The 72,089-nt window shown below is 38.6% G+C and overlaps 2 protein-coding genes across 18 annotated transcripts; one reads left to right on the forward strand and one right to left on the reverse strand.

Annotated features, from left to right (window-relative positions):
- Nucleotides 1–6,636: 6,636 nt before the first annotated feature.
- On the reverse strand, nt 6,637–54,929 carry NAB1 (NGFI-A binding protein 1). 17 transcript variants are annotated; one of them, XM_050751892.1, is made up of 11 exons: nt 53,612–54,929; nt 52,577–52,651; nt 51,788–52,406; nt 38,003–38,840; nt 28,555–28,688; nt 25,868–25,919; nt 25,540–25,638; nt 15,188–15,277; nt 13,370–13,532; nt 11,660–11,776; nt 6,637–9,166 (listed from the first exon to the last, which is right to left on the reverse strand). In XM_050751892.1, the coding sequence occupies exons 4-11, from the start codon at nt 38,819–38,821 to the stop codon at nt 9,078–9,080; spliced, it is 1,563 nt and encodes a 520-aa protein (XP_050607849.1). In that variant the 5' UTR covers nt 38,822–38,840; nt 51,788–52,406; nt 52,577–52,651; nt 53,612–54,929; the 3' UTR covers nt 6,637–9,077. The 17 variants fall into 17 exon arrangements, with proteins under 17 accessions (XP_050607849.1, XP_050607844.1, XP_050607848.1 ...); XM_050751887.1 differs by lacking the exon at nt 52,577–52,651; XM_050751891.1 differs by having other exon boundaries at nt 51,788–52,651.
- On the forward strand, nt 49,875–57,817 carry LOC126932767 (uncharacterized). The gene is made up of 2 exons (XM_050751926.1): nt 49,875–50,442; nt 57,173–57,817. Exons 1-2 carry the CDS (start codon nt 50,056–50,058, stop codon nt 57,218–57,220), a joined length of 435 nt encoding a protein of 144 aa, XP_050607883.1. The 5' UTR covers nt 49,875–50,055; the 3' UTR covers nt 57,221–57,817.
- The last annotated feature ends 14,272 nt before the right edge of the window (nt 57,818–72,089 follow it).

Consider the following 72,089-nt stretch of genomic DNA (forward strand, 5'->3'; position numbering starts at 1 on the left):
ACAGTGGCTCATGCCTGTAATCCCAGCACTTTGGGAGGCTGAGGCAGGTGGATCACCTGAGGTCAGGAGTTTGACCAGCCTGGCCAACATGGTGAAGCCTTGTCTCTACTGAAAATACAAAAATTAGCCAGGCATGGTGGCATGTACCTGTAATTCCAGCTACTTAAGAGGCTGAGGCAGGAGAATTGGTTGAATTCAGGAGACAGAGGTTGCAGTGAGCCAAGAGCACACCACTGCACTCCAGCCTGGGCCAGAGTGAGACTCTGTCTCAAAAAAAAAAAAAAAAAAAAAAAAAAGGTTATCATGTATCTATAACTAACTTTGCTCTTGGTGGAGCTCTCTAGGAAAATGACTTTGAATTCTCAAAATTCCTCTACTCCAGCTTGAATCTTGTATACTCTCTTTGGTCAGTTATTTGTTGCTGCCTGCAGGACAGCCCTACTCACATATACCAACGACCCCAAAACTGAACTGACACAAGTATTATTGAGCACCAAACTCCCTTTCTTTCCTAAATTCTTTTTTGGAAAGTGATGCTACTATTCTTTTAACTAGGGTCACAACCATTAATTCTTTTTCTCCAATTGGTCGATATGTTCCTTTCTCATGAGCTAGACAATCTGTCATCAAGTCCTGCCTCTTCATCATCAACAATTTCTGTCTTCCTTTATTAGACATGAGTGTCCCTCAAGGGCAGTTCCTGACACTGTGCCTGGGCATTTTTAAGCAGGTGGCTTAACAAATGCTTGCTGAATGAATGAACGATTGAATAATTGCATATCCTTCACCCTTTTCCCCCTTGGTCTTTATTGTCACTGCTCAAGTTTGACCACCTGAAGAGTGAACAACCGCAACAGCTTCCTAGTCACTACCTCCACATAACATAGCCAGAATTAAGCCCTTTGGGGGCATCTTGGAACAGCTAATAAACCTTAAAATATTAGCTGAGCATGGTAGCGCACACCTATAGTCCCAGCTATTCAGGAGGCTGAGGTGAGAGGATTGCTTGGGCCCAGGAGGCAGAGGTTACCGTGAGCCAACATTGCACCACTACATTCGAGCCTGGGCAAGAGAACAATACCCTGTCTCAAAAAACAAAAACAAACAAAACAACTTCCAATTGCTTCCCAGATTGAATGAGAACTTTGTATGAGTTTCAAAGTATTTCCTTTAGTAGGCACTCTTTTCTAGATGTTTTATATCTAATTAAACTTTTATTTGAATGTTCTGCTTTAGTGCATTACATTTTCCAGTGGTATTGGAATGTGTCTTTTCTGCTTCCCAACCTGGGCATTTCAGACATGCTAATCCCAAAGCCATGCAATGCCCTTTCAGTTCTCCGCCTCAGTAGCTGCCTTCAGAATGGCTTGATGTTTACTTCCTTTGGGAAGCCTCTGCTGCAGTCTAGCCACCACTAACAGCCAGCTGATCAGTACTCACATAAGGCCTAGTTTTTTCTACATGTGTGTATTCAAGCTTTATCTATATTTTTAAAAGTGTTTACCATGTAAAATGTCTACACATAGTACAGGCCACTCAGTTCAAAGGATATTTGACAGGATCGGGTGCTCAGGGACAAGTGACCGGCCCAAGTTCCTACTACTAGTTGTGAAGTAACTATTATCTCTTGAGACGTCTGTTTTCTCATCTGCGAAATGGGGGTGATAAGTAGCTCCTGGAGTTGCAGAGGATTACATGTAAAGCAGTTGGCCCAGTGCTAGAAATGGTGGATTTGTTATATAGCACTACCTACTAGATTAAGAATATAAGCCTGAGTTTTAAATCTTTTGCTTTGCAAGGCAGAACTAGATCCTGTCTTTTAAATAAGGAATCACAGAAAAAGTGACTTCACTTATAAGCCAGCTGTCACATACCTGTGACATGAAATGGAAAAGTCTTGAGAAATGGAATCCTCTCTTCTCACTTTTAAATATTAAAATATATTAAAGTTGTTCTTCTTTGAATAAATTACATAACCTCTAATTAATTTCCCCTTTAATGTTAATTTTTAAAGTGGAAATTGCCTTTTATTATCCTAAGAATTGGAATTAAGTACCTGGCTGTATCTGCGATGTCCCTATCTCAGTATACAAATTTTTCTGTTGCCTTCTCATCAGTAAAAATCAGAAAGATGTGGTCCAACTTGAAAGTTAGCCAATATGGTTGAACTAGCTTACAATCCCACCAACAGTGTAAAAGTGTTCCTATTTCTCCACATCCTCTCCAGCACCTGTTGTTTCCTGACTTTTTAATGATCGCCATTCTAAACAGTATGGCGATTCCTCAAGGATCTAGAACTAGAAGTACCATATGATCCAGCCATCCCATTACTGGGTATATACCCAAAGGATTAGAAATCATGCTGCTATAAAGACACATGCACACATATGTTTATTGCGGCACTATTCACAATAGCAAAGACTTGGAATCAACCCAAATGTCCATCAGTGACAGACTGGATTAAGAAAATGTGGCACATATACACCATGGAATACTATGCAGCCATAAAAAAGGATGAGTTTGTGTCCTTTGTAGGGACATGGATGCAGCTGGAAACCATCATTCTCAGCAAACTATCTCAAGAACAGAAAACCAAACACCACATGTTCTCACTCATAGGTGGGAACTGAACAGTGAGATCACTTGGACTCGGGAAGGGGAACATCACACACTGGGGCCTATCACAGGGAGGGGGGAAAGGGGAGGGGGGAGGGATGGCATTGGGAGTTATACCTGATGTAAATGACGAGTTGATGGGTGCTGACGAGTTGATGGGTGCAGCACACCAACATGGCACAAGTATACATATGTAACAAACCTGCACGTTATGCACATGTACCCTAGAACTTAAAGTATAATAATAATAAAAAAAAAAGAAAAAATAAATGAAGAGATGGTTTGAAAAAAAAAAAAAGAAAGTTAGCCAATATATGCAAAAGAAACTCACAAAAGAAAAGTAAATATATGAGCATTTTCTGATGATGGAAACATTGGTTGAATTCAGAAAGAAAATGAATGACCTAGTCCATTTTAACTGCTGATGAAAAACATGCTTACATTATGTTGTCAGGGATCTGGGGATGGAAAATACATATTTTTTGGAGGGGGGAAATAATGAAAATGATGAGACTCTGAAGAGCCTACAGTGTAAGAACATGCTACCAAAAAAACCACTTTGTCTTTTGGGAAGGATAATAGCAGGGTATGGTCGGTGCTAGACCACAGATGTTTGGTTTAACAGTTCAGTTGAAGACGATAGGTAGTCTCAGAAAATTATAAAACGTCTCTGCTGAAACAGTTACCAGTAAGATTCCACCTACGTGTGCACTACTTAACTAGCTTCCTACATACTGCAGCCTAAGTGACCTGCCAATATAGGGTGTCTGTGACAGTTACAAGAGAATGGCCATGCTTGCTTGGGATTATGTGTGGGTGTTGAACATGGCACTTTAAAAAACAAATTTATGAGGTGCAAACTTTTAATGCAAAGATGACTCACAAGGTTTCAGAATGTGTACATATGAAGCACATTCTAATTTATACCATCACTAGTGCTCACCCACAGCAAAACTAGGCTAGGTTGATTATCAAATTGTTTAGACTCACTGGAAATTCACAAAATTTGTCACTCTTAATAAGTGAGAAAAATTATTGGGTTCATATGTGGCACTACCATCTTGAACCAATGTGATGTACTTAATCTAAATCTACATTTTGCAACATTATGTTTTGATGGCAACATTCAACTATCACTACTTCTCAGAGACTGTGAAGAAGCCGATTCTTTTAATAAGTTAGAATGGAAAACTTAAATAGAATTGTATAATAAAGCAAACATTTCAATAGAAACTTCTAAAACTTACAACTGTATTTAGGTGGGTTTCTCAGTTTACATAAATGTAGAATAATGCTCTGTGCAGAGGAAGTTTTTTAAACATTTTACTGAAAGTTATTCTTTATTAAGATATTTAATAACTAAATTGACTAGAGTGCACTAAATACAAAGTCAACAAAAATTAGGAGAGGTAATTTCCCACTTTAGTGTCTTGATTGTGGTAATCAGTATACAATGTACTTGTATAAAAAACCATCACACTGTATACTTTAATATCTTTTTGTCAAATATTTTAAAATTAAAAGAATAAAATGGAAAAATAATGGTAACTAAGGATTTCATATGGATGTTAAAATAAGAACTGATTACTATTTTATGTGAGTCTGATGTTCCTTGAGGGTTTTATCCCAATTGCAAAAAAAAAAAAAAAAACCCAAAAAACTCATTAAACATTCCTTTAAGATGAAGTGCTAGAAGTTAGACCTTTAACATTATTGAAGCAATACTTTGAAAGTAAATCACTTAGCAGTCAGAATAACAATTTGGAAATTGTGACCAAATAGTCAAACACAGCTGGGAGACCTAGAATTCAACAGGACATCTTTTTAACACTTAAGAATTGTGTGACCTAACAGATGGGAAGACTATAGAAGAATAAGGCTTAATTAACCAACTTTGTAAACAGAACCAGTTCACAGTTCCCTTAAAAGTGATTAAGATTTGCTAAACTTAGTAAAGATTTGTAAGCTAAACTTAACCCTAAGCACAATACATTTTTGCATTCTAACTCTAATAAGTTGATTATGAACTTAAAAAATAAATTTCTGATTAGGTTTTTCTGCACAAAAAATAAAAAACACCTTCGAGGTGACCACAAAAAAAAGTCATAGGTCAGCAGAAACAGATGCCAAAAGATGTTTGTGTTTTTTTTTGTTTTTGAGACGGAGACTTGCACTGTCGCCCAGGCTGGAGTGCAGTGGCACGATCTCAGCTCACTCCAAGTTCCGCCTCCCAGGTTTACGCCATTCTCCTGCCTCACCCTCCTGAGTAGTTGGGAGTACAGGCGCCCGCCGCCATGCCTGGCTAATTTTTTTGTATTTTCTTTTTTTTAGTAGAGACGGGGTTTCACCGTTAGCCAGGATGATCTCGATCTCCTGACCTCATGATCCACCCACCTTGGCCTCCCAAAGATGTTTTAAAGGTTTAACTGTTGCATACTCAGTAAGAAAAATCCTAGCTCCAGCATTTTGCTTTTGATCACTTCTACGTGAAATAAAAATTGTCTTACTGGATCACTATGGACATAGTTAACAGTAAGGTTTTTGATATTAAATTGTATTTACAATAAAAATGTCAGGACATTGGATCATTCTTTTATTAACTTTGGAGGTCTGCTTACAAATTTCATTTATGAGGACATCCACAGATAACAAGCTTGCATTCCCTGAAACACCACCCATGCACAGCTGGACCATATGGTGGTGGCTTTTAGTAAAAGAACAACTACCGTATTTGGTCATTCAAGCTGTTACAAATATACAAGGTTTGTTCAATTCTAACTTCAGCTACTTACCAATTGAATTCACTTCCTAAAAGAGGCAGACCTTCTGGCTTCATCAGGTTGGTTAATACCTTGGTTTTCTTTTGAAGACTCGATGTAGTATATTAAGTGAAGTCACAAGCAAAATGGGCATTGTGTTAGTAATACTTAACCATTTGAGACCCAAGTGGGCAGACCTTAGGAAATTCCCTGCATACTTATTTAGCTTTTAAGTCTTAAATAGTGTCAACTATAGTTGTAAAGGTACACAAGGTGCTAGTAGTATCATAATTACCAAAGCCTAAAGCTTTCACCCAAGTGGTTTCACTAATTAAGGACAGATGAAAAGCACCTTTCCCCACTACCTTTTGACAGATTCAATAGATCGTCAAAGGAAGTATTACCCAGGCAAGCAGATCTGCCATGCAGTTTCAAAATAAAAGTGCAGTAATTCAACCAAGGAAAGAAAAAAAAAAAAAGGCAGCCTCAAAGAGAAATGTGCTGCCACTATGGCTTTTTATCAAATTCCACCTCTAAATGTTTTCAGTCCTGGCCGATCTCTTCTGAATCTCACTCACTAAAAGTGCTTTCTCTCACCTGTAAAGTGCCTGCTACCATAATGTCTGCCTAATACAGAATGCACTTAAACGTCAGCTCCTCATCCCAATATGTAAGGCACTGAAATTTTTATTTTTATGTGAGTGGTATTAGTTCCCATCCAACTAGGTTTTGGGCAAGGATCATGTATTTCATCTGGGGCCTTTACCTCTTCCCTGGCACCTAGCACAGTGCTTGGCACATTGATGATCTTCATTAATCTACAGAACTCATCAATACTTGTTGAAAGGCTCTTTCTGGTTCTTTACTACAGGTTAGCTCTATTTCATATAATTAGCCCATAATATTGAACCCAAATCACATTAATATTTTACAAATATGTATTATAGATGTTAAATCCTAATGTTCCTCCTTTTATTCATAGTTAGAAATGGCGGAGTTTTAAAAATGTCTTCATAAACTTCTCATAAATGAGAACAATATAAATTGACCTCTCTCTGCCAGACCAGAGTCTACTGAGAACCTGTTTACCAAATGACTTCTTAGAAATGACGGTAGCTGACAATACTTAGTTCCAACTTAAGACATAAGTTCTTGTCCCCTAATACTGAAACCCAGCTTAAATAAGCAGATAAGCGAGGCAGAGTGGGTTAATATTAGTCACTGGAAAACTGCTATGTAGAAAATGCTATAAACATAAATGTGTGAGGCACAGAAAATCTTTATTGCCACAGGAAGCAAGTGCACTCGTCCCACCTCACCAACAGCTTGAAGAGTCACAAAAACGTGGACATCGCACAATAAAGTGTAAGAGACTCAGGGAGAAATGGTCCCTTGGACTATATTGGCTGTAATACTGAGGTAACCAATTGACCTTGTTCAGTGAAAATACCTCTAACAAAATGAAAAAATCAACTAGTTATAACTTCCAATTCACATATACAATTCAAATAAAAATATATATTATTTGCTTTAATGTATAGCAAGTTTAATACATTAGTGTTTACAAAATAAAAACTGTATTCTACTGAAATTTTTCTTGTGCTTCCACCTTATCACTAAGCTTAAAAGACCAGAAACATAAGATAGTTAAGGAAACTTATTATGAATTTAAAGATGCAATGTGTGGGTCCACAACGAATGGATAAATATTGGAGGTTGGAAGATTACTGCATCTTTTAAAATTGTGGCTTATGAAAATCTACAAACTTGACTGTAAGACACAATTTAAAAAAAACAAAAAGTTTCAAAATAGATTAGAATACAGGAAACGTTTCATGAAACTACTGAGATACTAACCAGTGCTATGGCTAATATTAAAAACTGAACAGTCTATTGAAATCGTACTCATACTATTTCTACACACAGTGAACAATACAACCACAATAATCAACCTCAAGCTAGCAACAAAGTTGCAAGGTCCATAAGAAGCTTCTTCAGTGAGCAAAACACTATGACACAATTAAAACATTTAGGAAGGGGAAAAAAGCCTTTTAACAGTATAAAAGTTGTTTACTGGTGTTTCCTACTGTAAAGTACTTCTACAAATTAAAATGAAGAAGCAATTTATATATGTGACAGTGATCTGAGACTACAGTGCAGACATTTCATCTAACATTTGGCTGACAAATTTTAGTGTAACAGATTATGACTTAATATTTTTTACAGTTATGATCTAGAGCAGAACTAAAAACAAAAAAACACATACTCTCTTACTCTCAGTCTTAGAGTCAATACACTCTTCTCAGCAATATCTGGGTTTAGATGCATCTGTAGGAAGTAGGTAAAGCTGTCAGTTATCTTCTCTTAAACCAACAGAAAAAACGTATATTGGCAGATGTATGTTTTTTTACCATTATGAATTCCAATGTGAAATTCTCGTAAGTATGCAAGTATATTATTAACATGTAAGCATACTCCCATATATATGCATATGGTCCATTAGTTAAATTGGGGGAACTAAAAACATACTGTCAAGTTAAAATACATTTTAAGAAAAAACTGCATTCATAAATCTCAAAGGTGTAGAAAAATGAAATTGTAAAATAAATAATGAATATAGCTGTCAACTAAACTTCCATGGAAATATGCCTACAGATGTGGATGCAGTGATTGTCCACACTTGTGATGGCTGGGTGGGAAGATATTCCCTAGTGAAAGCATCTAGTCTCTCTGACTTCTCTACATAGAGAAGACTTTCTGGATATAAAATAGTACTTAATCTGTTACAGCCTTTGTTAACAGTCACCATCTTTCTAACATGTAGGGTTAACTTACTATGTCTTAATCTATTTAACACATTCTGAAATATCAATGTTTAAGTCAAAGGTTTTATACATGGGTCCACTTATTTCAAGTTCTCTGTCCAAGTAATAGCTTCCTATCTTTGAAACATCTCAAGTAGTTATTAATACAATCTAGGCCAACTAGTTTAAAAGATATTTTCTACTCTATTGCTCATCTTTTTAACTTTCCTCCACTCAAGTATTTATTGTGTAAACGTGCATTGATAACCAGATGTTATATGAGTGAATGCTAAACATTTCCTGTTAAACAAAATCAGTTTTATCAAATACTAAATCCACAATATTTTCCTTGGCTTAAACTGAGTATTTGCTTTCTATTTTTCCATAATCATTGCAATCTTGCCAATAACTACATCACTTAAGCTTTCTTTTTCACAACTGCAGGCAAAGATTTTAAACTCTGACATATATTTACGTTGAACACACAAAGTAGACAACAAAATTTCAAGTAAAATAAACTGTATCCACATCTATTGGACCAAACAGGTCTCAACATCTAGATTTTACTTCTATAAATTACACAAATACATCGTACATTCTTAAATAATGAATGCTTACAATATTGATCTGTAAGCCTTTCCATATAAAATGACTTAACACAGGAATGTGAATGAATCAATATTACTATTATAGATTGCAACACTCTTTTGATTTTCTCTTTTGTGGCTGTTGTTTTATCTTCCCAGTTTCCACAGACTACCGTACCAGTCCTTTTGCTTTGGCTATGAAATCTGTTTGAGCTGAATGAGGCAACACTGGTTATTAAGGCTTATTTCTATGATGGAGTATTATCCTTAAATCTGATGCCATTTCCAGAAAACGGTGAGAGAAATCACAGCTATCTTGAATCTTCAGGCTCTGTTTTGATGACTTTCTTTTCTAAGGTAAAAGCTGAGTGAGGGTAGTCTTTTAAAATCCCAAGGCTCTCTACATAAAAATGGAAACAAAGTGAGTTGATATTTTAAATCAATGGACTACAAAAATCAAAGTTTTAAAACAAACCCCCAAACTCCACACCACAGAGTATCAACTATTCATGATTCTGCAATTCCATATAAAATTTCTGTTCATAGAGCTATTAAGAGCTTGGATTCTGGATTTAAATTCAAACTCTGCCAATTACTAGGTGTATACATCTCTGGGCAAGTTATATACCTCTCTAAGCCTTACTGTCTTCATCTATAAAATAGGAATAGTATCTACATAAAGTGGCATGAAAGTTAAATAATGAAATGCACATAAAACATTTAGCATACAGAACACATTAATTTTTATCTAATGCTTGATCCAACATGATAAATATATAAAAGGAAGCTGATTATTCATATATAACTGTTACTGGTTAAATATTTACCATCAATGAAGGAATCAGACTGAAAAATATCTTCATAACCTTGGAACTATTTTTTAAAGTTCTTCTGACAATGACATATTAAGGTGGGAGAAATAGGGATAAAATAATGAACACTATTTTCATAAGAAATCATTCCATGGAGTTCTATGTGTATAGTTATTTCAACCATACACAAACACTACATAATAACAATCAAATGTAACCTTTATGTAAAGTACAAATACTGGGAGATATGTACACACACATATACATGCAAACATCCATATCACATACACTCACACCTTGGATTCTAGAAAGTAATCAATACTAACAGCTTATCTGAAATTAAATAGTTCAATTTATGAATCCTCTCTAAACAGAAGGGGATTTTAAATTCTGTGTAAGAGTAATAAAAAAAGTAGCTTCTATTTATTGAATTCCTGCTGGCTGGAATAGATAGTGTACGATGCAGGTACACTATATTGTTTAATCCTCGTAACTACCCAATGAGGTAGAAATTACTTCGCTTTTACAGATGAAGCAACTGAAGGACAGGGTATTTAAGTAACTCAGTCAAGGTCACTCAGTCAAGTATCGGTGCTAAGATCTGGACCCAGGCTCGCACTATATGAAACCTGTATTATTTCTATTCAGTTAAAAATAAAGAAAAAGGCTTTTTCAGGCATTTCTTCATTTGGTTCTACATAAAGACCTAGATCAATTCTATCTCTATGTAATGTATCTCCATGAAATATGTAAATATGCCCCATGACGAGACACATGATCAATGTAATTGGAGTATTCCTGTTATATATTCTAAGGAATATAAATTGGTAAAACGTGGTTTTTTGTTCATTTTTTAAAAACTTTAAAGAATACATCACTTTTTTTTGTGCTGTGGAAAACATGAGACCAAGATGTCAGCTTTTTAGGATAATTTCAATTTCTCAGCCTCCCTCTGACATTATTAAAGTGGCTACAATCAAGTATGCAATAGCATGCTATAAAGTCACAGCACCAGAACATTATTTAGAACTCGTCTTTTTAGCATCTGCTACCAAGAGTATGATCTAAAATTGAAAGACATAAATGCTCTTGATAACTTTTTTTCTAGTAAATACATAATTCATTCTATTTAGATAGAATTAATGTAAAGTCAGGTTTAATCCTAATGCTTATAAAACTACATTTCCCGCTGACTTACAATGCAAATTTGGAGCTATTTATTTGACTTTAGCTACCTCATCTATAAAATCAGTGACTGTGATTAAGTGACTCTTAAAGCGACTTTAAGACTTGGAATGATAACAGATTCTTTCAAATGGTGCTGGTCTCTAATGCTTTAACTAGGTCTAACTCACTTTACTTGGGTAAAAATAGGTAAATATCTAACTATGATAAGGAGCTGCTCATCCTTTTATGGAATTCAGTTTACTTCTGAAATATGAGTATCACCTCCAAAATGCATCTGCATGAAAAGTCTAGATTTTGATACGCAAGGTTTTCTCAGTGTCAAAGCAAACATGTAGTCCATCAATTTCATATTACGTTATTGCCAAAAAAGGTAGTAACACAACTCAAACCAGCTATTTATTATTAAACTTTCATATAAACATCACCATTCATGTAATGGTGAATCAAAGTAATCTCAACTTTTATGAGTTTTCCCTGTCATTGTTCGGAATATGAAGTTTGCAAAAAGACTAGCTAGAGCAGCCAGTGTTATGGCAATCTATCACTTCCAAGGGGAGAAACACTGAAAACTGAGCATCCCTTATCTAAAATGCCTGGGACCAGGAAGTGCTTTGGATTTCAAGTTTTTTCAGATTTTGGACTATTTGCATTATACTAAAGGTTCAGCATCCCAAATCTGGAATGTTCTAATGGGGGTTCCCTTTGAGTGTCATTCTGACACTCAAAAAGTTTTGGATCCTGGAGCATTTTGAATTTTCCAACTGGGGATATTCAACCTGTAGGAATACTGTCAGTGATGACATTTTTTTTTTGGTGGGGGAGGGAATAGGAGAACAGAATTTAAAGATCCTTTTATTCAAGTGTTACCCTCTCATCATATAGCACATTCTCACCTGATGAGTGGGACTTTGCCTCACTGGGGTAAAGTCTGCTCAGCTCCCCATCCACTACAAAATGATGGGGTTGTCTGTTCTGTAAATTAGGCATTCGGAGATTCAAAGGTCTTTCTCCTAATGAAAAGAAAAAAGAAATATGCATAATATTAAAAACACACCATGATTTTCCTGAAAAATAAATTTTCAAAAATTGCCTGAACACTCCTTAGGAAAAAAGTGAGGAAAGTCAACGAGCACTGAAGAATTTAAATAAGACTTGGAAAAAACATTTTAAATAATAATTTAAGAGGAAAATGGCAAGTCATTTCATGCTAGTCCCAAGGTTTACAATTCTGCCAGGATATTTTTAAGAGCTAAACAAAAGACTGAGAATTCCAGTGAGCATTCCAGTTTTGGCATATAATACATCTCCTCTATAAGACATTTTCTTACTAGTGCAACCATTTTACCAAGGCATGTCATTAATCATATAATAACAAGTACTAGAAAGACAGAGAAGGCTTCAAGCCAATCACAGATTAAAAAAAAAAGAAAACAAAATGACAGCAAAATCCATGAAAAAACAGATTTAGCACAAATATGGGAAAAAATTATACACCCAATCATGTTGTCATGTACTGAAATCCACCATATTAGCAAACTGTCACCCCACACTGAATTATCCTGGTGTCACAAATTAGAGTCACCAAATCTTTAATAACCGCCTTTGCTTCTTAACATGTTAAGGACAACTGGAGAAGTTAAACAAGACCTCAACTCAAAGGTTCCTGTACTATTTTTAAAAGGAAGAACTTTCTTCTCTTTCAGTACTCTGATCTGTTGACACATGTAATATTTCACTCCATGGCTTGAGAATCCTTGGTAAGATGGTATTCTTACCTAGAAATCCTTTTTTTTTTTTTTTTTTTTTTTTTTTACAATAATAACCATTCTCTAGAAAAGTATAACAATAACATATAAAAAGAAGGCACTATAAAATTATTTTTTTCTTCAAACAGTTATTACTATTTGAAACTAGGGGATACATGTATATATTTATAACCTGTACATCTCCCTCTAGGTAAGCTCCAGGTAAACAGGGATTTGTTCTCTGCTGCATCTTCAGTGCCTAGGAGAGTGCCTGGCACGTAGGAAATGCTAATAAAATGCCTGTTGAATGAGCGAATAACAATGGCTTGGGATTTTCTCTATGTGAGGATGTGAAAAGAATGAAGTACTTCGTAGAATGGTAAAAACACGAATCACATGACTTTCTAAACCTGAGCTGTACTCTGTCATAATACTTTAGAAGCAGTTACCATATTCTTTTAAGACGCAAATGTTGTAAATTTCACAAACTTGTTTTTGAAGTCTAAAAAAATACGAAGTTTTGGTCATTTAAAAAGGATAAACATCTCTCCTGGAATCGTTTCTTTGGGGAAAATAATCTGTACTGCTGACATCTCACATTCCCACCAACTTCTTACAAAATAATACATGTCAATCTCAGGTGCCAACTGCTTAAAGATTAAAACATTTACAAATTAAAATCTGCAGGATAAATTATTTCCTTTTAAGAAAATGAAGAATTTAAAAACTAACTTTGATAAGAGAACCTGTAAAATAATCTCTACAAAATATCATAATTCAAAAATCAGCCACTGTCTTCTGTTTCTCTTTGAAGTGCACATAGTGGCCCTAAAGGCCTAGGATATTCTAAAGATGTACCTTGTCCATCTGAGTTATCGGAAGTCAAGCCGTTAGGACTGTGCTCTTCTGAGCCCTGCCTGTAAAGCCCTGCAGACAACCTCCTCTCGGCATGCTGAAGTCTCTCATAGCCAGCTTGGTTGCAAAGGAACTCCATCTGCTTTGCCATCACCTTTTCAGGCTGCTAGTAAGTAAAGCAAAAATCACATCAGTAACTGAAACATTCTAGATTTTTTAATGGTTTAAAGATGCCAATTTCAGACTCCAGCAAATATATTTAGTATTCATTAAAATTAGTTCATGCTTCATGTGGTATACAAATTCCATAAATATGCATAGATGTGTATATCATCATGTTAAAACATAAAAGGCTGGATATTGTACAAAAGATAAAAGCTTTCTTCTCAATTCTTTCAAGAGAATTCCATGTCAGTTCAAAAGCAACATAACCTTACCTTTGTTTTCCAAGGTACTAAGTCCTTTAAAGGATTTTTTAAAAAAGAAATCTAAAAGCAACAGCAACATCTGCTATAAACTACTTCTAACACTTGGGGCGAAATCTTGGCATTTTTATTTTAGGATCTGGCAGGACACAGACTCTGATATGATGACAATATGTTTGGGGGAGAAAAGGTGTAAAACGGCTGTCTAGAAGAACAAGACAAACACACCTCCCACTAAAATTAAACAATGTAAATTATGCAGAAAAACATCAGTGCCAATAAGCATTTTCACCTTCATCATGAAACTGCAGTATTTCCCAACCAATCATAAAAAGGCATATTTTAAATACACAATTAGTCAACTGACATATAAATTTATCTCTGCATGTGTTTTATAAGTTCCTTTTCAATGCTCTAAATTACTTATATGTGATATTCAGAGCAGTGTATTTGTTGTGGTATTTTGCCAAGGAGATAATAGTCAAAATGCACAGATATGAATCACTACCATGCTATATAAAAGTGTAGGACAAGAAAGCTTCTATATAAAATTGGTTACAAAAAGCCCTGATTCACAATGTAAAAATCATTAGGTAAAATATATTAATTTACAGAATAAACATGATAAACACTTATACTATTTTTCTGAATGCATATAAACCAAATCAAAAGTAACTACAGCTTCATTTCATTTGAAATTGTTACTAAATTGACAAAATTTAAATAAGCATATCTGAGGTTAAAAATGTATTTTTCATTCTAACATTAAAAAAACAAAACTTAGCAGTACTAAATTTGACCAAAAGCAAGTTATTACAAGAAAGCTGTTCAACAGGAATAAAAGCTTACAGTGCTTTCTAAAAGATGATGTTTGCAGAAAGCATTTTAAAATTTTAATTTCAGTATACAGACACAATTAAATAACTTAATGGCAAAAGCACCTGAAGCCACATATTCATTTAACAGTTTTTCAATAAATATGAATGTAAAAGATTTAACAATAATTACAATGTTCATATTAGTATTTTATTGATATTTTACTGAGAACTAGTATTATTTTATCTCAGAGTTGTACTACACACAGCCAGGGTCAACATGGCTGGTTTTCCTGATTATCAAACTGTTTAAGTTTTCTTGAGTACAGAATCCGTCTCACTTCCTACAAAACTACAAGAATAAATAAGTAGTATCATATCAGATTCCGTTCATAAACTGAATCAAACCAAGTTGTTATTGCTCTCATGTTGATACAGCTGTGGCTCAGATGACGTTTTAAAAAACAACCGGAAATAAAAAGTCAGTCCTCAAACACTTAAAACTGAAGCTAGCTGAAGTAGTCATTTATTTTTTAACCTTCAGATACTATTATGAAATAATAATTGGGAGTTTATGTTACCTGTGAACTAAGAGCTGCAAGTTCTTCACTCTTAGCTCTAGCCTGCTGGAAGAGCGTTTGCACAGAATCCTGGAAATCTGGAAACCCATCCTGTGGGTCAAATAAGAAGTCCTTTATGTTTAGAGTTTGTAAATAATAAAATATTATCAAAAACTTGGAAAAGAAAGCAAACTCTTAATCTCACTACCTGAATAATCATGATTAAGATTTTAATGGTTATAAAATCTTTCATTGGTTATAAAATATTTCATTTCAGCCTTTTATGAAACATACATTATTTTCTACAGCTGTAACCTTAGTAGAAACATAAATAAGATGAAAAATGTCATCATACCCATTGTTTTACACTGGAAAGCAGGCTTTATGATCATTGATAATAATGGTTATATAACATTTCACCTAGGCTGGGTGCAGTGGCTCACGCCTGTAATCCCAGCACTTTGGGAGGCCAAGGTGGGCGGATCACCTGAGGTCAGGAGTTCGAGACCAGCCTAACATGGTAAAACCCCATCTCTACTAAAACAAACAAACAAACAAACAAACAAACAAAAATTAGCTGGGAATGGTAGCACATGCCAGAAATCCCAGCTACTAGGGAGGCTGGGCAGCTACTTGGGAGGCTGAGGCGTGAGAATCACTTGAACCCAGGAGGTGGAGGTTGCAGTGAGCCGAGACTGCACCACCACTGCACTCCAGCCTGGGTGACAAAGTGAGATTCTGTCTCAAAAAAATAACATAACATAACATAACATAATAAAAAATATTTAACCCAGTGGGGCGTTTGACTAGCCACTATCCTCGCATTGGACGTTTTTTATTCTTTTCCTAATTTTTGGTTTTATGAAAAACACTGCAAAAATATTTTCAAGGAGATAGCATTTTCGATAGCTTAGATTATCTACTACAAAAGACTCCCAGAAGCAGAATTACTGCAGAGATGATATTTTTGTGCTTATGTACTTTTGCTAAACCTATAGAGGGCCTTTACTAGTTTATCATACCACAAGCAATATATGACAATTTCCTTGTCAGCACTAAGTATTCTTGTTTTCTTAATTTATGCCAATTTATCTATACTTTTGATACTAAAAAATCATTTAATTTTTATATGCCTGTTTTATACGCTATAGTTGTACATACTTTTATTTTGTGATTTCAACTGCTGCTATAAAGTTTAGAGAAATTCTGCTTCAGGAAATTCTGCTTCAGAAATTTGGTAAGTACTCAAATCTACCCTCTAGTTTTTCTAAAACTTTGATTTGTTTTTAAAATTTAACCATCTAACCTATCTGAAATTAATTTTGTTACATGAAACGTGGCTAACGATCCAAACTAAATTTTCTTTAAAGTGCCAACCAATAATCCCAACCTGAATTGCTCAAGGATTCCTTCATGTTGGCTTGTGATTTCTCCTTTATCATATCCTATGACAGGAAATGGAGTTTTGGAATTCGAAAGGCCTGTATTTGTGTTCCAATTCCACCACTCACTAGCTATGTGACACTGGATGAGTGACTTAACCTTTCTGAACTTCAGTTTCCTCGTAGGAAAATTGAGGACAGGAGAACCTATCTATTAGGATTGTTGTGAGGACCACATGAGATAAAGCAAGTGAGATAATGCCTTCAACATGAAATAACTACTAAACAGGTATATCAATACATACTAAATTTCTATAATAAACAGGGCCTATCTGGGAGGCAGTGGACAATACTTCAACTTACATTACTTCCATTTTATACTTGGGTAGTCCACCTACTACTTTTTTCAAAGTTTTCTTTTTCTGCTGTTTATTGTTCATTAACATTATAACTACAAAATATCATGACAGCATGGTTTTAGTAACTTTAGTGAAACCACCTAAAGGACTCCTCACAGAAATTAGCATTAACAATTAAACTCCAAAACATTATTTCTCCCCTTCTTTGATAAGCTATATATTTGCAGTAGAGGGCAAATCCTTAAAAACCAAAGTTCTTACAATACACAGCAGAAAAAGATGCAGTGATGTAATAATAACAAACTATTTTACCTTATTTGGGATATAAGATAGTGGTTCAAAAATTTTCCCCCATCAGGGTCTTTTCAATAAATTATTTCTCCACTGCAGATTTCACATTTTCAAATATTTTATCTATCAAAATACATTCCCCAAGTAATAACTAATTTGCTATTTTTAAAATTCAAAGACATGATATACAGCCAAGAGCTAATAAACTTAACGTCTTAAGATGGTCCTATATAGCTTTATTGTGGGCCAGTATGTAATTAGCACTTCTGAAGTGCTGAAAATAGCCACTCTGCTAGGTTTCCATGTTGGCTCACAGATGTATATGGAACATAATCACAAAACAAGCTAAAATGAACTTCATACAAGTGGACACAGTCCAAGCTACATCCAAAGTTCACTTTTTCTTAGCCATTTCAGTTTTCTTACAAATAAGTTTTCTTATTTATTTAGACTGAAAAATCCAACTTTCTCTTTAGCATACCGCCACCCCACTGGAACTGCTTAAGTTCTCAAGTTCAGTGAGGTAAGCTAGAAGAAGAGTTAGAACAACTTCAATATGAGCGGTTATCACTTTCCAGGAATCTACCAGTCCCTATGTTCTATATTTTATGTTCATTATTTCATTTAATCTTCATCACATTCAAGACTGGGTTTCCCTTTTTTTTTTTTTTACAGCTACAACACTAGCTTCAAAGCCTACACTCAGCCCATAAATTCAAACAGTTACAACCTTTATGAAACTCACAAGAATACAGGCATTTCTATAAACAGAAATTATAGCTCTGTTTTTCATAAGCGGAACAGGCTTTAACTGTATGACTTGCACTGAGTTCAAAACTCAACTCTACTACTTATTTGCTGTGATACTGGGTAGATTACTTCATCTCTCTGTATCTATTTTCTCATCTATAAACTGGGGATAACAATAGTACTTAACTTACAGAATCATTTTAAGGAAGTAGAAAATTCATGAAAAATACTTAACACAGTGCCTGGCACAAAGGAACTACTTGATAAATGTTTGTTACTGATATCTGTTAAGTTCATCCAAAAAGCTACCAGATTTAATCATAGTAAAGCACGATACTGGGGAAAAAAGAAATTTTATGGACAATTACAAAGCATAGACATCTTAGAGAAGAACTCAAAATTTAATACTAAAATCAACCAGAGAATATAGAGCACATTGTTGGGGAACGTGAAAAGAACACTGGAAATCTAGAAACACGTGTTTATACATTCAACAAAAATGTCATGTCCACCCAGCTGATTCATACACTGCACTCAATATGGGAATACAATGGCAAACGAGATGGCCATGCCTCAGGCGCTCCTGACAACACAGTCCAGGGAGGGAAATGGACGGAGATCCAGAGCACAGCAGAGGGCGCTGTGGCAGAGCAGGTGTCCCAGAGGCCAGGGTGTCTAGGCTGAGAGTTCTAAAAGAAAGCAGCTGGTACAGACCCCTGGAGGCAAAAGGAACAGGGCACACTCTGGGAAGCTGGAAAATATTCAATATATACTGAAAAAGAGGGAGTGGCGAGGGAAGGTGGAAACATAGGGCCAGATTCTGTAAGCCCTTGGAAGCTATGTTAAGAATTTTAGATTTTATCTTAAATACAAAGAGAAGCCATTGAAAGTCTCAGGAAAGAGACTGATTGGATTTGCATTTCAGAAAGCACATGTGAATGTGATGGGGAGAATGCACGTGGAGGAGGGGAGTTCAGGGTGGTGACAGGGACACCCATTAGAGGGCTGCTGGTGAAGGCCCAGACCTGGATAGTGGCAGGTGCCGCAGAAATAAGGCAACTGAGAGTTTGGTTATGACATTTACTAGAATAAAGAACTCACGATCACGAGGTCTGGGAGGGGCCCGAAAGCTAATAAATTCGGTTGAGCTCATTTGCTAGTGAGATCTCCGTGTGTAGATAAGCCAGGTAAGCAGGAGCAGTGAGTTTGGAGCTTGGGGTAAAATCAGGGCTGGAGACCCAGATTAGAGGGTTATCAGTTCATCAGTAGAATCTGAGTGGAGTGTGGAATGCACCAGTCAGAATCCCCATGAGCCCCAACACCTCAATACTGTTTCTGGAAGAGCTTGCAGGAGAAAGGTATGATCTAGTCATTTTACATTAGGAACCAGCTGCGTGATCTCAGGCAAAAAAGTAAACCTCATTATTTCCAGTGATCCAAATTTTTAAATTAGGATTACACCACTGTGTATCTGCCCATTGGAAGTTTGTGGGGATTAAATAAAGTAATGCAAATAAGTGAACCTTGGAAGAGTACACATTGCCATATAAATATATGGTAGCACCAAAGTCAGGATTATTCAACCATGAGAATACTGAAAAAGCTGGATGGGGAACCTCAAACTCTACATGTGAAAGTTGTTGGAAAATGGACAGTATCCCATCATTAATAAATAAAAGCCTAAAATAAGTAATAAATAACAATATCCAAAGTAATCAGTGATCTCTCTGCAACTGAGTACGTTAGTCATTATTTACTCCCAGTCTTGATAGTTCATTGTGGATGGAAAAACTACGAAATCAAGTAGCTATCACTGCATGTCACATAAAGTAGATTTAAGGTCCCCAAAATACATGACTTAGAAATAAAAGTGAGAACATTCCCAAGAAACCGGTCTTTTTCACATTATGTTTGGTGCGCAACTTTTGTTATATGTCTCGTAAGCTTGTTTCCCAGGCACCAGCTAGCTGCACCATGCTATGAGCGATCTATCTCCATGTCATATTTTTGGCTGATGCCATTAATCACAGTCTTCCCTTGCTGACGAGACTCTGGGTCTGTCACTGAGAAAATAAAAGATATAGGACGGAGGCTGGTGCATGACCTAATTACTCTCTTCCCATTGGTCTCCATCCCCATTCCTCTTCAACCTTTCTGCCGAACACTAGCAAGCTGCTTTAAAGCCATTGCTTAGCTGTCTCTAGATGACTTGTTACAGCAGATGTTCTCAACCCCACACGTGCATTTTCCTTTTTTCTAATCACACTTTCTGTATGAATAGCACATTGTAATGCTTCTGTTTTTCTGATCCAGAGGGGAAGAGTCTACGTCAAATTAGACCAGCTTTCTTTTCAACAAGCTTAGTAGCAGCGTAGGTGGATATTCTGACCCTCTTTCCTCCCCCTTCCTCGCTCTCCCATCCCCACCTGCTGGAACTGTTAGCAGATGTTTCCTTTAGGTCTTTCTTCTTCAAGCCCCAATTCTCTGACTTCCTGGGCTCTATTAACAAACCTCATTTCTTTCATCCACTTATCTCTGAATGCTTTGCACCTCTGACTCCCACAGGGTCAAGAATGCTGTCATTTCCCATCTCTGCCCAGTCTCCAGCAATTTCAGCGAATGAAGAAAACTCAAGTGAGATATAGCACTCAGTCCAGTTAGTCAGCTGCCATCACCAGCTCGGAGACTGTAGCTTTATATATCCTTCCTCTCTTCTAAGATGTTACTTATAACATTGGAGTTAATGACTAATTTATTCATGAACCTCAGTGTGTTCTTAATGAAAAAGAAAGGTTACCAATTGAATTCACTTTTAACTAACATTTAAAAAAATTTAGGAGAAGACAAGAGAGCTAGGGACTTCGGCTCTTGATTTTTCATCTCCTTGAATGAGCTGTCAAGCCACCTTAAATATGTCCTTTCATAGGTAGGACATAAGGAAATCAAACTAATTTTTCTGATGTAAACAATTGGCATATCAAATGAAAATTTCTTATATTTAAATATTTTGTAACTTACATTGCTAAATTTTCTACTCAAAACTTATAACTGTTTACTAGATAAAATTTCTTGCATTAAAAAATAATAACTGCCACTATCCACCCTTTCCAAAGACTACCAGTTCTGCACACATTTCGCCCTTCACACAGCACTAGGAGGAAAGGTATAATCCCAATAGTGTTTTTTTCACAGGTAAGATGCTTTGTGAATGATCATTAGCACCTAGGAAGGTGGTACTGCTTTGACATTCAGGAATCAGACATAGATAGGAAGCCCTGGCTCTGCTACTGGATAGCAATTTGGCAACACGGGCGAAGATACTGAGCCTGTCTGGGTCTCTCCTTGGCTGTAAAACGGAAATCATAAAGCCTCCACATAGGTTAGACAAGAATGTTTGTGATAATGAATTCCAAATGCCTAGTAGGGACTGACACAAAATGAAAGCAATACAAAGTAGTGATTTTTAAAACCGCCCCAGAACGAGAAGATTTAATTAGAAGATCTAATTAAAAAGATAAGTAAGAATAAACAAAATATATTTTCATTTCACCTGAAAGTGGACTCACAGAGGGCTGTGTTCCAGCGGACATGTTATTCATCCAGGCTAAGCAGAAGGATTCCCAGCCTCACTTACTAAGTAGCATAAAGGGCTGAAGACACATTTCCCTAGAGATTTCATTTCAAATGGTAGGTTCCCTAAGGCACACCTAAGCTAGCAGGTGATCTTTTTCTCCATGTCCATTTCATATACTCTAGGAATTAAAGTTCAAAGTCTGTTTTTTAATGTTCAACATATCCTGTAAGGAAGAACACTATTTAAGGACAACAGATTATCTTGAGTTCTTCTATGTAATGTGTATGCTGCTATGTTGCTTAAATCAAATAAGTAACTAACTATCCTTTAAGGGAGAACAACCTACTATATAAATAAGAGCTTTCCAGGTAGAAAAATCAGACAAGTGAATGAGTTAAAACTTCATTCCACCCAAGCCTTCAGGTATAGATCAGGAAAATACAGTATTGAGCAACGAAAGATCTTATTGGGCTTGAACAAAGCACTACTCGTATTAGTGTACCCTATTGCATTAATAATGACAAGCAAGAAAATGTTTCTCTTTCCTTTACAGGTCAAATTATTTTGATGTCAATTCATCTGCTCAACATTACATTTCTTTTTGTTCACTGTAAAAATTATCTTTTTAAGATGGAAAAAGCCAGCAATTCGGCACGTATGCTTATTGTTTGTTATAAAGGATTTCAGAATGCCTAAAGATTTAAAAAAAGAGAAAAACTTGTCTCATTAGTTTGGGTCCTGTAAGGAGAAATCTGTTACACTTTAAAATGGGCTAAGCTGAAATGGGCTAAGCTGAAGTTTATTTGTACATTACTTAAAACTTTTTTTCTTTGAGACAGGGGTGCTCTGTTGCCCGGGCTGGAGTGCAGTGGCGCAGTGATCCTCCCACCTCAGCCTCCTGAGAAGCTGGGACTACAGGTGCATGCCATCAAGCCTGGCTAATTTTTGTATGGATGGGGTTTTGCCACGTTGCCCAGGCTGCTCTCGAACTCCTGGACTCAAACAATCTACCTGCCTCAGCCTCCCAAAGTGCTGGGATTACAGGAGTAAGCCACTATGCCCAGCCTTGTATATTACTTTCTTTAAATAGAAAATAATAAGCTGAGAATCACAAGAGAAAGATTCAAATGAAATGAGAAAAAGTATGTTAAAAGTATTCTAAATTCTTTCTAGTTTTATTTATGAGGTTCTTTTTGTCAATCACATTCCCTAGACAAACTTAATGTTCTCTAAACATGCTTAGTATTTTCTTATCTCTGTCTTTGCCCATGCTAGTCTATCTTTATAATACCACCCCAATCCCCTCCCCACATCCCTACCTTTTGAAATTCTACCCTTCTTTAAAAAACTGAGCTCAAATTACACCTTCCCAATAGTCTCCCCTGATCTCTTCTCATACCAGAAATTCTCCCACTCCCCAGAAGTCATATAGAAGGTAGACATAAAGCACCAGTACTTGGTGAAAAGTTTTAAGGGAGTCGTAACTTTATACAGCCGGTACTATCTACCTCATAACAGCTTCCAGCAATAGTTCTGGTATTTCAAATTTGACTTATAGTACAGCACAGACAAGGATTCATACCAACATCTACATGTGTAGGTATACATACACAGAAGACACACACATGTTCAAGAGATACTGATGACCTGCAATACACAAGTGCTTTTTAAGAAACCACAGAGAAACAAAACAAAATTAAAAACAAACCAACAACAAAAAAGTGAGCCACTGTCCTAAATTCAAAGGTATAGTTACTATTTATTTCTGGGAAACAAAATCAAGAGTCTAGTGTCTATAAAGGCATTTAAAGAAGCCTGAGGCCGATTGTCGCTTGTCATCTTTAGGAAGGGTTAGAAGAGCTATTCACAGGAAAAAGAAACACTGATTATCTTAATTTTGAATCCAGAGCTGTTCAAGTGGCTTTGTGATCTGCAGTAAACCAATAAACTAACCATATAGAACTATAATTCAAGTATCTCTAGTGGAGTATATTTAAAGGAACAGAAAGGCCACATCTAATGTCACAGCCCAATACTCTGGGCTTCTAATAAGAAACTGAAAGCACTGTAATGAAATACAAGGCCTCTGAGAGGGTCAGAAAGACTTACCAATAAAGCTCATCAAGAAACAACTGCAGCTCAAACAGTCCATGAGATTCGTGATCACAAATTTCAATATTGAATAGTGACCTCTAAAGCTAGACAAGTGTGGCTTAAATGTGAGCAGCCTGAATCATGATCACACTTAGGGCCAATAGTGAAAAACAGATATAGACGTATTTCTAGCCTAGCAACTGACTAATTTTTTGGCCCCTGGGTAGTTTCTGTGCTTTCTTTCCTCTCAGCCCTCCAATGGCACATGCCTTCTTAGCAGTTTCTATGTTCACCTGCCTTTCCCTTTAAGTAGCAGTGAGTCACTAACAGCAAACTCCACAGGGACCCAGTAACCTGTTATCTGGGGGAGCAAGAGATAACACACCTCAATATCATCTTTCAATGTAGCCTTTTAGATAATTTCAACATTTTCTGAGTTAACCATCTTAAACATTACTCCAGAGCTAACAGTGAGGTAGGTTACAAATATAAGTAGTTTATTTTTTATTTTTTTTCGGTAGAGACGGGGTCTCCCCATGTTGCCCAGGCTGGTCTCGACCTCCTGAGCTCAAGCAATCTTTCTGTCTTGGCCTCCTAAAGTGTTGGGATTATAGGTGTGAGCCACCATACCTAGCCCACATTTCTTTTTTTAATGTGGCTTTTTGTTTTTGACAAAATACTTTTCTTCCTTGAGAGCCACTGCTTTAGGATAAAGTGTTAAGTCAAAGATGCTTATCTGCAGCCATTCATTATTCATTCTATAGATTTTATTAAATGCCTATTAGGTGCAAGACAGTTATAAACTCTAAGTATACAGCAGCAGATTCACAGATAAGAGATCTATTCTCATCCAATGGGGCAGACTGATAATAAATTTAAAACAAGTATCTAATAGTTTCAAATACTGGCAAATGCTATGAAAACAAACCAGGAGAATAAGCCTGAGTGTGATTATGGGGAGAGGGTGCCCCTTTAGAAAGAGAGGCAGGGAAGTCAGGGGAAACACAGCTGTAACTTGAAGCCATCTAAAGAAATAGAAGTCTAGGTAGGGGGAAAATAGTGAGTGTTGAGGCATAAATGAGTTTGGCATGTTCAGGAACAGAAAGTCAGTCAGTGTGGCTGGAACACAGTAAGAATGCAGAGTGTGGCAGCAGACAAGGTAGGAGATGCAAGCTGCAGTCAGAGCATGTGGGGTCTTAGATCCTTTAAAAAAAAAAGCTTAGATTTTATTCCAGGTACAGTAGAAAGCCACTGAAAAGATTTAAGAAAGAAAGGGATTTATGTTTTTATAAGATAACTCTGGCTTAGGTATGAATAAAGGATTACTGCCATACAAATAGATACTCTGTAGATATAACTGATTATAGAAATTTAGGGTGGTCAAATATAAGCCATTTGCTTTAACTTGAAATTAAATAACAGGATGGTTAAGAGAACACTGATCTCCATCTCCTGCCTAAAAGAAAAAGAAAGAAAGAAAGGAGCCGCCTGACCAGATTTCCACTCTGCTGCGACCTAGACTTTTTAAAAAGTATTTGTAAGAAATAATAGTTCTGAAACCATTCTATAGTTCTGAGAGTCCTAAGAAAAGTATGCTTTTCTTAACTCCCATCTTACCACTTGCAAATCTAAAATCAAATGAGCAGGCTCAACCGTGACCCTCTAAAAGAGGCTTTAGTTAAAGTCTCTGTAATTTATAGTTACTAAATTATCATTTCCCTTAGATAGTTAATATAAAGAAACGAAAAGTTAGCTCCTCTGTATTTGATGACTAATGATGTAAATAAGACTATAAAAGGAATGGTTTAACCAGTAAAGTTTTAAATCTGTAAGAAACACCAACTACAAATCAACCTTTGATAAACTGACTGGACTAGTCACCAAATTTAAGAATTTCCTTGGATTGGGCATGGTGGTTCACACCTGTAATCCCAGAACTTTTGGAGGCCAAGGAAGGAGGATCACTTGAACCCAGGAGTTCGAGTGCAGGACCAGCCTGGGCAACATAGCGAGACCACATCTCTACAAGAAAAAAAAGTTTAAAAAAATTTTCCTTGGTCTGCTAATTCAAATTACTGTAAATATTGTATTTCAAAGTTACAAAATTCTATATTTTTTAAAGATTGAAAGCCATTTTTCACCAGTTTATGGGACTATCTTTTTTGTTTTGTCTGAGCTAGTTAAGATTTTGCTTGATCTTAAAACAAAAACAAACATTATTAGCATAAGAAAATGTAACATATGACCATACCTCCACTTTAATTCTCTTTGGGGATAATTCATCTCTTTCTCCACATTTTGACCTAAGGGAAAGGGGAGAGGAAAAAAACCAAAAACTTGAGAAAGTAACAGATTTTATTCCAAAGGCATCTCAGCCTATAATCTTCCACCAAAATATATACCCTGAAACTCCAACACCAGAAATGACATATTCATAACGAACATTAAAATAATGAAGAAAATATCTTTCATCATTTCCAAATTAACACTAGGGGAATGTACAGATACAATTATACATTTTAAAAGGCCACTACCTAAGAACTCCCCACCTCTGGCTTTGGTATGAAAGCCACTCAATAATTTTTTTTTTTTTTAAGACGGGGTCTCGCTGTGTTACCTAGACTAGCCACAAAGTCCTAGGCTCAAATGATCCTCCCACCTCAGCCTCCCAAATTGCTGGGATTACAGGCATGAGCCACTGTGCCCAACCTAGCACTTAATAAATATTTAATGATCATCACATAATGAAAAAAAAAAATCAAGGAGGATATCCCTTTATGGTTCAGTAGGAATAATTTAGGATAAAAATCACTAAAATGACAATTTAAGATGTATGTTTATGGCTACATGAGATTAAAATGCATTTTGTCTATCTACAGAAACTACAGATGTATTTACCCTGACCCAGCAATTTCTCTGCTGGGAAAACGTATCCCAGAGGTACCTACACATATATAAAATGATGTTCCATCAATGGTAAGACACATAATTATTTCATGTACCACTATGAAATTAATTAAACTACGACAAGCCATCAACTACATTATACTTCAATATAAAAGATGTTAAAATGTGAAAAAGTACACCTCAGAATCAACAAAACATACAATGTATGATGTTATTTATTGTATTATTTACAGTGAAAGACTAGACACCACCCCAGTAGCCATCAATAGGGTGTGGGGCTAAATGAATCACAGCACATCCACACAATTCAATACCATGCAGTCGTAAAAAATAATGAGGGCACCTTAGGAGTCCAAGGTGGCTTCTAAATTATGTAAAAGTGTTAATATATTTTAAAGTACATTTAACTTTAAAAGGATAGATTAGGCCAGGCACGGTGGCTCATGCCTGTAATTCCAGCACTTTGGGAGGCTGAGGTGGGCGGATTACAAGGTCAAGAGATGGCGACCATCCTGGCCAACACGGTGAAACCCCGTCTCTACTAAAAATACAAAAATTAGCTGGGCATGGTGGCGCACACCTGTAGTCCCAGCTACCTGGGAGGCTGAGACAAGAGAATCACTTGAACCCAGGAGGTGGAGGTTGTAGTGAGCTGAGATTGAGCTATTGCACTCCAGCCTGGCAACAGAGCAAGACTCCATCTCAAAAAAATAAAGAAAAAGAAAAAAAAAGAAAGGTGAAGGTAACTACTAGAAGAAACAGCTAAAAAATCACTGAAGGCAGTTGCCTCTGGAACGTGGAACTGAGAAGCAAGAAGGTAGAGCACAGGAATCGTCGAGTTTCACTGAAAGCCTTGCGTATTGTATGACTTCTTAAATTGTGGACATGTATCACTTTGATTAAAGAAAATTATTTAAATACTCAGAAAGAAAATGGTGTATAATACAATGAAGAAAATTAAAAATCAGTGAATCAGCTCTTGATTATCCAACTCCAAAAAAAAAACCTCATAAATAATCCCATAGAATGTGCTGTATATTCCTACTCTGTTCATTTAGTCTACATGATTTCACTTGTCAGTTATAAATACGTAGGTACTGACGTAGGGCAGAAAATAAAACTGCTGTGAGTTAGGAAAAATAATGGTAATGATGGCAAATGCCTATAGTGCTGGTTTTCAAACTTAGGATGCACAAGAATGCTCTGGGATGCTTGTGAAAGTTCAGATTCCAGGGATCCATCCCCAAAGAATGCGATTTATTAGGGCTGGAGAGGGTGCTCAGAATGTGACTTTTCAACAAAAACTTAGAGTTACTCTAATGCAGTGGTCATCTGCATCCAGAGAGGCAGTGGCAGGCACAACACAATGTGGGCTGGAAATCGGGGTCTGTGTGGAATCAAGTGAACAAAATCAAATGGTCCTATCCTGTAGAAAATGCTTATGGCTCAAGTAAGGATAAGGTGAAGAAAAATATGCTGTGTTTACATTAAATTTTGAAACCACCATTGCTTTCTAACATCACGTTTTTTAAATTTCAAACTTGTGTTCCATAACCCATTTGCTAGTAATAGAAGTATCTTTCAATTTTCCCTTGATATTAGTCAATAGAGTAGTTTTACATGTTCAGCTAATCTCATCAGATTGCAAACACCTTGCAAAAAGGACCATTCTATTTCCTCAGAGTTCAACAAGTTCATGTAGTTAGCAGGCGTACAAATACATCTATAATGCTGACTAAATCCCCTCATCACGCTCAAAACCAAAGTGTGTGTGTGTGAGACGAATGTCTAAAACCACTACTAGAACAATGCTATAGTAACCCAGAGAATGATGCCTTTTAAAAGAGAAAGAGGAGGATTAAACAACAAAAGTCACCTTAGCAATGTTTTCAAAAGTCACCGCATCGTTTAGTTTCCTAGAACAATAATCATACTTCTACTTTTTCAGAAATGCTTATTCTATCAACAAGTGTTTCAAACTCTACTTCTATCAAGCAACGGAAAAATATTGACAGTTAGTTAAATACTTACTTGGTGGTTCTGTAAGTATATTTATAGGTGACTTCTCGAGAAATCTGCCGAGCCAAGGCAAAAAGTTCATCTCTTCTTGTCAGCAGGGCATTATCCTTCACACAGAGTTGAGCAGCTGCTTCATTAACAGTGAGCTGGACATCCAAAACAGAGTTTCAAAATTAAGAACATTTTAATTTCATCAAAATGCAAAAGATTTCACTTAAAATATAAGAATGTCACACCATTATATAATGAAATCATAATTCATAAAAATAAGAATAGTATTTATTCCTAATTATTCCTAATGCCAAATTTCTGAAGAAAATCAACCAATCTGCCATCTCACAGAGCCCAAATTAATCATGATGGTCATCTTCATTTTATTTATTTATATGCTTTTTTTGGTTAGGTAGGAGAGTTTATAGACAACAAGGAAAATAAAAAGTGAAAAATATTCTGCATCTTGCTTATAAAAAAACCAAAATATCAGAATACAGGATTTGCTGACACCACTTCTCTAACCAAAAATCAATGTAGATAGTCTGACAGATTTTTTAAGAACTGACATGAAAATTCTTAAAAAGGAATCAAGACCATATGATTTTAAACATTTATCAAATCACTTAGTAAAAAACAGAGTTATCACATACTAGGGCTATATTGGAAAATCAAGGTCTTGGACTAATCTCTAAGATCCATCTAATTCTACCACGCTTTCATAATTCAATAATTATTAAATATTGCCAATATAGAGTTGCTAGTTGACCAAACACTTTGTACTAAAATTCTGTTATCATAAACACAAAATCGTAATTGTTTAACAAAGTAGAAAAATTTTCACATAATTTTGTCAGTATAAATAGATACAGGAAATTGTCAAGAGGTATATCAAATTTTTTTAATATGCAAAAGATGAACTTAACCAAGGCACGATGATTAGCAAAAAGAAAATGGGACGTGATGGCAGACAGACCTGAGAAGAGTCCTGCTCCATCATTTACCAGCTATGACTCTGGACATGCAAAACTTTTGAGAGGCTTGGTATTTGGTATTCTGAGAGGCAAAATGGGATAATATCACTATCCCAAAAGGCTCTAACAAGAATAGATGAGGAGACACACCTGGCACAAGGTTGTGGTTAGTGTTAGTTCTTGTTTCCGTTTCATAAGAAATCAGGTACAGCAGTACCCCCTTACCCACAGTTTTGCTGTCTGAGGTTTCAGTTACCTGTGGTCAACTGTGACCCAAAAATATTAAATGAAAAATTATACAAATAAACAATTCGTAAGTTTTAAACTGTGTGCCATCTCACTCTGTCTCGTCCGAGTGATGAATCATCCCTTTGTCTAGTACATCTACACTGTCTACACTCCTGGCCGTCAGTCACTTGGTGGCCATCTCAGTCATCAGATGGACTCTTTTGATATCTCAGTGCTCATGTTCCAGTTATCCTTATTTTACTCAACAGTGGCCCCAAAGTGCAAGAGCAGTAATGCTGGCATATTGTTCTAATTGTCCTACTTTATTATTATTAACAGTTATTGTTGTTAATCTCTTGCTGTGTCTAATTTATAAGTTAAATTTTACCATAGGTATGCATGTATAGGGACGAACAATGTATATAAGGTTTGGTACCATTTGCAGTTTCAGGCATCCAGCTGGGGGTCTTGGAATGTGTCCCTCACAGATAAGAGGGGACTACTGTAGTCACCCTTTCTCCCTACCCAGGCATCTCATCTTTATTTAGAATAATTTTTCTTACTTAAAATTTTTGAAAACAAAAATAAATAGCATGCAATCGTTCCATCCAGAATGACGATATTCTAATATACATTATTCCAATATTTCAGTGTACTTATAAACATTAAATATATATGTACATACAAATTTGTAATCTACTTTTTTCAGTATATTTTTTATTTCTACCAATGTATTAAGGCAGAGACACGGCTTGTTTACATTAGCATCTGGCACGGGTTGGAAGTTCAATATAAATCTGTTGACTGATGAATGAATTGAAAAATCCTTTATAATATCACTTTTACTACCCACACATACAATATTCCATTGTAGAAAACAGCAATATATTATTTAAACTACCATCGCCCTGGACATCGAACTACCTCCAGTTTTCCATGTACTATTTTAAAAAAAGCTGCATAAGAGATTCTTAAATGTGCACCTTTGCACACATATCCAACTATTTCTTTGCAATACATTCCTACAAATAGACCTGTTAGGTCACAGGGTATACTAAATTTTAAGAAATTTATACATTCCACCAAACTACCCTCAGAGAAGTTGCTCTAAATCATAATGCTGTTACAATGATTATATGATGAGTACATTTCCTACAATCTTGACCAACACTAGTTATTATCTTTTTAAAACTTTACCAATTTTACATTTCTAAAACAGCATTTGGTTATAATTTGCATCTCTTTGACTATGAAACTAAAGTTTTTTCTTACATCTTTGACTCATTACAATGTTTTGTTCTCTTAGAACTTCAGGAATTCTTTATTAACAGCGTCAACTCTTCATCATATGTAATTGGATTTTTTTTTTTAAAGTTTGTCATCAGCCATACAGTTTCTATGCTGTGGGTGACAGGCACAGAAAAACTCTTTCTACTCTAATAATATATAAATGTTCCATAATTTAGTCTAATCATTTTACTTTTCCCACCTAAGTATTTAAACCATCTAGAATGTGTTATGGTATATGGTATGACGTAGACATCTAACATCCTCCTCCCCAAATTTATTACTGTAATTTATATTGTTCTGAAACAATTAATTTGGCCACTGACAGCAAGTTATAATAATAAACCCAAGTTTCCTATTTTAAACCCTTAGCTGAATATGAAAGCATAATTGAAGGAAGAATTTATTTTCAGCCTTCTCCCCTCCTCCTAAAGAGTCATCAATAGATAAATTCCTCCCCTAAGTGCCTTTGAAAGGCACAATGTTATTGGAGTTAAAAGTGAAATGTATACTTTAAATAATGATTTTCAAAACAAATCAACTTCAGTTTCAGCATGGCAGTAGCTAAATGACCTTGAAGAGGATTCTCAAATACCTTTTTATGTAGCGATTTCTTTTTCATATTAATAAATCTACATTACTAAGGAAACGCTTGATTTTCAGTAAGGTGTTTTAACTGACAACGTTTCAGAGGTACTAGCTTATGCACAACCACAGAAAGTAACTTTTCAACACAAATTGAAAACAATATTCTAGTATTCCTTCTATTACCTTTCCAGAAACCAAGAAAAATAAACACAATGCATTCATTGTCACTGAATTCAGGCTCCCACAAACCAAAAAAGTAGACTAAACTCCAGGCCCTCAGGGAACCTGGTAAAAAACTGAGGCTGGAGAAATAACTCTAGCTCACCCCCGAGTTGTAATAAAAAGCTGATTCATGAAGCCTCTCCCTTAAAAACATGTGTTCTGTCAGTGTTACCCAGATTTCATGCTCCCTAGTTGCTAATAATGAACAAATCAATAACTCTCCCTTAAAAACATGTGTTCTGTCAGTGTTACCTAGATTTCATGCTCCCTAGTTGCTAATAATGAAATCAATAACGATTATGATATAATTACAAAAGAAAAATGAAAATATTCCCAAACAACTCGTCACTTGCTGCAGCACTGTTAGCTTTTTCTGAATGCCAATAATCTAATTTTGTTTAAAGGATAAAGTAACAAGATATTCTCCCTTACTGGTTTACTTATTTCCTCCATTTCCTCTTTTTGTGGCCCAAAATACCAAAATTCCACTCATTTCTTTATGTGAAAGATTTCTCAGAGTTTGCTTCCTTTTTGTTTTAGAGATGGAGTCTCACTCTGTCACCCAGGCTGGAATGCAGTGGCGCGGACTCAGTCTCCCGGGTTCAAGCGATTCTCCTGTCTCAGCCTCCCAAATTGCTGGGACTACAGGCATGCACCACCATGCCCGGATAATTTTTTTGTACTTTTAGTACAGACGGGGTTACATCATGTTGGCCAGGCTGGTCTCGAACTCCTGACTCAAGCAATTCGCCCACCTTGGCTTCCCAAAGTGCCGGGATTACAGGTGTGACCCACCACGCACGGCCTCTTAAAGTTAGCTTTCTATCTTTTATAACTGGACTTAAAAAGTGGACTCACTACAGTTATCTTTATCCTTAAAAAGAGTGATTTACTGATTCCTAAAAAAACTTTCTTTACAGGTTGTTAAAATTATAATCTCCAACAATTAAATGATTGTGACTTTAAGTACTGTCGGCACAAAAACACTGTGAACAACTGTGTGTTAGGGAGGCTCAAAAGGCAATCAGGACTTTCATTTCCAGCACTGGGAAGGCTAGGGTACCATTACTGGCCCCTCTCAGAAAAAAAACTAAAGTATATCAGGGCTAGAGGGGAGATACAAATAAAATAATGGGAAAAAATCCAAAATATTAGTCATATAATAAATGTAAATGGACCACATGTTCCAGTTAAAAAACAAAGAACGTCTGACTGGGTTCTTTAAAATCCAACTGATTAGTATTTATAAAAGATATATATAAAACATGGATTAGAAAGGCTGAAAATAAAAGGATGACATAAAGATATAATAAGCAGTAGGCCAGGTGTGGTGGCTCACGCCTGTAATCCCAACACTTTGGGAGGCTGAAGCAGATAGATCGCTTGAGCCCAGGAGTTCGAGAACAGCCTGGGCAACACGGAAACCCCGTCCCTACAAAAAGAGAGACAAAGAAAGAAAGAGAGAATGAGAGAAGAGAGAAAGAGAGAAACAGAGAGAGAGAGAGAGAAGGGGAGAGAGAGAAACAGAGAGAGAGAGAGAAGGGGAGAGAGAGAGAGAGAAAGAGAGAGAAAGAAGGGGGGAAGAGAGAGAGAGAGAGAGAGAGAGAGAGAGAGAGAGAGGGAGGGAGGGAGGAATTAGCTAGATGTGGTGGCACATGCCTGTGGTCCCAGCTACCCAGGAGGCTGAGTGGGAGAATCACCTAAGCCTGGGAGGTCGAGGATACAGTGAGCTGTGATCTCACCACTGCACTCCAGCTTGGGTGACAAAGTGAATCCTGTCTCCAAAAAAAAAAAAAAAAAAAAAGAGATGTAAAGATGTAATAGGCAATAATAGGCAATGACTAACAAAAAGAGAACTCATGTATTTATATCAACATTAAAGAAAACAGCTTTTTAAAGCAAAATTCATTATTAAAGATAAGATTACTGCATGATACAAAGAGAAACAGACGCTACAATCACAGTAAAAGTTTAGCACACAACTCTTTTTTTACTGACAAAGCAAGCAGACAAAATAGTTAAGAACCTAAGATTTGAAGAACAGAGTTAGTAAGCTTGTTAGAACAGACACATACAGAACACTCTACTAACAACCGCTTAAGATATCATTTCCAAACGTAAAAAACACAGACCACAGAGTGAACCATAACTAAACTCTCAACAAATTTTAAAGGGTTGGCATCACACAAACCATGTACTCTTGCCCTCAATGTAATTAAGTCAGAAATCATTAGGAAAAATAATTAAGGAAAAAAATTACTCATATTTGGAAATAAAGAAACACTTTTAAATAACTCATGGTCAGAAAATAAATCATAAAAGTAAAATAGAAAAATAATAACCTCATAACAAAACTTTGGGAATAACACTGAATCAATACATAGTGAAAATTTATACTTTAATTGCTCATATTAGAAAAAGAATGACTAAAAATTTATGAACTAAGCACCCAAATTAAGTTAGATAAGAACAATAAAATAACTAAGAGGAGACACATATATACATGCACACAGCACAAGCAAGAATAGCAACTAAGCCCACAGCGGCTTCTTCAAAAAGATCAGAGGTGGGCAAGTTTTTCTGTAAAAGGCCAGAGAGTAAGTATTTCAGGCTTTACGGGTCAAACAGCCTGTGTCACAACTACTTAACTCACCATTGTAGCTCAAAACCAGCCACAAACAGTACATAAATAAATAGGCCCAGCTGTGTGCCAATAAAAGTTTATTTATAAAAACAGGAGGTGAGTGAGACTGGGCACACAGACTCTAGTTTGCAGATCTCTGAAAAAGAATAAAATTGGCAAACCTTTGGCAAGGTTGTTTGGGGCAAAGGAGAGATAAGTGTACAACCAATATTAGGTCAATATTAGGTCTTAAAAAACTATAAATAATTTTATGCCACTAAGTTTGAAAACTTAGATGAAATGGACATTCTTAGAAAAATGTAACTTACCAAAACTGACTCAAGAAATACACTACCATAATTCGTTTTTAAAAATCACCAGAAGGAAAAGTCCAACATTTCAATTGTTAGATGCTGAAATCTATGAATTCTGAGATTGAGAGTTCAGAATAAAACAAGCTAACTTAATAATGTGTCCAAGTATATGCTGTTCTCAGATTCAGCATTCCTCCTCTCTCAAAGGTGAAATTGCTGGCCTCCTCTGACACACTCAGCCTTGACTTCTCAGCACTACAATGGAAACTGACCAAAGCTTGGCATCACTGTTTATTCTATAGGCCTGGGTCCTTATCTTGGTAACCTGCTTAGCACCCCAATGCCTGCAGAATTTCTTCTGCTCAGTCTACAGTTACCCGCTGACTACATTCTCCTCTTCTCCTTCCTATCTTTCTAGAGCTCTTTGACTAGAAGCTGCTATCTGCTGACAAATATTCTGTAATGCCAAATTATCTACCTGCTTACATTTCTGAGTATTACAAGTTACTACATTCTCTATTGCCTTGCTGTTCCCAAGTTTTAGTTGCTCTCTCCTCATCCATTCACCGATTTAAGATTGGGGGCACACTGCTTGCCTAGTTTACCACCTACTATCTGTTAACACCCTTTATGATAGATGCAACGCTGCCTGCTGGCTTTTTTCTGATATTGCTTCTGGGTTTGTCCCTTAGCACCTCCCGAACACCAGCAACGTGAGTGATTCTAAGCCTCAGAACTCACTCTCTTCACAATCTGACACCTATATAACAGACCGGACTTAGCCAGGTTGTAGGACTATCACTGATTCTTTAGCTTAAAAAGAAGGGGGGGGTGCTTAACAATAAGTCATTCTATAATTCTTTATGGTGTACATTTGGAAACAAGTTATATTATAAATATATAAACAAATATTTTTTTCTTATTACAAGAAAAATAATCTTATGTACTGAACAGTTGAAAAAAACTTACAGGTATAGATAGCTTCCTGAATTTCATCCACTAGTGACCTACATATAGCTCTATGTCTTGCAAGATTAAAAGAACAGTATCCACACAATTTATATGAAGAAAACCCTCAGAACAGTGAGATGAAGCCAACAATGAATTAAGAATAAGTCATATATTCCTTATGTGGAAATTGAGTACAAACTAGCAACATTCTTTAATCTCAGGAACTTAGAACTAAAAAAACTTCTGCTAATTGTAAATAATCAGGAGAAAAAAAGCAAAATTCTCATAATACCTAAAAGATATACCTAATAGTACCTTCTTTCAATTCCCTCAGGATTCTGTCATTTCTTCCAAGATCTTAGATATTTACTAGTTTTAAGAAAGCTTCCTGATTCACAAACATTTATTCTAAACTATATTACTGAACCAGATTCACATACTGGAGTTACAAGTAACAAGCAGGCCTAAGTTAAGTTTCAAAAACACAAGCCACAACTTCCAAAGCCCCCACCCCCACATTTCAGAAGCCTACTGGCATTCATTTTGAGTATTTCCTTATTTTGGGAAACCCACGGTCTCATTACTTAAATACCATGTGTACCTACTTATCTAAAGAGGCAAAGAGCCCGTTAGCGAAAGCTAAGTGTAAAATAATTCTTTTTAGATTTTTTAAAAGTAGGGTGTGATTTTTTTAAACTCAGGTTAACTAGGTTTGTTAATCTTTTAGAAATACTTTTATTTTGATAAAAATACAGGTATTTTGACTCAACTTTGTTGAGTTTCATCTGCTATGTTTTAAAAATTATAAGAAAACTAGATTACAGCATGAAACTAAAATTGCCAACACATTTTGCCTTTTGTTTTTCTACTAATGACAGCCATATAGCCCTTTTAGTGGATTCCTCTACTGGTTCAAAGGATACTCCCAAAATAGATCAAGTCACAGACTGGCTATGACTTAAGTCATTCTGCTAACCAATTATCTGATCTCAAGCTCCAACATTCACGTCTAAAATCATTTATTTAAAAAGATCAGGCTAGGTACAGTGGCTCAAACCTGTAATTCCAGCACTTTGGGAGGCCAAGGCAGTCATATCACTTGAGCCCAGGAGTCTGAGACCAGCCTGGGCAACATGGAGAGACTCCCATCTCTATAAAAAACTTAAAAAAAAAAATTAACTGGGTGTGGTGGCACACACCTGTTGTTGAAGCTACTCAAGAGGCTGAGCAGGGAGGACTGCTGGAGCCCTGGAAGTCGAGGCTGCACTCACTGCACTCCAGCCTGGGTGACGGAGCGAGATCTCCATCTCAAAAAAAAAAAAAAAAAAAAAAAAAAAAAATTAGCTATGAAATAGTCTTTTTAATTTTTGAAAACACATTTATTTTCCAAGCACTTATTGTGTAGACTCTGTGAATATAAAGATGAAGGAGACATTATCTCTGCCTTGAAGAAACCCAGAGTATACTGTGAAGCACAGACCAATACACAAATAAGTACAATAAGAAGTTGAAGTTATTGTGACAGAAGTATATGTAGGGATAAAAATGGAAAGGAAAGGTCATTCTATCTGAAGGAAAAGATAACAAAAAACACTTAAGCTTATTCTGGGCTGAGTTTTAAAGATGATGTGTCGACCAGATAGACGAGAAGAAAAGGAGTAAATGTTAAAGTTTATACACACACATAAAGTATGTATGTTATATGGAGAAAATGTTGTGTCTATACACACATATATACACACATGAACTTAAGCAGACTGTCTACAGTACTTACTATAAAGATAAAAATGTTTAATGCCAAACATCAAACCAAAACGATGTTCAAAGCAAGAATTCTTCCAACATTCATCAAATTGTTTTCTATGCAAGCTGAGAATTGCTTTAAGTTCTCGCGATTTTTACAAAATTATTTTCTTTAAAAAAAGCCTACAAAAATGTTTTTTAAAAGTTATATTTAAAACCTAGTTTTCTTAATTAAAAAACAAACTGCCTTTCAATTGCAAAGACTTTATGCTTTCACTGCTTAAATTCTGACATTTTTCTAAAAGTCACCTCATACTGTAGTTCCAAAGCTCAAACATGTTCAAGTTCAATACAAATATACCCCTAACACAATAAACATGGTCTATTTTCACAAAAGAGCTACGTGTTGCTAACACCTCAGTGTTTTTAATACTGCTTTCAGGGAGTGTATCACATTTGCGGCAAACTATTACCAAATTTATCTCTAACGACTAGCAACATGCCACACACACAGAGAAAGAACAACGCGGGCTTTGTACCTCATGGAGCGTGAGATGTTTCCCATCCTTCCTCTTTGAGTCAAATCTGCCGTATATTGCACTGTATTTCCGAATTTCCTCCTCTTTGTGTGGATCATCATCGTTCATCTCAAAGATGTGACCTATCATTTTGGCCAACTTCTTGTTGGTTTTTAGCAGCTCTTTCACTTCATTCAAGTCACTTTTCGGCAGTGTGGGGGCCATCCGCTCCACACACTCGGCCACAGAGAGCGCAGCGGCAGCATCCAGTGCCTCGCTGCTCTCCTTTGGGGACGCGGGGGAGCCCAGGTCTGCCGGGGAGAGGCTGTGCTCGCTCTCGGTGGCATGGTGCCCTTGCCAGAGTCTGGACTCACCAACACTCTGCAGTGCTAGGCTCCCGACCACATCTGACTTCCCCTGTCCCAAGCTCTGCACACAGGTGGTAGCAGCACATTTGGGGATTTTTAAATGAGGTTCCCGGGCATTGCTACTCCTTTCATAACTACTGCAGGATATTCCCAGCCATGTCGGTGACCCCTCTGGTAATTTATAGATGGGTATGCTACTGACAGGAAGGGAAGTCAGCGGCTGATTGAAAAGCCCAGGGTTTGTGACCCAGTCTCTCAAAGCCTTCTGCAGCCTTCTAACATGAAGGGGCTTGCTAGCCATGCCCACGAGTGCCATGATTTCCAAAAACTCCTCTTCTCCTGCTTCACAGAGTTGCTGGACATCATCACCACCTTGTTGGATAAAGGCATCGAAATAAGAAAGTAGATTGGCTTTTTGTAATATTCTATACAGCTGCAACTCCCCCAGGGTCCTGGGTAAGGCCGCAGCCATTACTCTGGATGGGTTTAACCTGCCAAAAAAAAAAAAAGTAAAAACTCATCATACTTGCTTCAAACTTCTTACACCAAATAGGTTAGACTACAGGTTTTAAGAACAAAAACAAGAAGCATCTGCATCGTGACTGCCTGTGAAGGCAGCATTCTCTCTACATACTTTATCTCGTTCTGCACTCCTAACAATCTTATAGGTCAGTAACTAAACTGACTTATTTTCCCAAAAGAGAATAACTGGTAAGCGGGAATCTGGAGGTTCAAACCAAGGCTCAAACCAAGGGTTCCATGTCCCGTATTTTTGGCTACATACTTTGCTACTGCCAAGGTATGGACGCAGGTGGAGTGAAAGACAATCAAATTTAGCAGGAGGTAAGAAGCAGAGGATGCTACCATTTGCTGAATACTTATTTTGCGCCAAGCAATACAATAAACACTTTACATTACACGTCTTAATTCTCACAAGGGCCCTGTGACACAGGTACAGTTATTCCCACTTTATTTTTTTATTTTTATTTTTATTTTTTTTTGAGATGGAGTCTGGCTCTGTCGCCCAGGCTGGAGTGCAGTGGCCGGATCTCAGCTCACTGCAAGCTCCGCCTCCCGGGTTTACACCATTCTCCTGCCTCAGCCTCCCGAGTAGCTGGGACTACAGGCGCCCGTCACCTCGCCTGGCTAGTTTTTTTGTATTTTTTAGTAGAGACGGGGTTTCACTGTGTTCGCCAGGATGGTCTCGATCTCCTGACCTCGTGATCTGCCCATCTCGGCCTCCCAAAGTGTTGGGATTACAGGCTTGAGCCACCGCGCCCGGCCAGTTATTCCCATTTTATAGAGAAAAAATGAGCAAGATGAGTCTGGCAGGCAGAGGAAGATAGCTTTCAGTATGAATTGGAGGTGAGAAATAGAAGGTGGTATATTTAGGAATCAAGAAAGAAGAGGTAGAGAAAAGTCAAACAAGTAAGTGACAAGACTTGGTGATCACTTAGATCTAAGTGAGGAAGGAAGTTTCCCTTTATTGACATTTATTGATGAAGAAAACAGTTACCGTTCATTTGCACTCTGTGGTTTAAGGAGAGTTACAGGTGACTATGAGATTACATCTGAGAGTTCAGAAATCTAACAGGCATTAGGGACACAGAAAAATAAGGATGATGGGATTCCCTTTCAAACACATGGCACTCCCACATGGCACAGGGTCGAATGCTTATGTAGAACGGCCCTGCATGCAAAATAATAGACTAGAATGTAACTATGTATTAGGGAGAGGGCTGTAGGATAAAATAAGGAGGGTAGGTGATCCCTCCAAAGCAGCAGCAGAAAGCCTAAGACAGAGCCAAAGATGAAACATACTTTTAGAGCTCAAGCAAGACAAAGAAGTCTGTTTTTAAAGAGACAGAACAAGACTCAGCAAAGTACTTCTTGACCTCTTAGCAGCCTTTAAAAGTTGTTCACAGTTGCCTGGAGACCTCCCACATACAAAGAGGAGTTGGCCAAGTACTTCCATTTAAGAGAAACAAATAAACTTGTAATCAAATGCACCCTTAGGATTAAAAGTACCCTGTAGCCCTCTATGGAGAAAATAACAGAAGGCTAAAAGAACATGTGCATCAGAGAAAAATGGAAGGCCCACTCTCAACTCTGACAGTATGCAGTAACAGTTAATGGGGACATCCCTGGAAGCCAAGAAGTCACCGAACTTGGGACTTTTGTTTTTTGCCACCAATCAGAATGCTACACAAAATTCTAGTCTCAGCCACTCCAAGCCAGGAGAATAGGTGTCCCTACCACTCTAAGCACTGACTACTGGAAGCCCTATCTCCTGGAACCTGTGTGTCATCCACAATCTGTTTTGACTTCCTCAAATTTTATGTCTCTTTCTTTGCAAGGGCGAGTATGGGCATAACCAGGTTACCTGATGACTTCCCAAAAGACAACAAAGGCTGAATTAGGGCCCAGTAGCTTCTACTAACATCCAGGAAATCACTTGGGGTGCTTTTGAAAAATACAGTTTCCCAGGTGCCTGAGATGCATCTCAGGAGACTCCCATGATTAGGCAAATCTGACAAACTGCACAAGATTCCTACTTAATAAATCCTCCAGGCACCACAAACTCCTACAGATCCTGTGATGATCCAGGTAATTCTTTAGGTCAACCTTCACATTCATGCCACCTCAGTACTCTTGATAAAAAAACGTTCTTGCATCTTCTAAATCACCTAAAGGAGGCTCTGCGTGTCCTTCCACTCCAGGGAGAGTCTGTCATCCACCTGGGCACTAACTCACAACAACAGAGCTTTCAGGAGTTACAGACCCAAGTTTAGGGCTATATTAAACTACACTATACCAAATAGAAGGCCTGCTATAAAGTGTTGGAAGTGGAAGAAAGGAAACTTACTTTCCTATCATATACCTCATGCAATTCCTTCACAGGCTTTCGATGCAAGAATACAAAAAAAAAAAAAAAAAAAAAAAAAAAAAAAGGACATGTATAATGTGAATATACATACACATGATCAAAATAGACTGTGTAAGACACAGAAGTTCCAAGACATGGGGCTTCCCAGTAGTACACACACAGTCTTTTTTTTTTTTTTTTAATAAGAGGACTGTAACTTTGCAAGGTTTACACGGTGATCAATTAACTCACCATATGTACTTCTCACATTATGGAATAGAGGAGAGATTACATGAGGAAATCTGGAAAAATACTTTTTAATCTTTTTATGAGCAATAAGAAAAAAATATCTATGTTAGACAAATACAAAAGAGAAACTTAAGAACAAAAACACCCAAGCTTATATTTTGTTCTTCTGAGATAAGGCAATGATTTTAGAAAACAATTTTCAAGTTTTATCCTTTTTCATCTTTACCGATTTAAAAAAAATGAAACCCCCTAGTTCTTAAGAGAAAGCCCTCTGTATGGGTAAGAAAGTAGTTATGAATATAATATCTCCATAAAGACTGATAGGACCAAGTGTACATTTCCAAAGCCAAGATAACAGATGCAAGATAACTAAGTAACCGATTCGGTCCTGGAGGCTTTCTAGAGGCCCACACTTACTACTGGGAAAGGAGTTTTCCTACTAAGCTTTTGCTTTAAGAGAATGTTTCAGTTTCCTTCCAAAGCCTGCTGTGGTAATTTAAACACCCACCCCTTCATACATTAACTTGATGTGATTTGAAAGAAAACTTTTAAGAGATTTTCTGTTTTCACAAAATCTGTAACCATTAATGCTTCAACATGAAGGTCAAATAAGTCAAAAGAAAGCTTCTACCTGTATCCCTCCAATCTGAAGTAAATATAAAATGGGTCCTTAACATGTTACATACAGGTAGCTTATAGTATTGTAAATCTACTCAGCTGAAAACTACTGTTACCTGACCTTTTCAAGATATCCTGGAACGACCACTCTGAGTCTGATTTTTCAACGAATTCCAGTTAAGAGAAACCAGTTAACTGCATTCAAAAGTTAACTCTGAGGCCTTGCTGCCAATGTACAGCAAACTTCTACTTCCACTAGCTTAAATGTTCCTCCCCCTGCTCAGTCCAATGAAAAGAATCCCAATGATGTCAGGGGAAGAGGAATTAAACAATGCATTAAGACCATTTGTTGTTGTTATTCACTGATCTTTTACACAGTAATCATTTGTTACAAAACTTTTCTAAAAACTCACTTTGGCTCCTTACAGGGTAGCATCAGTCACCTGCCAGATTCCAACTGTGCTAAGTGAAGGAAGGAGCTAGTCTGGCCCACAAAGTACTGGTCAACTGCTATTTTGCTATGGAAAACAAAATTTCCCTAACAGTCTCCAAGCTGGGATGTGAGGATTTTTTGATAGGACAGAGGCCTTTGTCACTAGGGAAAAGAAGAACCATTCCTTCGAACCTGACTCAGGCCAGCTTGTTTTCTGGGCTCACCATTCTATCCAAACTCTGGGCCTCTCTCTCATTAATCTCTCTGATACATGGTATCACTCCTTGAGATGCTCTTCGCCTTACTTTGGTAATGCTGCCTTATTTGTTTTTCCTTCTTTCTCTCATTATATTCTAAGAATTCTCCAAATTTTAATATTGCAGCTCTTTTCTATTGTGTGCCCATGATTTTCTTTTGATGATCTCACCCATTTCCAGGCTTTAATTATCCCTATAGGCAGATGACCTCCAAATCTGTATTTGTAGCTTGGACCAGGGCCATGGAGTGGCTCCAAGTGTTCCCAAATCCAAATGCACACAAAGCACTGACTGCCGAGTGAAAATGATGCCTCTCACACACGTCTACTTTGCAAATGAAGGTAAACAGACACTTCTGTTATGTAGTAAAATAAAACCCACTTAAAAGTGTAACTGAAGTTTTGTTTTGTCTTTATATGTACTCTCAAAAAACAAATACTAAAAGTAGTCATGAATATTTGCTATTACTTATTTAAAAAGCTATCCTCACACCTGAAAAGTTCAGAACCATCAGCCCAAATTGTTCTTCTAAACCGTAATTTGGCGTTCCACCTGGGCACTGTCAACACCTCAAATCTGATGTGTCTGAAAGCAAGTACATTCTCTCATTTTCTTCCCCTCTTCCAGATTCCCAAGTCCACTTCTTTCCAACTCTCTTAGTTCTTTCAGTTGCCCCGCGAGTCTTTCAGTTTCCAGGATTTAAGTAAGTTTGGATTCCGTTTTTGCTTTTGGTTCTTTCTTCCTCAAATCTACATGTCCTTAGGCTACACCACTTCTTTCTCTGCCTCAAGAGCACCAGATTCAACTTTGAAAAAAGCTCCTTCAACTTCAATAGATCCCGCACTGCAATGCTAAGTTTACAAAGTTGCAAACTTCTCCACTAGTGCATAAAGAAATCCACTACTCATATAGGCATCCCAGACCCAAGCCTATCTCTTTCCAGCCTTTCTCTGTTCCTTAACACACCCATATACTTGTTCCAAGCAGATACATTAGGCGTTCCTCAAATATGCATTCCACTTCCCTGCTCCTGTGCCAGGTATCCTCTCTCCCTCCAACCTCCACAGCCTTTCCCAAAATGTCCTTCCCACTACCCCTGGCTGCCGCTGTCCTCGCCCTTCTCCCAACTCCACAACACTTTGTCTCTCTCTCTTATATTTTGAACTTATTCAAATACACCATGAACTAAGCCAGTTCCGGGGAACAGAGGAAAGACAGCTCTTCATGGAGAGTCAGTTAACAGCAAGGAGAAAGACAAGCAGCAGAGACTCACACGATGTGGTAAATGCTGTGCAGCTGTGAAGGAGTCATGGCCCAAGGAAGGCAACCTGCCTGGCTCTGCAGAACAAGTCACTGTTAGGTTATAAGCACCCCGAGGGCAGAATTAGGTTTCATTACTCTTTTGTCCCCCTTTATTCCTAGCAAAGTTTCTATGATAAATAACATCTCTGGAAAGGTTGCTGTGCAATGAAACCCAATGTCTGAGTCAGAATCTGATCAGCAACCTTTCATATTCCAAAACGGAGGCCTTCTGTGTAAACCGGTATCTCAATGAATTGCCAATCCATTAACAGGGCATTCTGTTACTTTAGCTACAATCCTTTTCATTCTCTCATCCTTAATACTTGTTCTTTCTTAAAAAGCTATATGGTGCACTCCTATAACATGGCTATTCTCCCAAGAAAGCAAAAGATGCTCTCCCAATACAGGAACTACAAGTGGTTAGTGTTATACATCATGGATCGAGTCCGGCCCCAACACCTGCCTTTTAAGAATTCAAGTTCAGTCATGAGATCCTAGGTCTTTGCTTCTCTGTTCCTATAAACACGGTGTAAGTCATCATCAAATATCTCATTAATAATCCATATAGTCAAAGGGATTTATAATCACTGTTCTTGCATCTTCTCCCCGCCATGCTATGGGAATCATTATTATATACACATACACAAACATATATAGCAATACACATATGCACACGCCTCCAGGAGTGGGAAGAAAGCAAGGGCAAAATCCTAGTAAGGCTTGACTTATTTATGCAGAAGACTAGAAATTCCTTCCCCCAACGCAGCCTGCAATTTTTACTTTAAAATTATCTGAGTCAATAGCAACCTCTTACAGACTTACAAAAAATGTGAAAAACCTTGGAAAGAGTTAAGAGCTCATGAGTCATTTACAGATTAAGGTAAATTAGTTCCACCAGATTGTTTTCCTCTTAACATCTAGACAAGATCTGATGCACGTTAATGAAATATTGAGATGGGAAATAGGGACAATGAAAATAGGAAATCTGAGGACAGAAAGACTACACTTAGAGCCTCTGAAGTAGTCCAAGTTTAGGAGAGTATAGCTTGAAGGTACAGGGGCCTGGGAGAAGGAGAAGGGTGAAATGGGTACACCAGAGGCTGAAACTGAAAAGGTTTATAAAAAGCAAGAATCTGACTCAGGGAAGGATGAGCCTCTATGTCAGGGGTGTCCAATCTTTTGGCTTCCCTGAGCCACATTGGAAGAAGAATTGTCTTGGGCCACACAAAAAATACACTAACGATAGCTGATGAGCTTTTAAAAAAAAAATGGCAAAAAAGCCTCATAATGTTTTAAGAAAGTTTACACATTTGCATTGGGCCGCATTCAAAGCCCTCCTGGGCTGCGTGCAACCACAGGCCTCAGGTTGGACAAGCTTGCTCTATGCAATTAATTATTTTTGCTTTTATTCTCATCCTAGAACCCAGAACTCAAGCTAAAATGATTAAATGGAGTTCAGCTACACTTTATGAGTTACTTAAGATTGCAAGGTTGGCCTAAGTACTAACTCCCATGTGTGTTTCAAGTTCCAAATGATTTACCTGGGCACATATTAGTAAGCGGTGTACCATATAAATCAAGACACTTTTGGACCTTAGCTATGAATTAAATATATACCTTCTAGTGAATTGAGGGTAATTTGGGAAACTTAAAATGTCATCTCTTACTGATTTGTTTCTAAACTCCGAATGAAGTTGGAAAAAAATTTTAGAGCCGGGCGCAGTGGCTCAAGCCTGTAATCCCAGCACTTTGGGAGGCCGAGACGGGCGGATCACGAGGTCAGGAGATCGAGACCATCCTGGCTAACACCGTGAAACCCCGTCTCTACTAAAAAATACAAAAAACTAGCCGGGCGTGGTGGCGGGTGCCTGTAGTCCCAGCTACTCGGGAGGCTGAGGCAGGAGAATGGCGTGAATCTGGGGGGCGGAGCTTGCAGCGAGCCGAGATCGCGCCACTGCACTCCAGCCTGGGGCGACAGAGCGAGACTCCGTCTCAAAAAAAAAAAAAAAAAAAAAAAAAAAAAAAAAAAAAATTTAGAGACACCTTAAAATTTTAATAAAAATTTTCAGTGTGAGATTAAATTTACTTGCCAAAATTAGAAAAAACTAAACCAGATTTATTTTGCTAAATAACTATGTATTCATTTAACTATAATAACAATAAGCAAATACTAGCATTTCATATAATGGTTGGAAATCCTCAACCAACCTACCATCAAGTCATTTAACAAACATTAATTACCCACTGAGTACAGAGTATGCAGGCAATATTTATAAGTTTTTTCACCTTTTCAGAAGTTTCTCTGTAAAAATCATTAAATTAATATACTATGCAAATTAATGGGTCACCCCCTAAATACAATGTAGTGAGAAATGACAAACTCTTTGAAAGCTTAATGGTATGTTTTAGCTTTGCGAAGTCTCACAAGACGAGGATCACTATTTTTTCCAAGCATCAACTTCTCAAATTTCCCACTTGTTCCATTATTAAGTTTAAGGAGTATATTCTGTTGTATGACTTATTGAACATGTCAGATCAGAAAGGGAATTTGCATTTAATATAGTAACTGTACCATTCTATTGTTGAAAAGGATAAAACAAGCAGGTAAGATAAAAATAAATTCGAAGCAAAGGGGCTAGTAACCTTCTATTATGCTCAAGTGGGTATTATTTATGCTATAATATGTTTAGCAAATTCCACAATGAAATATGCATAGATGGGTTGATTACACATTAGCATGATCTTAAACTGTTCAAAACATATTATAAAATGGTCACTTCCATCCAAAACACAGCTTTGCATTTAAAGGTAAATTTTACAAAGATTTCATTTCCAAAAATGCACATAAATAGCACTCACAAAAAACAGCTGCAGGCTTGTTATAATGGAAGAAATGAGTCCTAAGTCTTAGGCCAATGAAACCTGACGTAACTTCGGAGGCTAAGGTGGGCTAATCCCTTGGCCCAGGAGTTTGAGGCCAACCTGGGTAACATAGCGAGACCCCGTGTCTATATTTTCTTTAGAAACTGACATACTTCTGTTTTCATCCAACCTGAACTTTAAATATTTAAAGTTCATTAACAAATTCGTCAAAGATGTCCCCCACTTTATAATTTTTTTCTTTCAAAGAAGCATCCACGGTACAAACCCCCCCAAATATTTAATAAACCAATAGGCTCTTAGCTATAGCGTGATGAAAATACCTAATGCTTTCACTGTTTCTCTAAGGAGAATAAACATCTATTAACTTTCTCATACGACAGTGGATGTTATTTGCCACTTACAAAAAAGAGATTGCTCAATTGAATTAATAATTTTGAAATGAGATAAAGTATTTATTAGATAGACCAAGTTATTTACTAGACATATAAGCTTACTAAACGTCCTTGTGACAGCCATAGTAATCCTAAGAATTTGTCATTTGAATTACATTCATAATTAGCAGGCAGAATAAAATAAAAATCTACAGTGCCTCAATGTTTTCATTATTACTATTATTACTGATACCTTCACAAGTAACAAGAGACCATCAGAGCCAAGAAAAAAAAAATTTTTTAATAGCGAAATGGCATATTAACTTTAGTGCAAAATGGCAAAAATAATAAAATTGAAACAAGAACGCTTCTTCCAGAAGTTCCTTGAAATTTTCTTTCAAGACCTAATGTTCCAATATCTAATACCAAATCAGGGATAAAAAAGGCTGACCTAGCCAGCCATCTACAGTCTCATGAAAATTCTTATTTGTATAATACCGATGACAAAATATATTTTTAAAAATGAAAGGATAGTATTAAATGTCTTAAAGGACACAAATATGGAGGAGAAAAAGATAGCCTTTCATCTAAGAGCCACTTTTACTGGCACTCAGATTAGATCAGAAGCAGCTCTTTCAGGTCTTCAGGAAAAGCTCAACCTCCACCCAAAACAGAAAAAGCAAATCCTATGCATCTTCTCTTTCTCATACTTCTCATAATACACACACAGATTATGAAATATCATAATTGAGTATGTTGTTCAGGGAAAAATTTTCAAAAAAGTGAAAACCTAGGAAGGTAAGTCATTGCGTGAATACTTTAACAACAGCTAAGCATTTCCTACGTGACTAATCTATTTTAAATTCGGTTCCTCTGTTCCTATGCAATCTCATATTATCTATTAAAACTGCCAAAATATTTTTAAACAAGATCTGAGAATTCCTCTTTCAGCTTCTGATCTTTGCACTCCTTGAGTTGGCAGACACGTCACTGGCAAACCAACTGGTAGTGACAAGTTACTCCAAATCGACTCTTTCAGATGAAATTTTAAATTAACAGCCATCCCAAAATTTTCGGTGCCTCCCGAATCTCAGGAAGCGAGGGGTAAGTACATGCAACTCTACGATTCCTCCCGATCACTTGCTGCAAAACTTGGTCTGCAGCATCTACAAATGCATATTCCATCTCAGCTATCCCTTTCCCCAATATCCTTCAACATTCAGGCTCATCAGAAGTGTCGTTTCCTAACTCAAGCTTTGGAAACTCTGAGCTTGCAGACCACAAAGATTGGACAGTATTTTCAGGGTTTCTCCATGATAAGGTCACACACACACCTCTGCATCCAAGGCTTGTACGTCCCACATGTTTGCAAATTCCTCATCGGCCTTAGAGGCACAAAGAGTTTCTCGCTTCCCTGCACCTCAGTGCCAAGTTTCTGTAAGCCTCTTCCATGCAAAACTCTCCTTCCGCTTTTAAAAAGAAAACTACATTCGGAAGGGGAGGATACCCAAGAAGAAAATCGAGACGGTAAGTGCAGCACTTTTATAAAGTAAACAAACAAAAAGACCGCCCTGACAAAGGCGACTGCAAAACTCTGGGGCTGGCGCTCACAACCCACATCGCACACCCCCACAGCGCCCCACGGTTCCTCCGAGCGCCGCGAGACGCCCCCAGCCCCCTTAGCAGAACGGACTCGGCACCCCAAGCTTTCTCGGAGGGAAAATGCACGAGTCAGGGCCGCGCTCCCCGCGGCCCTGGCACACCGAATGTCTCCGGGAATCGCCCACACGAGCCCGGGGCCGCCCTCTCCTTCCGGCGGCGGCCGCGCGGAGCCCACTCCCCGGACACCGCCCCCAAAGTGCCCGCGCGGCCCCGCGACTCCGCCGCCCCAAGTTCGCCCGCGGCCGCTCTGCCGCGAAAGCGTCCCGTACTTGGCGGACCGGGAGTGGCGACCGTCCGCTTCGGTACGTACTCAGCCAGCGGCTGCAGCGGTCTTGGCGCGCTCTCCCCGAGGACTGCTCAGCCCCAACTCCGAAGCGACGGCCCCCGGCTGTCCCTCCTCTGGCGGCTGCAGGAGCCGGGACGCCCCCGCTCCCATCGAGGGGGGAAGGGAAGGTGGTGGGCGCGCTCTCTCTGCTCCCCCCGCTAGCTCAGGCCCGCCGCTTCTTCCCGCCCACCCGCCCCGACGGCGCTCGCTTGGCCGCGGCGGCGGCTCCTCCGGGCTGCGGCGCGCGGGCGGCGGCGGCGGCAGCGCCTCCCCCGCCGCGCCCTGCCCTCCCCTCCCCTGCTTTCCCCTACCCTGCCTTCCCCGCGCGGGCTGCACCCTCCTCCCCCTCCCCCGCCCGCCTCCGCCGCCTCCACTCCCCCACCCCGCGCTGTCACATTGGGAGATTCCGCTCTTGCTACATTCGCCGCTCCGGCTGCCGCCCACGCGCGGCCGAGTGACGCAGATCCCGGCGTGGGCCGCCGCCGGGCGGGGGCGGGGGCGGCCGCTGGGCCCGGGGCTCTGCCCCTTCCCGCCGCCCCCTCCGCGGAATCCGGAGGGCGGCCCATTCACACGGCAGCTGGGAGGAACCAAGTGGGCGCCGGGAGTGGGCGGCTCCCGCGAGTCCCGCTCCGGGCGCGGGGAGGGGACGACCAGGAGGGAGACGGGTGGGGGACGCCGCCTCGGGCCTGCTCTCCAGCTGCGGAGTGAACTGGGAAGATTTGCAATTAAAAAAAAAAATTATGTGTGAGGTTCCCGATATAGTATTTCAAAGAGCACACCCGCCAAATCCAACATCCCCTAGGAGGCTGACTTTAAAAAAAAAAAAAAAAAAAAAACCGCGCCGGGCTGCCCTCGCCCCCGCAAGCTCGGGGCGGAGGCGGGGAGGCAGGTGGTCCAGGTGCGCCCCTGCCCCGGGGGCGAGGCATCCGGCGGGAGGGTGGCAGCGACCGCACAGAGGAAGGGGCGGCAGGTGCGCGGCGCTGGAAGAACCGGCGGCTGGGAGAGCATCTCTGCCTCGCCCATCATGCCCCCTCCTCACCTCCGCCCTGGCATTGGGACCGGAGGAGGAGGGAGGAATAGAGCCAGGGAGTGCGAAGTACACCTTTGACAACTGTCGAGCTAGCCGGGTAACTTAATTCCAACCTTTTTAACCTCCTGAAAATCTGCCTTTTATTTTATTGTTTAATGTTTTCTGTGTCCACGGTGTAGAAAAACTACGGCGCTAGTATAGTGCTAGTGTGTGTTAAATTAGAGTTCCCAAGGCACAATATAGAATTTTTTTGTTTGCATAAACTTTGCTAACTGGAGTATTAAAGCACCTTCAAAAATGTACTTAAGCTGGCCAGGGCTCACGCCTGTAATCCCAGCACTTTGGGAGACCGAGGCGGGCGGATCACCTGAGGTCAGGAGTTCGACACCAGCCTGGCCAACGTGGTGAAATCCCTTCTCTACAAAAAATACAAAACTAGCCGGGCGTGGTGGCGCATGCCTGAAATCCCAGCTACTCGGGAGGCTGAGGCAGGAGAATCGCTTGAACCCGGGAGGCAGAGGTTGCAGTGACCCGAGATTGTGCCATTGCACTCCAGCTTGGGCAACAAGAGCGAAACTCCGTCTCAAAAAAAAAAAAAAAAAAAAAAAAAAAAGTACTTAAGCTATTGCCAAAAAAATTTTGGAAGTCTATTTTTTAAATCGATATTTCCATTCTTTGCAAAAAATGGAAAAATTAAAGAATTTTAGCATTGTGTTCTTGAAGATTAGAGAGCATTCGTTAATATAAAACTACTGCAAACACAGGTAGAATCCCATTTTAACATACACATAAAAATTCAGTTTTATAGGAGGCCATTCCCACATCCTGGCTGGCCTCCCAGAGTGTGCCTACTTCGCTGATGGGGATACAAGGCATTCTTTGAGATGGGAAATTCTTCAAACCACATCTTTATGTTGCAGCAATGGATAGGATGATGATGATATTGAAAGAAAAAGACTTTAATAAAGTACAGAACCTCTTTTTTTTTTTTTTTTGCGAAATCATGTTATAGAAATGAGTAATGCCACAATGGAATATATATAATTAAAGTTAAATCTTTTCAATATTAGTGACAGGTTTTGTCTGGAGTAGTTGAGTTGATATTTCAAAAGAGTAAGTCTGCTTAATTCCTGAAATTCTTCAACTGCAGAAATCACTGCTGGAAGTTTCTCTTAGTCTCCCTAATTGTCACGGTTTTTGCAGCTGTGGATCCTGTTCTACTAAAGAGAAAGGTGGTTATGTTAAAGAAGATTGAGCCAATTTCTTGGCTGCTGGGGAAGGTAATGTTCAGGCAACGAAATCTGCAAAATTCTCTTCTAATTCCTCTCTGGAATCTTGATGTTTTGCAAACATTGTTGGTTCTGAACAGCTAGAGAAAAAGAACTTTTTTCCATAAAGATGTATAATCACTGATTCATGAGTTACAAAATTAGTAGTCTTACCTGAACTATTGAGGCTTCAAGTGGAATTGTTTCCAGAGTTGGAAGAAACAACATTAAATCCTCTTCCCAAGCTTGTCTGTGTCTGGCTGAACATGATGCTGAAAAGGAAATGTGTCAGGGCAGATAACTTTTTCTTCTGACTTGTAACTGATTTCTACAGTTAAACAGTGGAATCTATCCTTGTTTGTTTTCTGGGCACATTTAGATAGTGTATTCTTCCCACATTAAGAATGGCATTTTTGGCCCACTTTACTTTGCCTTAAACGCCCTATGGTGCTGGGGGAAGTGGTGGGAGGAAGGAAAATGAAGGAAAGATAAAATTTTAAGCTTTTAAGCATCCAATTCCATATATTTATATGACAACACTGTAGTCAATATGGTAGCTCAAAAAGAACTGAAGCATCGCCTGTATGTGAGACAAGTCAGACGATGGATTCTTTTTTTCTACCTTACCAGTTTTTGTCACTCATGCCATCCCTAATACCTCCTCTGGACTCCAGCACACACACAGTCTTCTCCCACTCCCACGCTCTGAGGATTTGTTAGAGGAAAGCAAAGAGATGCACATTCCATCCTGGAAGGTAACAATTATGGTGTCTGATTATCCTCTGAAGGCCCTCTGGAAGAGATCAAACAGTTTCAAGGCTTTAGTGTGTTCTTGGAGGCATCCCAGACAGGTGTAAGAATGTGGTAACACAAATAGTTCCCATTCAGACCACTTTGGATATCTTTTGTTAAACGTCCATGCAATAGTTTTGGTTTCTCCTGGTGTGATTTTATTATAAATACCTGTACATTGAAGTTACTCATTTATTCAGTACAGCTTGTTGAGCATCAAGAATGTGCCAGGTTTAGGGCTGGATGCTTGGAACACAAAGACAAGTAAGTCATGGATGGTTCCCTGCCCCCAGGGCTTTGCTATAAAACAGTGAAAATAAGGAGAACAAAAGGAAGTCTAAAAGACAAAGGAAAATGTTTTGTCTCCGTTTATAGTTTTTATTATCTTTTCATGCACTCTAAAAGATGAATATAAAAACTAATTACTGAGGAATGAGACTACATTATTTTTGTAATACTCCTAATGCAAATCACAGTAAAATAAAAATAATTTTCTTATAAATGGAAAATCACGTTTCATGTTACATTTCAATAAGAGCCTAAAGGACATGGATGTAATTTCCAAGAAGGCAGAATTTTTTATTAGCTATGGCATTTTATTAACTGCTATATCTTCAGTGGCTAGAACACTGGCTGACGCATACTAGTCACTTAATAAATATTTGTTGAATAAATGAAATGGAAAACATGAATAACAGTTTTTGTATTTTGTAGATGTTATTAGCATGAATTGTATTTCCTAATAGAAGTGTCTAAAATATGATGCCTACTTCTGATTAAATATATAACATTTTCAATAAAATATTAAGAGTTAGAATATGTTTTGAAGCAGTGTATAAATTGTGAAGTAATTTTAGAATGTTGTAAAGTAATTCATATTAGATTTTCAGGTACAGAATTTCTTTTTAAATAAATGACAAAGTGTTAATAAATACACCAGATTCTGAATTTTTAACACCATTTGGAAAGTGGCCTGAGAAATATATCAAATTCTGTTTTTTATCTATTATTCATGTGTTTATTCTTAGCTCTCTCTCTTGCAAATATCATCCCAGGCTTATTCCTTATCTATAAAAGTAAGGGCAAGACAGAGCTACTTCTGATGGCTTAAATAAATATCACTTGTACAGTTTTAAATTTTGAAAACACTTTTTTAAAAATTTGAAAGCCTTCTTTCAGGTCGTTGACTTGGTTTTTGTTTTTTACCTGTTAGGAGTAGATTTGGGAGAAGCTTATTTTACAGGCCTGTTCATAATTTTAATCCGTACTGTGGAGTGTGTCACAGGACACAGCCAGATCACCAGATGTATTTCCCTTCTCAGAAAACCAGATTTCCCCTCTCAAGTTGTTGTTGTTGTTTAACTTTTATTTTAGGTTGAGGGGCACATGTGGTTTGTTACATAGGTAAACGCGTCACTGGGGTTCATTGTACTGATTATTTCATCACCCCGGTATTAAGCCCACTACCCAATAGTTGTCTTTTCTCCCCCTCTCCCTCCTCCCACTCCTCACACTCAAGTAGACCCCGGTGTCTGTTGTTTCCTTCTTCATGTCCATGAATTCTTATCATTTAGCTCCCACTTGTAAGTGAGAGCCTGAGGTATTTGATTTTCTGTTCCTGGGTTAGTTTGCTAAGGGTAACAGCCTCCAGCTCCATCCATGTTCCCACAAAAGACATGAACTCGTTCTTTTTTTATGGCTGCTCTCAAGTTTAAAAATTAAAGAAAAGGAATAATTTCTTTCTGCTTCTGAATGGAAGTTGAAATTCATGGAAAATAGAATATAACGTATGCCACTGAAAATATACAGTCAGTATATATGACACACCTTTGAACACAAGACCAGTCAATGGTAAATGAACACTGCTCCTTCACTTTGTCCTCTGATGACTCTGTCAAAGCACAGAAGCATGCTGAGATGATTCGATATGGAAGATGAACGTTGACATTAAATAGCAGTAAACCACATACTGAAACAAGCTATTCCCTTTTCAATTCTTTCAGTCCTTTGAAGGAAGAAATTTAAATTGGTGCCAGTATGTCTGTAATCCCTCTAATACTTGGTGAATTCTGTTTTTTTTTTTTTTACAACGAGGAAACAGGCTTCAGCTCAGAGCCTTTGGCAGGCCTCAGTATATAGCTAGAATTTAATAGCACTGTTTTCCTTGTATTTGTTTTTATGGTTTTCTTCTATTGAGGCAAATTAGATTCATTATGCATTTAGAACAATGATCTCAAAATACCTTTTAAATAGATTTCCTTGAGCAAAAACCCTTAATTTTAAAATGAGAACTATTAAGTAAACTCTTTGTTTGTTTGTTTTTGTTTTTGAGACAGGGTCTCACTCTGTCACCCAGGCTAGAGTACAGTGGCACAATCACGGCTTTCACTGCAGCCTCAACCTCCCAGGCTCCAGTGATCTTCCCACCTCAGTCTACTAAATAGCTGAGACTATAGGCGCACCACCATGCCCGGCTAATTTTTGTGTTTTTTATAGAAACGGAGTTTCACCATGTTGGCCAGACTGGTCTCGAACTCCTGGGTTCAAGCTCACCTCCCAAGGGTAAATGCTATTTTAGTGGTGCAAGAAAATAATAACTAACATGTATTGAGTGCCTAGTAAGTGCTGTAGCACTTTATCGGTACTAATTCATCTTATCCTCGTAACAGCGCTATAAAGTATGCAGTATTATTCACTTCATTCTCTGGTAGAACTGAGGAAACTGAAATGTGGGGTACTAAAATAACCTGTTTAGGTAACATGGGAGAGCCAGGCTTTGAGGCCAAGAGTTCTGTCCCACAGCCTATGTCTGGACCATTACACAAATAGCTCTAAGCAGCCAAGTCAGTGCTGGAGGTTTCAGAAACACTGACACAAGTGTTTCTCCCATCTTTAAAGGTCCAGTTTAACTTCCTTGAAGATCACCGTGAGCTCCACCTTCCTCTGTAGCTTCTGCTTTCCCTAACTCCCATTCCACTTCTCTTTTGTACCACATGGAAGGCTCATAGTTATTTATGCATTTTTACTTAATTTATATTTATCCTAAGTATACAGTAAGGCCCCCTTGGAAAGAGCAACTATGCCTTATACTTCTATTGAATTCAGTAAATATATGTTTAAAAGGGGTTTTAAGAAATTGTTATGAAAACTGCTTCAATGATTAGTGCATTATTTTAGCATTTGCAAAAATAGGGGATTCTTTTGACAAATTAAAAAAAAAAAAACATTCCACTTTGTGAAACTAAAAAAAAGTTTTCAGCGAAAAAAAAATGTAGGAAGTTGGTAGTGATTTTGACTTTTGAATGAAAATCTCACTGAAAGAGCATTAATTTATTACTTTTGGAAAGATTTCTTGCTTTAAAATGCTTCAGTAATTCCAAACAAAAGAATAGATTTAAAATGTTCTTAGAGGAGAGGAAGAATAACATTATGGCTTATGACCTACAAGATCTAAGATACAATATAATTCTTGCCTATTATTGCCTCAGAACAATTCTATACTTAACAAATTTTCCACTCTGTGTGGTGGTAGCCCTACAATTAACTGAGTCATGTACAATATTCATATTACCAGAATATAATTAAAATTTCCCTTATTTTGCAATATGAAATTCAAAGCTTTGGAAGTGTATTGTAGACTAAATAAACTTGTAAATGCATGGACATTTGAATATTTTAAAATATATACAGGTTATAAATAAGTTTCTTAACGACAAGTTAATAGGAATATATAATAACTCATAATTTCAAGAGCCACAACTTTAAAAATATCTGCTTTTCTGAAAAATAAGCAAACCTTCATCCATTGTATTTTATTACAAGATACTATAGAATTTTAAGGTATAAAGGATTATAAAATTTACCTAGTTCATCTTCTTTTGTGTATTCAAAATATATTCAAATACCTTGCAGAAATTCAACATGCAACTAGTTTAGTTTCCAGTTGTTTATTTCTTTATAAGTTGGTTATTTTGAACTTATAATGCAATCTCTGTTGTAAGAAAAAACAAACAACAACAACAAAAAACCCAAGATGGTTAGATTCCCAGGATGGGCTACCAGTGCTTATAAAATACAAGTGAAAATACCATATTATAAACTTTGGGGGATTAGGTGGGATCCTAGAAATTATCTAATCCAATTGATTTCTACAGATAAGGAAATTTATACTACACATTGCTTATAGAAAGAGTAGAAAAATATATTAGGCAGTAAGTACAACCAAGCATTTAATTGACTGAATAGTAATTATGGTTAAAATTTGTGTTTAAGACAGAAGAAATGTAAACGGAAACTTTTGAAAAGACTTTCTTAAGAGAAATTTGGGAAATTTTTTAAGGATTAGAGCCTTGTTTTTCTTTCTCTTCTATCCCCTATCTTTGGCAACAGTGGTTAAAACTCTGCAACTCTATCTTCTCTTCCCACTCCTTGCCTTTTCTCCCAGCATCCACTGTGCAGGACTTGTATAGTTAACTAATCTGTAACACCGTTTTAGGCCTCAGCCACACTGGCTACTGTCCGCTCATTCCTGGCCATTAATAATTGTCTGTTAACAACACAAGCCAGGGTGGAGAGTAGGTTAAAGTGCTCTGCTCCCCATCTCTGGAATGTATTCAAACCATCTTCCACTGCACACTGCATTCTTGGCCACCTTGTTCCTCACAGTCCCAGCTTTGGCTTTGCCTTTCTCCACCCAGTTTGCTGAGATCAATGGCAAGTCTGTGCCCACTCTCCCAGCTCAGTCTCTGGGCTTCTCTCTTCTTCTAGGTCAAAGGACTGCAGCCAAAGGACTCAGCAGCTGGAGTACCCCTGTGAAGCACTCCACATGAGGGTGGATGGAGGATTTTGTTTGTTTCCTTGACAAAGGTGTGTGACTTGTCAGCCAAGATGTTGGCTTTTTCATGAAAGGAGCAAGGAAATAGGAAGAGGGCATGTTAAGGAAGGGAGCCTTTCTTAAAGCAAATGGGCAAGAATTGGAAGGAAGTGGGGAAAGAGAATGGAGATTACAGAAGATGTGTCTGTACTTATGAAAAGTGACTAAAGTAGACATAACTATTTTGGGAGAAGTGAAAAGCCAAAGAAAAAGTACCAAGTGCAGGGCTCCCCTGAAAAAGAAATGGAAAGAAAAGGCAGAGGGGGCAAAGAAGAGATCGTCCTCACATAAACTCCTCTACACCAGCCTCTTGACGTGGGACAGATGGGAGTGTTGGGATGGAGTAGTTGGGACAGATCTGCAGGGAGAAGGGACAGAGAAACAGCAGCCAGTCTTCTCTCTTCGCTTGGATTGCAAGAGGTAAGTGTCAGGAAAAGGAAAGAAAAGGAGAATGGGTTCAAAAACTACGCCAGCACATCAAACACTTTACCATGCTGATTCAGATATCATCCTGAGTTGCCATATCACCCATCTAGCTACCAAAAAAAAAAAAAAAAAAAAATTGAATGTGTTAATATTGATGAGTTGGCGAACTGTCACAACAAATTACTCAACACTGCCTTCTAGGAGCGGATACTTTGAAAGGACAATGCATGTATCCTACAATGAGAGACTTTTAAACTACTGAAATACAGATAAATCAAACGTAGTTCTGTTTGCATATAATTGCAAAGTTACATCTTTACAGTTTGAATTATATTGTTGTATACCTGGACGTATACATCATGACTCAGCTTACCCAGGACTGGCAATAATACGTGGTAGTCAAGAACTTTAAAGTTTTCTATCTATTGTATTTTTTCATTCCTTACTATAATAATTTCTCATAGTGGCAGAGTAAGGGTTTTTTCCAACTATAAATTATATTCCTTAAATAAACTGTTCCAAATAATCACAGTGTTGCAGAGGTTAGGGGCTCATCATTGCTGGTAAAAAAAATAAACAACCTTTAGAACAGCAGTTTGGCAAGTCGAACCAAGAGTTTCAACATGTCTATATGATTTCAGCCAACAAATTCACTTCTAAGATATTATGCTAAGTTTGTACACATTTAAGTTTATACATTTTTATTACAACATTATTTGTGAAATGGAAAAAATAAAAAATAATGTATTGGTTAAATAAGTTGTATTACAGCTATATGATGGAATATATTCAATTAATATTTAATAATATTGGGAAATGCTCATAATGTTATGGGTAAAAATAGAACAGAGCAAAACAACCTGTAATCTCTATACCTAAGTAAACATGGAAGGAAATTTACTAAATGTTAGCAGTAATTATCTCTGGGTGATGGTATTATAGATAATTTTTATTTTCTTCTTTATGCTTTTTTCAATTTTTAAACATTTCGGCCAGGCGCGGTGGCTCACGCCTGTAATCCTAGGACTTTGGGAGGCCGAGGTAGGTGGATCACGAGGTCAGGAGATGGAGACCATCCTGGCTAACACAGTGAAGCCCCGTCTCTACTAAAAATACAAAAACTTAGCCAGGCATGGTGGCATGTTTAGTCCTGGCTGCTTGGGAGGCTGAGGCAGGAGAATCACTTGAACCCAGGAGGCGGAGGTTGCAGTGAGTCGAGATCATGCCATTGCACTCCAGCCTGGGTGACAGAGTGAGACTCTGTCTTAAAAAAAACAAAAACAAAAACACAACATTAAACATGCATTACTTTGAAAATCAGGAAGAAAATAAATGTTTTTTAACAAAGGTTCTGCTTCAAAAGCAGTTTACAAATAAAAATGAAAACAAAATGTATGTATTTATCCACTTGTTTGCAGAGGGCAACAAAAACCAGGAGGTCAACAAAAACTGGGAGCTAAAAAGTATGTGTCAAGCACTTAGTATGTCATCTGTCCTATATAACTACATGTCTTGAGGGTATACCATCTGACACATGGTGGACCCTCAAGACATAGATACCCCACCACACCAAATACTTTCACCATGCTGATTCAGATACAATCCTGAGTTGCCTTATCACCCAACTAGCTACAAAAAAATTGAATGTGTTAATATTGATTTTATATATATTTATAGATATAGAGTTGGCTTGAACGGCTTTAAATCTGATGTCACAAATAGTCCTTTTTTCCTGATTAATCGTTCAAGCATGTATCTCTTTATATCTTCTTGAGGATCCTCCTGTTCCGGGGACCTATGCAGTCCCAGAGCTTTTGCAGTTCAAAATGTGACGTTCACTGGGCTTTCACACCCAATGACAGAACTGGCATCTGGGCCACCTCTGATGCCCTGTTTGTTTGTTCCAGTCCCTGTTTAGCTGCAGAAAACTGGCCCACCATGTGCCAAACTGGTCCAGTGCTGCTTGAGACCCATCTGCTGCTATGGTTCCTTAGGGGAGGATAGCAGAGCCCCCTTTCTCTGAGACTGCAGTTCTTTCTTCATTTTGCAGATGCAAGCATCTCCCAAGTGTGGGCTCCAGACCTGCCTTGATCATCTCTACTCAAAGCTGCCTTCACCCTTTCCCCAGGTATCAAACCACCAGTGATGGCTCTCTTTCAGACCCATACAGTAGAAGGGGCCTAAATTTATTAACTACTTTTTGGTTTTAAATTTTGCTTTACAGTATCTTTTCCAGCATCAGTAGATTTCAAGTGATGCTCATTCCTGTCCTTCCACCCTCTCAGTTTGCCCAATAGTCAAGGTTCGTTTTCGTCGGGACTATTGACATTGCTGTGAAGTTTCCTGTGGCAGGCTGCCCAGATGCTTCTGTCCAGATCCTCTGAGCACCAAGCAGTTACACAAGGCCCCTCTGTGTGGCTGGCTCATTGTCTCCTTCCACTCCCACTCACATACTATGGATGGATAGGAGTTTTGATGCTAAGGTCAAAAATAGGCAGGTTACTTACTTAAAAGGTGGCATTTTGCAAGCAGAATGGATACTCAGAGAAGAAGATGGACAATGTGAGGACAATCAGAGGCAGGAAAAGATGTAAGGAATTTGGAACAGTCCACGCTCCCCATGCAGCAAAGTGGTCTGACAACTGGGAGCCCTCTCAGAGAAAGAAGGGAAGGCTCATTGCTGCCGGAAGCACTCTGATTGTCCCTTGCTCTGTAGGCTCTGGCAGCCCTTCAGACAACATCACTAGCTCCCCCGCTCCTGCTCCTGCAGTGTTTCATCCCACTTTCTTCACTTGCTTTCACCTTCCTCTCCGGCACCCAGTGTGTTACTGATGTCTGCATTTGTTTCCTGACAAGGAGGAACGTGATCTGATCCAAATATACCCAGAGTTATTAAGGTTGCAGTGTGCTACTTTTCCAAAGATGTTTATACCTGGAGACTATTTGCTTGTTCAACAAATAAGCACTGACTGAGGGATACACACTAAGCCTATATGCACAAGAAAATTAAAAAATATCTGCCCTAATTCCTGGTCTAGAAAGGGGAATACACATTAAACAAGCACTTGCACACATTATAAGATGTTCTTAGTCACACAAAGAAAGAGTGATGGTTCTGGTTTGGGTAGGGCAGAGGGGTGGAAGTCAGTAGGCCTTGTAAGCAAGCAACAATTGGACAGGTCTGGAAGGATGAAATTAAGACTCAGGAAGTGCAGGCACTCCCCAACAAGTACAGAAGCACAGAGGCAGTGAGGCAGCATGAGCAGTAACTTACGGAAATCATTGTAAAATGAAGCATAACTGATTCCAAATGACTTGAGAATTACATATGAAGAGGGCAGAGGCAGAAGATGAAATTGTAGAGACCAAATCGTGCAGGAGCCGCCTCTGACATGCTAAGCAGTCTGGACTTTATCTTGTAGCTGTAGTTCTCACTACCAGTGAGTACAAGAATCAAGCTGTGAGTGTCAGACATGAGAATAATAGATATGACTAAGGGAAGAGAGAAATCATTGAAAGGGGAACAAGGGGGCTTCTGAAGTGCTGGCAAGCAAGGCTCTCTCTCTTGTTCTGGACCATTGTTATGTGGATGTTCACTTTGTAATCACTGAACTGCACATTTATGCTTTCTGTACTTACTGTATACTGTACTTCTCAATTGTGAAAAACTCTTTAAGAAAATCAAACTGGGTTATTTATTGAAAACAGATTCCAGGATCTCCCTGTCAGACATACTGATTGAGTAGGCCTGGGCTGGCACTTGGGAAATCTGTACTTTTTAAATGATTACCTTAGTGAAGGACCTGAAGCCAGAAGGGACCCCTAGACCACACTTGGAGAATACAGGTAGCCCTTTTGGGGAGCCATCCAAAATATTTAAGCAAGATGCTAAGAACAGAGATTTGTCTGTCTGAATGTTGTGGATAAAGGGAGGGGAAGAAGTTGAGGGTGGCCTCCACCTTATGCCCTATTAGCACTTGCAGGTTCTGTGGCCCATTCCTTTTGTGTTTTTAAGAGATGTGACAAATAAGGTGCTAATGACTTATAAAATTTTTTTTTGAGATGTGTTTACTTTTGGAGTTTTCTTAAATATGAAAATTTTGGACTTCAGTACTTTAGTAGCTGAATTTGAGGCATGGAACAAGCCCCTGGGGTAGATATTCTGGGGGTAGGGAGCAACTTTGTAGAATTTCTTAAATGAGGGCATTCTCAGCCTGTGAGTCATAGTTGTTCCACTACTGACCTACCGTCATTACGACATACGCTTAGTGATGATTGATTTGCATGGATGCAGTTAAATTCATTTTCTTATGCCCCTGTATAATCAGAGGGATATTTTTGAGACTTAAAGCCTCCAATATGGTATTCTTCCAAACTTTAATCTTTCTGAAAAAATATAACAAGTTTTGTTGCAAAGTTTTTCCTTTGGTGCTGACAGTGATGGAAATAGAAAGAGGAAACCTTACTTGGCCTTAAGCAGAGAATGAGAAAATCCAAAAATCTGACACAAAATTTGCACAGATTTTTTTTCCTCATAATTAAAGTACTGAGGAAATGCCATAAGATGATTCTTTGTGAGCAGAGCTCATCCATTCATCAGATCAGTAAAAATTTTAAAGTCTGACAGCACAAAGTGTTGGCTAGGATTAAGAACATAGGAACTGCCTTTAATTCCAGTATTTGGGGAGGCCAAGGCAGAAGGATCACCTGAGTCCAGGAGTTCGCAACTAGCCTGAGCAATATAGTGAGATCCCGTCTCTACAAAAAATAAAAACCAGGCATGATGGCAGACGCCTGTGGTTTCACCTACTAGGGAGGCTGAAGTGGGAGGATTGCTTAAGTCTGCAGTCCAAGGCTGCCATGAGCTATAATGCCTTTGCACTCCAGCCTGGGCAACAGAGTGAGAGCCTGTCTCAAAAAACAAACAACATAGGAACTTACTTCTGGTAAGAGTATAAATTAGCACAAACACTTTGGAGAGCAATTTGGCAGTATTTAGTCAAGTTAAAGCTGTGCATACTCTGTGAGCCAGAAATTGCGCTCCTAGGTATATTCTCTGAGAAGCTCTCTTACCTGTGCCCAAGGAGATACATACAAGAATATTCACAGCAGCATAGAAAAAAATTGGAAATGATGTACATTAGATCAACAAGAATTTATGGGTAAATTGTGAAATATTCAATGAATATAGCTATGAAAATGAATGAAATAGATATGCATATCTCCCATGGAAGAATCTCACAAACAAGATGTTGATCAAGTTGACCAAAAATCAAGTTGCAAGACCAGACCCAGTGGCTCATGCCTGTAAATTGGGAGCACTTTGGGAGGCCAAGGCAGGAAGACTTCTTGAGGCCAAGAGTTTGAGACCAGCCTGGGCAACATAGCAAGGCCCTGCTCTACAAAAAATAAAATTAGCCAGGCTTGGTGGCACATGCCCATGGTCCTAGCTACTCAGGAGGCTGAGGTGGGAGGATTCCTTGAGCCCAAGAGTTGTAGGCTGCAGTGAGCTATGAGTGCAGTGAGCTATGAGTGCATTCTGGGTGACAGAGCAAGACCCTGTCTCTTAAAAAAAAATTTCTGTTGAATGTGTAGAATATATTTCTATCCAGATTAAAAACTTGCAAATACTATTGTGTGGGAAACAACAACCATTGTTGCTGCAATGGTAGCCTATAAGTACACTAACAGGCAAGCTATTCAAGGGATCGTAGAACAAGAAAGGCTCGTGAACCAAAACAAAATCCTCAAATCACTTGGCTTATTAAATCAATTTAAAACACACCATAAGAAGCTAGGTGAAAGACATGGAGTGGGTTAACACATTTAAGATGTGTCACAGGAAGCAGGGTGGAAAGATGACAACACCTGAATCCTCAGTCCTGTCTCTCCTTGCCACATCAGCCTTCCTAACCAAGGGTTTGCTTGCAAAGATCAGAGTTGAGATTTAACCAAAGCAGCCCCACAGACAGGGGTGTTTGGGGTCAAAACACACACTTGCTCTAAAGTCTTGGGAGCAAAGTAGGTCTGGTTGACGGCGGTAGCTTGTCAGTATGAATCAGCAGCTATGAATTTTATTTATATTTCTTTTGCAGAGGATGTGAGGAGCCAATGGTTGGCCAAATTAAAACCTTTTGAATAGAGAATGCCTGATATGCCTTAAGTATCTTCAGTACGTCATGAAAATTGGATGATTCAGGGCCTCATGTATCATGACTATTATGTGTTTCTTGCTCTTTCCATCTCTTTCTAATTATGTTCATTACACAAATGCGCTACTACATTTTGTAGGAATTTTGCCTGTTTCATAAGCTACTTGCTTCAATTCTTAGTTTCATTTTTTTCTCCCTATGTGTTTGTCTTATTTTGTATAGCAGAATTGAATATTCTTAAATAATCCAACAAACACACATTATAAATACATGTGTAGTATGGTTAAAATAAAAATAAATGCTTAGAAAGATTAATCCCCAAGTTCAGGATTTGCCTAACTATGGTAGAGGCATAAAGGGGTGTAGAAGGATGGAATTTACAGGACTTCAGTTATATTGGTAATGTTTTGTTTCTTAATATGGATGCTGGGTATGTGGGTGTTTATTATATTATTATTTGTAATTTTGTACATCTGAACTTTAAAAAAATAAATTTAAGAAAAGTTTGAAACAGTAAATACCTGGAGTTTTCCATATAACAGACATTTGATACTTTTCTTTTTTTTAAGACACAGAATCTTGCTTTGTCACCCAGGCTGGAGTGAAGTGGCACAATCATAGCTCAATGTAACCTCAAACTTCTGGGCTCAAGCGATCTTCCTGCCTCAGCCTCCCAAACAGCTACAACTATAGGCATGTAACCACTATGCCTGGCTAATTTTTTAATTTGTTGTGGAGACAGGGTCTTGCTTTGTTATTTAGGCTGGTCTTGAATTCCTGGCCTCAGGTGATCTTCCTGTATCAGTCTCCTGAGTCACTGAGATTGCAGGTGTGAGCCACAGTACCTGGCCCTATCATTTTTTATTTTAATAAAGTTAAATAATTTGACTAGGCCAACTTAATTGATATGTTATCTCTCTATTGCTAGGTACACACATCTATTTTTTAACAAACATTTGCTGAGTGCATAACTATTTGCACTGTACCAGTTGACATGGGAGATGAAAAGTTGAATACAGATTGGGTGCGGTGGCTCATGCCTATAATCCCAGCACTTTGGGTGGCCGAGGCAGGTGGATCACCAGAGGTCAGGAGTTCGAGACCAGCCTGGCCAACGTGAAACCCCATCTCCACTGGGCATGGTGGTGGGCACCTGTAATCCCAGCTACTCAGGAGGCTGAGGCGAGAGAATCACTTGAACCTGAAATGAGCAGGCTGCAGTGAGCCAAGATCGCACCATTGCACTCCAGCCTGGGCAACAAGAGCGAAACCCTCTCTCAAAAAAAAAAAAAAAAAAAAAAAGGAAAAGTTGAGTGCAACAAAATTCTTACTCTCAAGTAGGAATTACTCTCAAACTTTCACTTTACTCATGGAGTTGACACTATTGCAAAAATTAGTATAATTCAAAGGCATGATATATGTGTCTCAAGTAAAGTACAAATTGTGGGTGGTCCGAGTAGGTGGAGCTTCATTCAGAGGGTGTGAGCAGAATGCATTTAAGAGGAAGGTGACATTCAATCTGGACGTTAAAAGAAGTAGATTTCAACAGGCAAAAATAGAAAGGAAGGCATTGCAGGACAAGGAAGTACAATGCACAGAGAAGTAAAGAATGGAGTGTTCAGAGCAGCAACTTGTCTGAATTGTTGGATGGGTATGGGAGAGTACTGCAAGGGTGGGTGGGAAGGCAAGTTAGGACAAGAGTCCTCTACAGCATTAACGGGTTATCTGTGGATGGATTATGAGGGATTTTTATTTTCTTCTTTGTAATATTCTGTACATTCTATATATTCTGCAGTGACCACATATTACTGCTTTGTCATGGATTTTTTTAAATTGGCATAAGAGGATTTCATTTGTAGCCTTCCAAGTCATTCCAGTTGCCCCCTTAGCTATGGAAATGTTGGGAGTAGAGTTTACCCATCCTTCTGGTATTATGCTATTCTCTGAAACTCAGGGTAAACAAAATTGGTCCCCGATGAAGTGGTTGGATAATATGAGGATGGAGCCTTGACCATCTGGAAAGGCAAGGACACATTTTCTACCCTGCTCTTTCAAGGTTGATCAGGGTAACCAGGCCAAGGCCCATTCTCAGAGAACAGTAATGAGGACCTGAAATAAAATTATCATTAGGAATCAGCAATCCTAAGTTGACATCCTGGGATAAATTTAAGGGCCTAGGCATTCTTGGAGGAAGCACAGCATGTGGCTAAGTTAGAAGCTTCTTGGGACCCAGCTACTCTCGTTCTATGCTGAGAATATGGGAAATGGTGACTATCATTGACTGACAGGGACTCCAAGAGAGCTATAATTGCAGGACCCCAGGTTGGAGCCCCACCATGGCTAGGCAGGTTCAGATGCAGCAAGGGCATTTGCCACAGCATGGACCATGCAGGACCATACTTAGAGCCTGTGAGGCTGCAAGGAAGGAGAGCAGTAGTGAAATGGTCAAGCTTCCCACTTCCCTCTAGACCTAGCAATGGAAACACAACTCACCCTTGTCACTCTTTGGACCCAGTAAGACCATAGTGTCTTTTTCTTTTCTTTTCTTTTTTTTTTTTTGAGACAGGGTCTTACTCCAGTTGCCCAGGAGAGAGTGCAGTGGTTTTAGCTCACTGCAGCCTCTACCTCCTGAGCTCAGGTGATTCTCCCACCTCAGCCTCCCAAGTAGCTGGAACTATAGATGTGTGCCACCATGCCCAGCTAATTTTTGTATTTTTAGTAGAGATGGGGTTTTGCCATGTTGCCCAGGCTGGTCTCGAACTCCTGGACTCAAGCAAGCTGCCTGCCTTGGCTTCCCAAAGTGCTGGGATTACAGGCGTGAGCGACCACACCCAGCCCATAGTGTCTTTGGACAATTTGGGGAGAGTCTATATTAGACTTTCTCCTGATAGGGTAAGTGAGGATTTGAGAAATTAATTACAAAAATAAAAGTCATGACTATAACAATAAAGTGGTTTTGTGGATTAGGTCATACAGTATTGATCTATATTATCCAAATATTCTGCAATCAACATGTGTTAATATATAATCTGATAAAAGTTGCTTTTATAAGTCTTATTCTAAATTACCAAATTAGCTTTAAAATATAATGTATGCTCTTTGGTACATATTCAAAATAAAAGTAGTAAAATATTAATATAAAGATTTTTTTACATTAATCTTATAAAACCACTTGATCTTGTAACTGGTCTCTGACAGTGTCTAAAGTTTGTTTCCTTGACCAAAAGGGCTTTGCTGTACTGTCAACACTGAGAGCCTAGTTAGAAATGCAACACGATCGTAGCAAAGTCGATGGTGTCCCGTAAGGCCCATTCCACACAACCAGCAAAGTGAAGCTATGTTGTGTGATTATCCTGCTGTTTTCTAATCTACTTCATTCGGCTGGATATGTAAGCATCTTGGAAACAGTTTCTTCCCCATCTAGAACTCTGCAAGTCTCATACAACATCTTCAAATAATTTAAGTTTGTCATATCTTTAAAATTCTTGAGATTTTTATAGCTGATACTCATACTTGGCCTGTTGAAATATTAAAAAGATAAAATCTGCAAAGTAGTATCATTTTTTATATATTTTTTTCTGCCATGTGACTCAGTTTTTTTTTTTTTTTTTTTTAATTAGAAACAGGGTCTCACTATCAGGGTGTGGTGGCTCACGCCTGTAATCCCAGCACTTTGGGAGGCCAAGGCAGGCAGATCACGAGGTCAGGAGATTGAGACCATCCTGGCTAACACGGTGAAACCCTGTCTCCACTAAAAATACAAAAAATTAGCCAGGCATAGTGGCAGGCGCCTGTAGTCCCAGCTACTAGGGAGGCTGAGGCAGGAGAATAGCGTGAACCCGGGAGGTGGAGCTTGCAGTGAGCCGAGATTGCGCCACTGCACTCCAGCCTGGGTGACAGAGTGAGACTCCATCTCAAAAAAAAAAAAAAAAAAAAAAAAACAGGGTCTCACTATGTTGGCCAGGCTGGTCTCAAACTCCTGGCCTCAGGCAATCCTCCTGCCTCAGTCTCCCAAAGCACTAGGACTACAGACATGAGCCACTGTGTCCAGCCAGTATTATCATTTCTTGAACAACACTGAGATTTAAACTCAGTAAAGTTAAATTAGAAAATTCTCTTACTAGTTCAAAAGGTTCATGAAGAAATGAAATTAAAAGATAAAATATATAAACTTCATTTCTCAACATAAGCTCCAACAGGTTCAAGACATTTTTATAAGTGATAATAGCCATTTAGTCCATCCCTAAAGAACTGAGGGTTCTGGGAAATCAACCAGGTCAATATAGTCTTTTTTACATTATTAACTGAAAAAAAAGATTTAAAGACTTTTTAGGAAACAAAAAGTCAGAAGGAGCCAAATCAGGACTGTAAGGTGGATGCCTAATCATTTAGCATCAAAACTCAAAACATTGCCCTTCTCTGGCCAGGCACGGTGTAATCCCAGCACTTTGGGAGGCCGAGGCGGGCGGATCATGAGGTCAGGAGTTTGAGACCAGCCTGGCCAACATGGTGAAACCCCGTCTCTACTAAAAATACAAAAATTAGCTGGGCGTGGTGGTGCAGGCCTGTAATCCCAGCTACTCAGTAGGCTGAGGCAGGAGAATGGCTTGAACCCAGGAGGCAGAGGTTGCAGTGAGCTGAGATTGTGCCATTGCACTCCAGCCTGGGCGACAGAGCAAGACTCCGTCATAAAAACAAAAACAAAAATTGCCCTTGTCTGATGAGAGGAATGAATGAGCAGGAGCATTGTTGTGGTGGAGAAGGACTCTCTGGTGAAGCTTTCCTGGGGCATTTTTCTGCTAAAGCTTTGGCTTTCTCAAAACACACTCATAATAAGCAAATATTACTGTTCTTTGGCCCTCCAGAAAGTCAATGAGCAAAGTGTCTTGAGCATCCAAAAAAAAAAAACCTTCACCATGACCTTGGTTCTTGATGGTCTGCTTGTGCTTTGACTGACGCACATCCCCCTCTTGGTAGCTATTGCTGTGATTGTGTTTTGTCTTTAGGATTGTACTGGCAAAGCCATGTTTATTTCCTGTTACAGTTCTTTGAAGAAATGCCCTGAGATTGTTGATCCCACTTGTTTTAAAATTGCCATCAAAAGCTCTGCTTTTGTCTGCTGTTGATCTGGGCACAACGGTTTTGACACCCATCAAGTGGAGAGTTTGCTCAACTTTATAATTTTTCAGTCAGAATTGTGTAAGTGGAACCGACTGAGATGTCTATGGTGTTGGCTATTGTTTCTGCTGTTAATCATTGGTCCTCTTCAATTAGGGCTCAAACAAGACGAGTTTTTCCTCACAAATTGATGTGGATGGTCTGCTCTGCAGGCTTCAGCTTTCACATTGTCTCGCCCCTTCTTAAAATGAATTATTCTATTTATACACTGCTTAATTTTGGGGCACATTGTCCCAATAAACTTTTCATTAAAAGTTAATGATTTCATCATTCTTCCAACCAAGCTTCACTAAAAATTTAATGTTTGTTCTTGCTTCAATTTTAGCAGAATTTACATTGCTCTGATAAGGGACTCCTTACAAACTGATGTCTCATCTTAGTGCCTCCAACTAGATCCTTTTCAGACATGTTATAACAAGTTAGTACAAGCTTATTTTGGTGCAAAAATTTTTGATATCTATGCATAGTTTTTCTTTTTTTTTTTTCTTTTTTTTTTTTTTTTTGAGACGGAGTCTCGCTCTGTAGCCCAGGCTGGAGTGCAGTGGCCGGATCTCAGCTCACTGCAAGCTCTGCCTTCCGGGTTCACGCCATTCTCCGGCCTCAGCCTCCCGAGTAGCTGGGACTACAGGCGCCCGCCACCTCGCCCGGCTAGTTTTTTATATTTCTTAGTAGAGACGGGGTTTCACCGTGTTAGCCAGGATGGTCTCGATCGCCTGACCTCGTGATCCACCCGTCTCGGCCTCCCAAAGTGCTGGGATTACAGGCTTGAGCCACCGCGCCCGGCCCATAGTTTTTCATAATACGTATTTCAGTGAACTTTTTAAAGACCCCTTGTAAAATGTGTTTTACTTGTCTGAGTTCCCCGCTAGATTGAAAGCATGGGAATTGGACTGTGTGATGATGGCCTTCAAAACTTCAGCATTTGACCTGGTGCAGAGCATATACCAGCTGCAAGATAAATTTGATGAATTGTTTTCTGAGGAGGAGTTAGTGAGCAGGGCCAGGGGCAGCTAGGACTGACACTGCACAACTCTGGACCAAAACCATAGCTTTCACTATTTGGATATGTCATCTATCTACTTCTGGGTTCTTAATTGCGTTTGAGATTCTTGAGATTCTGGATAATTAAACTCGATGAAAGGATTATGATTGTGCTTTGTGGTCAGAAGCCTTGTGGAGTCAACATCTTAGGAGAGTATTTTTGTTGCATGGAAGAGAAACTAACTTCAGGCCAGGCGGGGAAGTAGCCCAGTCTCCTGGGGGACTAGAACCACGAGCCAGGAAGCTTCTGGGAAGCTGGGAAGCTGGCTTTTTCTCATGTCTATTTTTCTCACTGTAGATTTATTTTTCTTTCTCCCTCTCTCTCACTGCCTGCAGGATCAGCAGATCTGTTTTCACTACCTCAAGGTACACAGCCCCAAACACTGCCCATCCCCAGCTCCCCATGCACATCTTGCCTGTTGGAGAAACCAGGACAGAGATGAGCATTTCTGTCCCAATTCCAGACTCCCCCGAGAGATTCTGATCGGCCCAGCTTAGGTCAGGGGATAGTCTTCACTCAAGAGTTCCAGAGATAACAGAGACTGGAGTAACAGGCATTGCAGAACTGATTTTATAAATGAAGAACGTGTACCACACATATTGCTAGTTAAAAGCATGTATACTGTTGAGTTCTACCTCCTCAGAAGTCTAGAAGGTTTCCTTCCTTTGAGGGTGAAGAAGCAGTAACAGGCGTCCTCCATCAGACCCCTCTCTGTGGGCACCTAGAACACTTCCCGTTGACGTCTGCTTCAAGAGGAGGTCACTAAAAGTGCCCCACATGACGCAGCAGACACTCCGCTGGTCCCAGTGCCCTCTCCAAGACCTTCCAGATGGTGAAGTGTTAAGAGTCTAAAATGGAGTAAATGATCTGCAGAAATTCGGTGGTGTCAGAGGAGCCAGTCCAAAGTCACTCGGCTCTAAAACGCAGTGATTCTGATTTTAATGATGCCCAGGAACATAACGCGGCACGAGAGACCCAGAGGCGAGCGTGCAGCTGCCAGGAGAGCAGCTGGCAGGGCTGCAGGGGGCTGCTGGCCGGCCGGGCCCCAGTGGGAGGAGGCGCGGGGGAGGTGCGGGAGGAGGAAGAGCGCTGTGTGAGGGCGGAGCCGCGGTGGCCTGCGCGCTGCAGTCTGTTGCGCTCGACTTATTAGCTTGGCACGCGGATAGAAAAATGTACGTTTGAATCTATTTCTGGTTTTCAAATGTGTGAAGAAAACACATAACTTTATTATTTTATTTTTGTAAAGTTAAAGACAGGGACAGATGCCCCTAAAGCGTATGCATTCTATAAGAAATTCCTATTCTTTGGTGGCGCATCTTTGGAAGCAAAAATCAAGGACAAATAGGTCATCTCTTAAGTTTTCTGCAGGAATATTGGCAATAAAAAGAATAGAGTCAACACTGGTAACTAATGGAGATGAGGGAAATACAATCTGGGAAGATGTTAAGGTTCTTTTTTTTTTTTTTTTTTTTTTTAAGAACTTTTAAAGGAAAAACAATGAAGTAAGTGTTGATGTAATATGAATATGTTATTACTTGTTAAGTGCCAAAAATACTGCAGATATAAATAATCTTTTAACATGTAGTCAAGAAACATTTGAACACTTATAGAAATTCCCTCACCAGAGGTGTTTGGAAATCTTAAAATCTTAATATACTTTTGTGAATGGTCAGAGTAAATCAGAAATGAAAGAAATCTGGAAAAATAAAAACACATTATCCATGCAACAAAAGCATTGCTAGAAGGGGTTGTTATAAATAGAACTCCAACTGGAGTGCCATATAGTCAAAGAAAAGTCTTATAAAGCAAAATACTGCAAGATTTATTTGCTCAAAAAGTGTTGTTGAGCACGCGCTATGTGCCAGGCACGGTGCTAAGCATGGGAAGACACGGGAAAATAAAACGGATGTTGTCCCTGCATGCATGTCCCTCCCCAGGCTTTTGGCTGTGCAGAGAAAGTATCATAACTGCCAAATAAGTAAATAGTTGGATGGGGCCTAAGAGATCAGTGTG

The sequence above is a fragment of the Macaca thibetana genome, chromosome 12, assembly GCF_024542745.1.
Source record: "Macaca thibetana thibetana isolate TM-01 chromosome 12, ASM2454274v1, whole genome shotgun sequence".
Lineage (NCBI taxonomy): Eukaryota > Metazoa > Chordata > Mammalia > Primates > Cercopithecidae > Macaca > Macaca thibetana.

Coding starts and splice junctions, on each gene's coding strand:
- NAB1 (XM_050751881.1), bottom strand. CDS start 48,709: ATGAGGAATTTGCAAACATGTGGGACGTACAAGCCTTGGATGCAGAG. Junction 28,689..38,002: donor AACATCTCACGCTCCATGAG/GTACAAAGCCCG, acceptor TTGGATGTCCAG/CTCACTGTTAATGAAGCAGC. Junction 9,167..11,659: donor GGCAAAGTCCCACTCATCAG/GTGAGAATGTGC, acceptor ATTTTTATGTAG/AGAGCCTTGGGATTTTAAAA.
- LOC126932767 (XM_050751926.1), top strand. CDS start 50,056: ATGTGTGAGGTTCCCGATATAGTATTTCAAAGAGCACACCCGCCAAAT. Junction 50,443..57,172: donor ACAACTGTCGAGCTAGCCGG/GTAACTTAATTC, acceptor CTCTTCTTCTAG/GTCAAAGGACTGCAGCCAAA.